This window comes from Microcaecilia unicolor, chromosome 7 (assembly GCF_901765095.1).
Source record: "Microcaecilia unicolor chromosome 7, aMicUni1.1, whole genome shotgun sequence".
In the NCBI taxonomy this organism is placed as follows: domain Eukaryota; kingdom Metazoa; phylum Chordata; class Amphibia; order Gymnophiona; family Siphonopidae; genus Microcaecilia; species Microcaecilia unicolor.
In genome coordinates, this window is record NC_044037.1 from 163,642,328 (window position 1) to 163,692,878 (window position 50,551).

The 50,551-nt window shown below is 45.4% G+C and overlaps 1 protein-coding gene across 1 annotated transcript; it reads right to left on the bottom strand.

Moving 5' to 3' along the window:
• Nucleotides 1-536: 536 nt before the first annotated feature.
• Nucleotides 537-41,149, bottom strand: METTL21A (methyltransferase like 21A). Its single transcript, XM_030210427.1, has 4 exons — nucleotides 41,050-41,149; nucleotides 35,316-35,484; nucleotides 26,598-26,709; nucleotides 537-2,065 (listed from the first exon to the last, which is right to left on the bottom strand). The coding sequence occupies exons 2-4, from the start codon at nucleotides 35,460-35,462 to the stop codon at nucleotides 1,668-1,670; spliced, it is 657 nt and encodes a 218-aa protein (XP_030066287.1). The 5' UTR covers nucleotides 35,463-35,484; nucleotides 41,050-41,149; the 3' UTR covers nucleotides 537-1,667.
• Between the last annotated feature and the right edge of the window lie 9,402 nt (nucleotides 41,150-50,551).

Genomic DNA, 50,551 nt, shown 5'->3' on the forward strand with positions numbered 1-50,551 from the left:
ACCTTAGTATGAAAAATGTATGTGGTGGGTAACACGAGTTCATTCCATGTTTTTCTCAATGCCTGTAACAATACTCTTGAAAATGTGATTTTAGTTTTGCTGGAACTTTTTCTTTTTAATTAACTTGAATTTTCATTGACATTTTCAGTTAACAAACAGAAACCCAACATTGGTTCACCTTCTGCAAGAAAAAGCAAACTGTATGAAAGGTAACAATATAGATAGTAGACCCCAATCCCACCCTACCCCACCAACTCAGTATTTATGTAACAATCCCTATGATTGGATGGTTTTTCCAATGTATTTTACAAAACCTATTCAAATACAGTGTCCCCAATCCTAATATGCTGGCACATTCTTTGAGGAAATTTAACATTAAAAGTTTGAGATTCCTACAAATTAAATGAACTTCTAAAGCCCTCCAAGGCTCTTTTTCATACTGGAGCCCGTATGAAAAATCTTTTGGAAACTGTTTTTGAATAAAACTGGAAAGGAATGAAAATAGGTACACCCTTTGAAAGTATGGACTTTTTTTTATGTTCTTATAATAGAGTTAGACTTTAACCACTAATCAAAATAAATCTTAAAAGGGAATTTTTAAGTGATCCACAGACACTACTGTTCTAGATAATACAATTAAGCATTATATAGCTTAGCCATCATAGCTTCTATGAAATTGGTTTAATGGGATACCACCATCATAGTAACCCTGCCCATAGGAGCCAGCTCTGTGGATGCCAATGGGTAATCGGCCTCCTCAATATCGATCATGCGCCTTCATTGCATTCAAGGAGGGGTAATGTGTATTTTGTACAGCACCCCAATCATTTTCAAATGTTGTCACCTATGACCCTGCCTTTATAGAAGCAATTATAAAATACTTTGGCTATTTATTGTCCATTCTGTATTGTAATAGGATATGCTCCAACTTAAATAATTATCTTATTCAGGTAAAGAATCAATGTAGTTCAGATTGCATCCTTTGGCACATATCTTTGGTCCATTAATATATATTTGATTTACAGTACTGTAATTTAAAACTTTCTGCACTTGCTGATCCTGTTGGACTTCTGGCTGTCTTCATGTGTCACTAATACTAATCTTTATTTTTTTTTTTTTTGCTCTTTGTTCATGAAGTGGGTTGTCATGAAACAAAGTTCTAGGTCAATGAAAAAAATAGTCATGGTTTTTTGTAATTTAATTGTTAACGGTTACACCTGAATTCTTGCTCTAGAGAAAGCAACTCCCATCTGTGTATCAAAAGTATAAGTCAGGCAGTGATAGTGGTGTATATATAGGTTGGTTTGATGTTACCTCATTACAAAGAATTTTTGGACTGCAGCACCAGGATAATTTGCTATCTAGCATGTCAATTGCTTGTCCTGAACTAAATGAAATGAGAAGACTGCTTCTAAACATTTGGCACAGTGAGAAAATAAAAATAAAAAACCAGGAAGGAGAAATAAAACAGAAGAGGAGGCTGAAAACCTTGAACAGTTGTAACAAATAGGAACAGTAAAATATTATACCTGTCCTGTGTCTTATATATTAATCATTAATACAACCAGGACTGAATGTGTATATTGACTGAATTCTGGGATGTCTTTTCATCAAGGTAAGTCAATATAAACACTTCCATTTATAACTGCATAAAATCATACTGATGCTCATAATTCTTCCTTCAGTGTACTCTTTTGTGCCTGGAATATATGCACATCTGTGCTGGGATCATAGTGGACTTCAACTACAGTGAAGTGTGGCTTTAACATTTCCAGGAAGTCCCAGTCCCGAGCATAACGAATGCGACAAGACAGCAGGATCAATGTATGTTTCCAAGACAAATGCTCCAGTGTCTGCAGCAAATCTAGGAAGGTTTCCTCCAGATAAATAATATCTGAGCCCACGATGAAGTCAAATGCACCGGGAGAGAAGTTTCCTAAGTTGTGGCCCCAGGTCAACTCTTTCACAACAACTTTGTGCTGCAGGGTAGTAGGTAAGTTAGCTCGAATATTTGACTCCAGAAATTCCAAGGCCACCTGCCTGTCGGTGATGGTCACATGAGCACCTGTGTGGAAAACAAGGAGAATAAACTGGGCATGAGACATAGAACAGAGTACAGTAGATAAAGCAACACCTTGCAGTTGAGAACGTCAGTAGCAACACCTTGCAGTTGAGAACATCAGTATTTGTCACCAAGCATGCACAATACGTCATAACAATGTATTTCACAAACACACAAATTCCAACCCAAAACAAATTTTACAGAAAGGAGAAACTCTGACTACATTTTAAATGGATGCAGCAACTACCCACAAAAATGCTCATATCACTACTCCCTGATGGATTTATGTCTGCTCAAAGAAAGCAAATCCATTCTTCTATCAGTTAACCAATATATTTTTTTTTAATTTGTATGAAGTCTTTATTAATAGACAATATAGCAATCCAGTAAAATATGACAAGATAAGCCTTAAGTCCTGGTACATAAAACTGAACAGAAATCAGAGAGAACATAGTGGAAAATACATCATGCAGTTAACAACGCATTGCTATGTCCATACTCCCTATCCCGGCTACTGAAAGAACTAAGAGACCTGATCAGCGAGGCCATAAAAACTTCAAGGTTTATGGAACTTTTATCAAAGGATAACAAGACCCTAACCCCTACCCCCCTCAATCCCCCCACCCTCCCAATCCGGACCTGCATCGTTAATTCTTATGCCTACTTCATTTGCGAGTATAGCGGAGATAAGCATCCCATGTTGAGCGCCACTTAGGCGTTAGGTTTCGTCTTTCAGCCATGAGCCGCTCCATCTCGCAAACATACCCCATCTTTCGGAGCCATCTATCCAGCGGTGGGACCACTGGTAGTTTCCAAGAGGCTGCTATTACAATTCTAGCTGCACACGTGGCATAGCGCAAGAGAGCCTGTTGAGTGGGAGAAAATCCCGCCACTTTTGCCGAGAAAAGGAAAATGGTTGGATGCCAGGGTATCGTCCGACCCAGCCAAATCTGCAGTCTACTTCGGACCATTTTCCAAAAGGCTCTAATCTTCCTGCAATGCCACCAGATATGACCCATGGATCCCCTGAGACCACAACCCCTCCAGCACAAGCCTGACAAGGCCGGGTAAATGCTGAAGGCGCTCCGGTGACATATACCACCGAAACAGTACTTTGATAGCATTTTCTTTGAAAGGTACATGAGACGACACCCCCGCCGCAGCCTGCTCCATTCTCTCCCATGCCGCCTCCTCTATTTCTATACCCAGCTCTCTCTGCCAGCTCTTCCTATGTATGGTATGACGAGGTATATACTGATTAAGAATGTGGTGCAATCGGGATATTAACCCACCTGACATGGTCTGTCCCTCACAAAGTTTTTCTAAAGGAGAGTGTTCCCTCTGTATCACCTCCTGGACTGCCCGAGTCTTAAGGAAATGTGTCAATTGAAGATAAGCGTATTCGTCAGTCCCCACTACCGGGAACCGCTCACGGGCCATCTGGTATGACATAAGGGACTCCCCTTCAAATAATTGACCCCATGTTTGCAAACCCCCCTCATACCACCTTGCAAATGGTCCTACTTCAGTTCCCGGGTAAAACAAAGGATTATGTGCTAGGTTCCGCGTTAGGAGTTACGGATCAAGAAAGGGATCTGGGTGTCGTCGTCGATGATACGCTGAAACCTTCTGCTCAGTGTGCTGCTGCGGCTAGGAAAGCGAATAGAATGTTGGGTGTTATTAGGAAGGGTATGGAGTCCAGGTGTGCGGATGTTATAATGCCGTTGTATCGCTCCATGGTGCGACCGCACCTGGAGTATTGTGTTCAGTACTGGTCTCCGTATCTCAAAAAAGATATAGTAGAATTGGAAAAGGTACAGCGAAGGGCGACGAAAATGATAGTGGGGATGGGACGACTTTCCTATGAAGAGAGGCTGAGAAGGCTAGGGCTTTTCAGCTTGGAGAAGAGACGGCTGAGGGGAGATATGATAGAAGTGTATAAAATAATGAGTGGAATGGATCGGGTGGATGTGAAGCGACTGTTCACGCTATCCAAAAATACTAGGACTAGAGGGCATGAGTTGAAGCTACAGTGTGGTAAATTTAAAACGAATCGGAGAAAATTTTTCTTCACCCAACGTGTAATTAGACTCTGGAATTCGTTGCCGGAGAACGTGGTACGGGCGGTTAGCTTGACGGAGTTTAAAAAGGGGTTAGATAGATTCCTAAAGGACAAGTCCATAGACCGCTATTAAATGGACTTGGAAAAATTCCGCATTTTTAGGTATAACTTGTCTGGAATGTTTTTACGTTTGGGGAGCGTGCCAGGTGCCCTTGACCTGGATTGGCCACTGTCGGTGACAGGATGCTGGGCTAGATGGACCTTTGGTCTTTCCCAGTATGGCACTACTTATGTACTTATGTACTTATGTACATTGACGCTTTGGAAAAAGACTATCCCAGTTGGCAAAGGTGACATATACAGAAGGACACAATCCCTCCCCCAAAGACCTAAGAGTACTCGGCATCCACATAAGCGCTTTCAAGGGCCGTGCACCCACTGTAGACTGTTCTATATGCACCCACTGCCTATCTGGGTAATCCTGATACCATTCCACCGCCGCACGTGCCTGCACTGCCCGATGGTATCGAGCCAAGTTGGGGACCCCAAGTCCTCCCCTGTTTTTCTCCTGATACAGAAAAGCTCTTGCTAGCCTAGGGCGTTTACCTGCCCAGATGAACCGCACAATACGGTCTTGCAGTGCCGCTAAAATTTTCGGGGCATCTCTATTGGGAGGGCCTGGAACAGGTACAGCAGGCGCGGCAGGATATTCATCTTAATGGCGGCTATACGGCCAAACCATGAAAGTCCAATATCTCCCCAGCTCTCCATATCCTCAGCAAGCACCCGGGACAATCCCTTATAGTTTGCAGTAAAGAGTTCCGAAAGTTGAGCAGTGATATTCACTCCCAAGTAACGAAGACTCTGTGGGGCCCACCTAAAAGCATATAGCGATTTGACTTCATCCACAATTCCTACTGGGAGAGTCACATTTAAGGCTTCAGTTTTTGACATGTTTACTTTAAACCCTGACACTGCAGAATACTCTTCAATGTCCCTCAAGAGCTCAGGGAAGGCAGCTAGTGGCCTAGGGACAAACAACAGCACATCATCTGCGAATAAGGACAACTTATGTTCTCTCCCCCCTATGGTTATGCCAGTGTACCCTGGGTTAGATCGGACCCTTGATGCAAACGGTTCCATAACCATGGCGAACAGTAGCGGAGAGAGAGGGCACCCCTGCCTGGTACCCCTATGTAGAGCAAACATATCAGAGTTACCTCCATTCACTCTAGTACACGCTTTGGGTGAGCTATAAAACGCTTGTATCCACCCTCGAAACTGTGGCCCTATCCCAAATGTCTCCAACACTTTATACATGTAGGGCCAGTGCACCCTATCGAAGGCTTTTTCAGCGTCCAGACTCAGGAGACACAGAGGCCTACCTAGTTTTTTAGCTAAATACATGATATCGAGTACTCTCCGCGTATTGTCTGTTGCCTTTCGGTGTGAAACAAAGCCCACCTGATCAGGATGTATTATTGCAGGGAGTAGCGGTCCCAACCTATTAGCCAAGACCTTAGCTAATATTTTGGCATCAGCATTCAAGACCGAGATAGGGCGATATGATCCACATTCCACATGATCTTTATTGGGCTTAGGTAGCACAGCTATCCATGCCTCCAGCATAGAGGGGGGAAGCATCTCCCCCTTTCCAATTTGGTTAAACAACTCGGCTAGTAGTGGTGCTAATTCGGGGGCAAATTTCTTATAAAATTCGTTCGGGAGGCCGTCCAGCCCCGGGGATTTACAGGATGGCAAATGCTGGATTGCTCGCTGAATTTCAACCGAGGAAACCGGTTCCTCCAAAGTTGCTCTCTGTTGAAGTGTCAAAGAGGCAAGATCACTCTCAGCTAAGTATTCTGTAATGGCTTCCACAGAAGGGTTAATCTCCCTGGCGTACAACTCCTGATAAAATTCAGCAAAACGCCGCCGTACGGCCTCCGCTGTGTTCAGAATATCCCCCCGCTTCCCCCGGATATGTGTGACCGCCCGTAACACCTTTTGCTTGCGCAAACGTATGGCCAAGATTCTGCCTGCTTTGTTAGTAAATTCATACGCCCGGGCCATCATTTTGGATTGAAGCTGGCATAAGTGGTCTGAGTAAATAGAATCTAACTGAAGTCGCTGATTACGCAGTTCCTCCAGAGTGGCCTGGGACCCACTTGCCTTATGTCTCGCCTCTAGCGCCCTAATCTTTTCCAAACATTGTGCCAGTTGTTTCCTGCGTATCCTTGCACGTTGGCTGGCTATCTTTAAAAAGTAGCCCCTGGACACCGCCTTCATTGTATCCCACACAATACTAAGGGAGGGTCCCGACTCTTTGTTCAATTCCAAGTATTCTTTCAACACCCTCCTATAGCCCTCCACTACCTCCCCCTCTTGCAACACACTAGCATTCAGTGCCCATCTCTGATCTTTAACCTCCACCTTAATAGAAGGTAACGTCACCCAGACAGGCGCATGATCAGAAATCGTCACATTCCCAAGGCCTGCCCTCGGCCCCCTCTCTGTGAGCGCTACGTCAAGGAAGATATAGTCAATACGGGAGTAAGACGTATGTACTGAAGAGAAGTAAGTGTAGTCCCTCACATGTGGATAACTAAGCCTCCATATATCCAGGGCTCCCAAAGAAAGGGCCAGCGATCCTAGGGCCAAAGAGTCCCTATTCCCCGCAGACTGGGCAGCTCCAGACCGATCTAATACCGGATCCATGACCCCATTAAAGTCACCCCCCAGAATCAGAGAGCCCCGGGCGAATGTGGCTAGAAGATTCTTCACCTTAGTGTAAAATGCCCCTTGGTGTTCATTAGGTGCGTATATTGAAGCTAAAGTTATATCCACCTGATCTATGTTTATGTGCAGAAACAAAAAACGCCCCCCAGGGTCCCGTTTAATTTTAACTATTTGGGCAGGTACCTGTTTGTGAATCAACACCGCCACCCCCCTTTTCCTAGATCCATCCACAGATGAGGCAAAAAAAAACCTTAGAGTATTGTGGTTGGTATAGGAGTCTCTCATCCCGCTGGCGGAGGTGCGTCTCCTGCAACAGTACTATATGGGGCTTCAAATGCTGGAGCTCTTTAAATAGTTTTTGCCGTTTTTGAGGTATGTTCAAGCCTTTTACATTATATGATAAAACCTTTATATCTGCACTCATGGCCCGCTGAATGCTTTTACGTTCATCAACTCTCACTTTATGCAAGTCCGGACCTCCCCCCCTCCCCCCCCACATCCGTACACCAGTCAGGGAGACAAGTCCCCTAAATGGGAAAAAAAAGGAAGAGAAAATAACCCACAACATGCCAGGCACCCCACCTCCCCCCCCCCCCCATCCCATCAGCCACCTCCCAATTACCATCAGGTCCCCATACCATTTAAACATTTCCATTTTGAACAGCTTTCATACAAACCCCATTTGTTTCCCGTTTCTTCATGCCACTTTACACATTACCCACCCGCCACAACACATTAATCTCCCTCACATCTTAAGGTCCCCTCTAGTTTAAGTTCTCCCCCTCAGCTAAACAAATGTACATTCGGATCCCAAGTTAGGACCTCCTCTAAACATTTAGAGGCAAAGGAGAGAGGAGAGAGAGAGAAACCTCTAGGCTTAATAACAACAGTCATTTATACCACACCATTTCACCTCTTATCCGTCTCACCCTCTTATTTGCAAAGTCAAGCTCTACAAGTCCCAAATGAGTTACTTCACCAAAGTTCAGGTTCCTTCTGCTGCAGCCCGCCGCTTCGAGTTGCTCTTTTTGTTGGGTTCAGGGATCCGTTGCCACTTTTGCAGTCTCGCTTTAGTGGCGGGTGCCACCGCTCCCGGAGGTGTGCCTGAATTCACCAGCCCCGCCGCATGCAGGGACGCCCAGGCGTCTGGCAGTGAGCAGGCTCTATGCTTAGCCCCTTTGATTGTAAAGATCACCGAAAAGGGGAAGCCCCATCTATATGCAATACGTTCCTTTATGAGAACGTCCAGTGCGGGCTTCAACAACCTTCTCTGTTGCAAAGTGAACTGGGACAAATCTTGATAAACAGAGACCTTTGCTCCGCCAAATTCCAAGTTCTGTGTTTTCCGAGCACAACTTAGTATCTGCTCCTTAACTTCAAACTTATGGAACCGAACAATGATGTCTCGCACTTTATTATCTTGTCGCGGGCCCAGGGCTCTGTGCGCTCTGTCCAACTCAATGGAAGCTGCATCGTCCTCCTCGTCACCCAGCAATGAGGCACATAAGGTATGCACAATTCGAGAAACATCCTCCGTATCTCCTCCCTCAGGGACTCCTCGAAAGCGGAGATTATTTCTCCTGCCCCGGTTTTCAAGATCGTCAATTTTGTAGGTTAGTTCCTGGGTTTTACGGTCAATTTCTTGTATTTTTGCCTCGTGTGAAACCAGGGATTCCGCATGCTCTTCCAGTCTTACTTCCACATCCTCCACTCTGCCACCCAGTTCTTTTAAATCAGAGCTCAGCACATCCATTCGTTCCAATATTTCATCTTTTGATTTTTGAATGTTTTCTTGAATGCCGGTTAGAATCTGCCGAAGTTCAGCCGAGACTCCCTTTTTTGCCGGTGGCTTGCGTGATTCTGCCAACGAAAGCGCTGAATCTGAGTCTGATGGTGAGCCCGGCGCCATTACCTCGTGGCGCTTTGAGGCCCGACTGGAACCGCCGCCTGCAGGCTTCTCCGGTTCTTTAATTCGCGACGACTGTGCTTTGCTCATGTCGGGTGGTTGTCAGAGTCCGTGGGAACGTGCTATTCGCCGTTCAAAACACCCGATGGCCGCTTTTTATTGCTTATTATGGCCTCGTGGATCGGGAGCTATCGAGCTAAGCTGCCATCAGCAGCCGTGACGTCACTTCCTCCCCAACCAATATTTTTTAGATAGACATAGCACTACTTTCCATTACACAATTCAAAATGATTCATATCAAGAGCAGGGCCCAATTAAGGAATAGGCAAACTAGGGTGCCTACAGCCAAGGTTTAGGGAGGTCTTGACAGATGTGCTCAGGAACCTCTCCACTCTCATCACTCCCTACATTCCTCCCCGGAAACTCCGTTCACTGGGTAAATCTCTCTTATCTGCACCCTTCTCCTCCACCACTAACTCCAGACTCCGTTCCTTTTATCTTGCTGCACCATATGCCTGGAATAGACTTCCTGAGCTGGTACGTCAAGCCCCATCTCTGGCCGTCTTCAAATCTAAGCTAAAAGCCCACCTTTTTGATGCTGCTTTTAACTCCTAACCCGTATTCACTTGTTCAGAACCCTTATTTTACCATCCTCACTTTAATATTCCCTTATCTCGTTTGTCCTAATTAGATTGTAAGCTCTGTCGAGAAGGGACTGTCTCTTCATGTTCAAGTGTACAGCGTTACGTACGTCTAGTAGCGCTATAGAAATGATAAGTAGTAGTAGGACTCAGGAGGCTAGGACTGGCAACTGTTTGGATTTTTTTTCAGACTGCTACAGATAGCTGAAGTGTCAGTCTGGATTTTTTTCAAAGGTTAGCTCTCCAGTCCTCCTGCCTTCCAATGCAGACTGTGGTAGGATTCAGCTATTGGGAAGGCTGCTATAGTTACAGGGAGAGGGTCTGAGCTGCAAGCACTGTGGGGAGTTTTGCATGGAGCCTTGGAGACAGTTTATGAAACTGGTCAGTGTGGAGGGGAGGGAATGAGAACCCTGTCCCCACCTGACATCTCCCCACCTCTCCCCTACAGGCAATCAGGGGTCTCTTACCTCCACTCTCCTGACCCCCCAGTACATAAGCACATAAGAATTGCCATACTGGGACAGACTGAAGGTCCATCAAGCCCAGCATCCTTTTTCCAACAGTGGTCTATCCAGGTCACAAGTACTTGGCAAGATCCCAAAACAGTACAATACATTTTATGCTGCTTATCCTATAAATAAGCAGTGGATTTTCCCCAAGTCATTTTAATAATGGATTATGGACTTTTCTTTTAGGAAGCTAGCCAAACCTTTTCTAAACCCCACTAAGCTAACTGCTTTTGCTACATTCTCTGGCAACGAATTCCAGAGTTTAATTACACATTGACTGAAGAAATAGACAAGCGATTCACTTCTACAAATTCCATTCCACTCATTATTTTATCTCCCTTCAGCCATCTCTCCTCCAAGCTGAAGATATCTAGTCGCTTTAGCCTTTCCTCATGGAGAAGCCATCCCCTCCACTTTATCGTTTTGTAGCCCTTCTCTGTACCTTTCTAATTCCACTATATCTTTTTTGAGATGTGGTGACCAGAATTGCACACAATATTCGAGGTGCAGTCACACCATGGAGCCATACAAAGGCATTATAACATCCTCATTTTTGTTTTCCATTCTTTTCCTAGTAATACCAAACATTTGTTTTCTTAGCTGCCACCACACACTGAGCAGAGGGTTTCAACATATCATCAACGAAGACATCTAGATCCCTTTCCCGGACGGTGACTCCTAATGTGAAACCTTGCATTATATACAGTGGTGTGCTGGTAAATGTTTAACAACAGGTTCTCTCCCCGGTCTCCCTCTGCGCCCCCCCCCCCCCAATTGCATAGATGGCTATACCCAGGGAGAGAGACCTGGGGGGGGGGGGGCAATGCATTACTCCAGGGAAAAAAATTAAATGATCCCAGGTGCCAATCTAATTCATGTTTAATGTGATATGGTATAAGCTCCTTCAAGAACTTGGGGGAAAAATTATCATACGGGGTGGGGGCATACACCGTTAAAAGATAAATTTCCTGCCCTTGTAACCACAGTTTAAGTAACAAGTATCTGCCCCCCGGGTCTTTGAATACCACTTCCGATGTATAAGCCAATCTTTTATGAAACAATATTGCTACCCCCCCCCCCCCCCCCTCTTCAGGCTCCTGAGGAAACTGAGTGCACTTCACCAACCCAGGTTCTTTTCACTTTACAATGTTCCAATTCAGTTAACCTAGTCTCCTGGAGACATACAATATCAGTTTTTAGGCGCCCTAAATGCGCGAGGATCTTTTTCCTCTTGATCGGGGAGGTTATCCCCCCCACATTCCATGTCATTATTTTACAGCTTGACATAATTCCTCATTCCCTCCATGAACATTAATGCTCTCCAAATTGGTTCCAGGGGCCCAGACCCTCCCCCGGAACCTCCTGTTCCTTTGCCTAAATCCTTTCCCAGGTCAAACACTTCATTTATCACATTCCCCACATTTGCACCCCATACATTCCAGTCTACCCCCTTATTAACCGCCCTCTCACTCTCTGCTTTCCCTTTCCCATGACCCCTCTTACCCCCCCCCCAAAACCTCCTGCCCCAACCCCCCTCCTCCCTTCCCCTTCCCCTCGATAACCCCCAGACCTCGAGAGGCTACCCCCCATCGAGATAAGATCACGTACATGCTGAGGTCCCCACTCCCCTCCACCTCCAAATACATCTCAGTCACCTTTTACTTTTGTGTCACACCCCTTGTGCAAAAGACTCAAATGTCCCGCCAAAGCCAAAGTCTTATGCCTTACATATCTCTAGTGAACAAGCTCAGTCAGGAGATCCAGCGTCGCATTCCATATGGTTAATAAACTGCAGAGCTGATTGTTCCGAGTCGAAGGATGACCATTTCCCATCTTTATGGATCTTTAAAACTGCTGGATAGATTAACATAAACCTCACTTGTTTCTCCACCAGTTTTGTGCAAATCGGATGAAACCTCTTCCTTTTCTCCTGCACCACAGTAGAGTAGTCCTGAAAAATTCTGACCCGGGCGCCTGAGTAATTCAGCGACTCTCTTTTCAGACGGTATCCTTGTAGAATCTCCTCTTTGTGGATATAGTTATGTATTTTGATGATTACCACACGTGGCCTCGTACAATCCACTCGGGGCCTTCCCAGCCTGTGGGCTCTTTCAATACAGAGAGGCCCCCTGCTATCAGACAGCGCGAATTCCACTTTGAGCCATTGTTCCAGCGTAGAGCCCAGATTCCTGTCCAGAATCGTCTCAGGTAGCCCCACTAACCTGAGATTGCTTCGTCTGGCCCGATTCTCTAAATCATCGAATTTTTCTTGTTGGGAGGCGATCTGCTCTTTTAAGCCAGCCAGCTCCGGCTCCCGCAGCTGCCACGTGTCTTCAAGTACGGAGACTCGTTTCTCCACCTCTGCGGTCCTCCCGGCAATCTCTGTCAGCACTCCCTCCAATTTTCTGAACTGCCCCTCCAAGGAAGTGAACCGCGGCTCCAGGGATGTCCCCACTGCCGACGCCAGCTGCATCAGCTGTTTCGCGGAGAATTCCGCTTCGCCACTCAGCGGCCCGGCCGCCATCTTGCCAGCATTTCCGGACAGGCTCCCCTTCTCCTTCTTGCTTTTTTGCCCTCTTCAGCGTTCCAGACGGCATTGGAACAAGAAATTGTTCCATGCAGATATACCGCTTTGGCTGAGGTAAAGTCCGCGCTGTTCGGTGGTCACACTACACCATCAGGGGTCAAAAGGCGAGCGGGGACCTCGGAGCAGCTTTGCAGCCCTGCTACCGCTCCTGGTGCATCACGCGATCCCCCCCTTCAGTGCATTTTATATGTGATCTTTTATATGTTACTGGTGTCCACTATATTTTTACATGTTTATAATTTATACTGATCACAACATATGTTTGAAGTGATTATATATATTTATTTAATGGTGTTATGTTTGTTAATGATTGAGGTCTACAAAATCTTGAGTGGTGTAGAACGACAGTATATATATTGAAAAAAACAGCTCAACCGAATAAACCAGAAAAATGTACTGATATAAAGTACGTCAGATACTCTTGATACTTTATATCAGCACATTTTTCTGGTTTATTCAGTTGAGCTGTTTTTTTCAATATATATACTAGAAGATTCACGATTGCGGTCTTCAGTACATTTGGTTTCATCAATTCTGATATACTTTGACAGTAGAGGATCATTGTGTAGCCCCTGAAGCAGCCCTGCTGGGCGAAACACGGCCTGTGTCGGGCTATTTTGTGTATCACTTTTAATATTCATTAACTAGTAAAAAAGGCCCGTTTCTTAACGCAATGAAACGGGCACTAGCAAGGCAATCCCCCACCCTCCCAGTTCAAGGCCTCTCTCCTTCCCAGTTCAAGGCCTCCCTGCCGGCCTCCCACCCACCCAGTTCATCAAGGCCCCCTCACATCCCTCCCACAGAGTTCCAGACTCCGCCCTCCCTCCGATTTCAACACCCCCCCCCTGCGTTACGGACCCCTGGACCACCCCTTCCGCGACCCTGTCGACCTCCCCTTCCCGCCGAAAACCGTCCCCCGCCGCCGTCAAGCACCTGTGCTGATGGGGGACCCCAACACCCGGCAGCCAAAGTTCTGTTCTCGTCTGTGCTGGTGTTGCTTCGTGAATGATCTTCTGTTCAAGTTTCTGTGCGTGCGTTTGATGTCAGACGCACGCACAGAAACTTGAACAGAAGTTCATTCAGGAAGCAACGCCGCGCAGCCACAGGACTTCGGCTGTCGGGGGTTGGGGGTCCCCCGTCAGCACAGGTACTCGACGTCAGCGGGGGCCGGTTTTCGGCGGGAAGGGGGGTTTAACAGGGTCGCAGAAGGGGGGTCCAGGGGTCCATAACGCGGAGGGGGGGCGGAGTGTGGAATTCGGTGGGAGGGCGTGAGGGGGCCTTGAACGGGATGGGAGGGACATGTGTGTGTGTGGGGGGGGGCAGGGGTGTTGATGTTGTTCGGGTGGGGGGGGGGGGTTTGTGTTGCTCCGAAGTGGCAGGGAGCGGCGCACTGACAGCTGATTCCCAGGCAGAGGGAGGAGTATCCCCTTGACTTGGAATCAGCTGACGTTACTGACGTCATTGCGTTCTAATCAGCTTAGCAGACACATCCGAGGGGTCCACGGTCCCAGGCAGGTTAGAACGTTGGAGGTGAGTATTATCATCCTATATAATAAAACGCACCTCCAACATTCTGAAGCTGACTGCATGGCTGAGGCATTCCTGCTCTCTGTATCCATCTCCTGAATTGACATCACGTACTTCCGGGTTTGTCACAAGCAGAAGTGACCAACCACACGAGGTTTCTCGGCTTCAGAATGTTGGAGGTGCATTCTATTAAATAGGATTGGTCAGTTCCTTGAAGCACAGCCAGAGCTCAGCGTCCTGCACAGTAACGCTCAGACACCAGAGAGAGGGTGGGGGGGGCTGACACCAGAGAGAGGGAAGGAGGGGGGGCCTGACACCAGAGGGGGAGAGGTATCTCTGCCACACACACACTCTCTCTCTCTCTCACAGTCAATGTCTTTCTCTCTCTCACTCTCACACACTGTTTCTCACACACTCTATGTCTCACACTATCACATTCACTCTCTATGTGTCACACAGTCACACACTCTCTTGGTCTCATACACTCAGTCTCACAGAGAGTCTGTCTCTCACACACACTCTCTCGCACACACTGTATCTGTGTGAAGCACACTCTCTCTCTCTCACACACACTGTGTCTCAAATACGCACTTGAACACACTCTGATTCTCACAAACACACTCTCTCTCTCACAGACACACTCGCACCCAGACTCACTCTCTTTCTCTCACACACTCTCTCTCACACAGTCAATGTCTTTCTCTCTCTCACTCTCACACACTGTTTCTCACACACTCTATGTCTCACACTATCACATTCACTCTCTATGTGTCACACAGTCACACACTCTCTTGGTCTCATACACTCAGTCTCACAGAGAGTCTGTGTCTCACACACACTCTCTCGCACACACTGTATCTGTGTAAAACACACTCTCTCTCTCACACACACTCTGATTCTCACAAACACACTCTCTCTCTCTCACAGACACACTCGCACCCAGACTCACTCACTCTCTCACACACACACACTCGTACATTCACTCTCTCTCTCTCTCTCTCTTTCTCACAGAGTCACTCTCACATACACTCTCTCAAACATACACACTCTGAGGAAAACCTTGCTAGTGCCCGTTTCATTTGTGTCAGAAATGGGCCTTTTTTACTAGTATAGGATAAATTATATTTTTCTCATTACGATCTGCTTTGTTGATTTTCCGTCTTGGAGTTTGAAGACCGTCTGCCCTTTTGCTTTCTTGGACCCCCCCCCCCCCCCCCATTATGTAGTGTATCCATCATTTGTAAATTATATAATGACCATTTCATTTCTGCTATTCTAATATTCCCCTGCACATTCTATAGAATAAAAAACACTTACAGTTTTAGTTGATTTTGAATTTAGTGTGCCAGCTGTAATAAATTAGAAATCTCAATATACCGTAGATGATGGAAATGTGAAATGACTTTCTTGTAATTCCCGTTCTTCCTTTACACCATCCAAAAAAGGGGTGGAAGCCACCAAATCCATAAGTCCACCCATTTTTTTTTGGTTTGTGTTTGCAGTTTTTTTGTGGAAGGTTTTTTTTTGCTCTTCCTTTTGTTTTTTTCTTCTTCTACACCATAACAAAAATGATTAGGCTTCCTCTGGTCTAGAATATATCTTGGATATGTACATAAGCAGCCCAAGGCACGTTTTCTCATGCTGCCTAAAGAAATATTTGGGTTGGCATGGTTTTGGGCTAATGAGTTTTCAGATCCATTTTGTTGAAATTTACTCCTGTGCTTACTACTCCCATAGAGCAGATGCCTTGTAAACAGTACATTTTCAAGAGTCTAATAGTGCAGTGAACTTTGATCCTGCCAACCTGGGTTCGATTCCCACTGCAGCTCTTTGTGATCTTGAGCAAGTCACTTAACCCTCCATTGCCCCAGGTACAAAAAGTATCTGCATATAGTAGTAGTAGTATGGGGGAGGGGGTAGCAGTGGGAGACACACAGGTATAATAGAAGAATTTGTTTAAATGGATTTTCAGCCACCTATGAGGTCCTTTTACTAAGCTACATTAGAGGCTAAAACACAACTAACACAACTTAAAATGACATACCACAGGCTCACAGTTTTGGTTTTCTATTAACTAAGTACACGTTGAGGGACATTTTCAATATAACATCTTCCTGTCGGAAAATATGCAAAAAAACTAAGCCGTGTGCTAATGTCGACACAGCCCATTCACTTTGAATGGGCTGTGTTGGCATTGCTGAGCTGCTTAGTAAGCAGGGGGGTTAAGTTCATAATGGGAGAGGTAAATAAATGTTTTCCGGTATCAATATCAACTGCAGGGATGAGCGATCCCCAGAGGATATTCATTTTATGTTTTTTTATATACCTTAACTGACTTATTTATGCCATTTTACTTTATACTTTGTACGGGATCCCTTTTAAATAAAAGCTGTGTATTGCTTATTGTTAAAATGTTGACTGCTTTGACTGTTGCGCTGTCTAAATTGACTTGACATTCACTTCTTTAGTTTTTTCCATGAATATAAATTTTTGAAATCTCTTTATGGTGTGTGTGATATCTGAAAGCTTTTCATTATTTCTTTGTCTAAGACAGAAGAAATATTTAATAACCATTATCCGTTATATGGAATAAATGCGAGAAATATTCCCTTGAACTGGCCATTTGGGGGAACATTTTGCGTTAATCATAGGTTTTGTAGTATTCTTGAACAGAGAGTTGGTGAAGCTTTCAGACATAAATAAGGAAAATTATGCACTCCACTTTCAGATTCCTTTCTATTTAAAACAGGTTATCACAATAACCCCTTGAATGCCAACTATTGCTCTGTCTTTCACTGCGAGTGATTGTGAGAAAAACTGGTGTAAACTATTTGTATGCTGTGGTCCTGGAATTTATGCTTTGTGTATTTAACTAACACCTTGCTTCAACTAACTCTTGCCACGTGGTGGTTTTGTCTTGAAACGATATGCTTCTTCCTACTTCTTTGACTGCTTAAAAAGGGTTACTTAAACTCTATGTGAAGGTCTTTTTCAAGGAACCTTTTTCTTGCATTGCCATCTGAATATGCCTTGCTGCAATTCAGATGTATAATATTTTGTTTTATTTTTATTTTTTTTGTAAGCCTATTTTTATTTTTTTTTTATTTTTATTTTTTTTTTTGGTTTTTTAAATTTTTTCATTCTCGATGCTTTGTTCTTACCCTGCCTCCTTCCTGGCCCCCATTTATACCCACGACTCGCCTCCTAACCCCTTGTCTGAAATAGGCTCGTTTTCTAATTCTTGTATTTACGCAATGGTTCTTCATGACGCCTCCTAACATTATGACTTCTTTCAATAAATTTACCACATAAATTGCACTACTGGTCTGTTTAAGTTTTGCCTTTCCCAGATGGGATACAGGAATCCCGTTGACGTCCCTCACCGAGGAGACGACTGCTAGCAAAGAAGAGCTACCCAATAATGTATCTGATCTGAAGGCTATGTTGCAGCAAAGAATCGCTAGATTAAAGGACAGATGCACAGACCCCAACATTACCCGGTGTGAGATACGAGACATTATTGAGCGTGAGTTTCAACAGATGCATCAATTGGTCCATGAGCGAAAGAGACAGGCTCTCCACTTACTGGAGTTTCAAGAAGCTTTGGCCTCTACCCTTCTTTCTGAATCATCTAGCTCGTAAGTCCTGCTGGCCTCCTGCAGCTGAGGGCCCAACCCTTGGTGAATGGTAGTCATCGCAGGTGAAGATTCCATACCTACTGGCCATAGATTGCAACGCATTATCCGTGCCTTTTGCCTATTTTTGTTCACCATATTTTTGACCCTTCATACATCAATAACTCGAACAATCAATTTTTATTGTTAGTTTATTTGTACTCTTTTCTTTTGTTCCATACACTTTACCATTGTTATTTGATCATCTCTTCGTAATGATTACCAATCTGTCTTGCACATTATGCAAGCCAGAAGTGGGGATATATTATGCAAATCCCAATTCCTAGTATTAAGAGGGTTACAGTTGACCCCTACCAATCAGGAGATATAATTTCATATATACTATTGCTATTTATGTAAATTGGCTTTTCATTATTGTACCCTTATGGTTTCCCTTTTGCTTTTGCACTTAATTAGCACTGTTTTCTCCATGTTTACATTGTCTTTCATTTCTCTTGACATCTATATATTATCTGACTCTTGATGGACTGATTATGATGATGCATGCCTAGAATAAAGACATGGAAAGATCCAAGTTTGTACACCACAAGTACGTCTTCAAGATCTATCTAGGCCCAAATGATGTTAGATCCCCCAAGGTTGTGGCAATAATCTTTACACCTTGCAAACTACTGGACCACAAGTTTTGGGTCCATGTGAAAGATATACGGGTTTACTCAGCCGCAGAACCAGATGTTACCAGCCTAACCATCTCAAGACCGGTCACTTCCTTCAGCAGGCCAGCCTGAAAATCCAGCCCTGTTAGATCTTCCAGATCTCCGTCCAGATTATTCTGCACTTCCACCGCCTCAACCATGATCGATGAAAGAGAATTCAGAACTGATACTTCACTTGAGATTTACTGTTGCTGTTTATGGACATTATAGATTCATATTTGTTTTATTTTCAGTTTAGCAGTAATCCTGTCTATATATTGAAAAGGTTTTATTTTTATTTTCCCTATTATTTCCTTTATTGTTCTAATTGTTTTTCTAAGAGTTTCCCCGTTATTTCTGTTTATGTAATTTAAATTGAAGTTGATATTGCTCAGATACAAGGGTAACATCAAACCCTAATACTGGCTATGATATCATAATGTAGGTGTAAACCCTGTTAGTATCAACCAGTTATGCAATTGTTTAACTTTGGTGTAGGCTTACTTAAGCTGCATGTCTTTCTGTAGGTTTGACTGAGCTCCAAGTGGGGTAACGGATATATAAAATGCTTCCCATACTTCCAGGTCATTATGCATATGTCAAGATCCATGCATGACCTTTGTTAATATACATTTTCCTAGGATTGACCATTTTTGCTGTATAAGGCAACCTCATACTTGCTATCCATTTTTAGTGCTCATGATTGGATGCCAATGATGAGTAATAGTAAGGTCCAAGAATTCTGACCTGTTTAATGATTCTGAATACCTACAACCTTAAACAGCCTGCAAACAGAGTATTAACCATATATTTGTTGAGCCCATAACAATGCTTAATCAAAACCACTATTCCTTCTCAAGACCACTGAGATAGATACATTAGATTATCTCCCCATGCACTATGCTACAGATACAATAGAAGCCATAGAAAGACCTGAAAGTATTTATTAGCATGATCCACCTGAAATTGCTATTACCCATATACCTATACTTCATGAGATTTTGTAGATGAACTCATGGATTTGTCCCATTCATAAAACCTCAAGAGAGATGACATCAGGATTAAGCCCAAGGGGTGGGGTAATATAAAGGGAATTCCATATGCCCAAAAATATACCACCTAAGAATGAAGTTTCCTGTCTTGCACCATACCTTCTAGCAATTTGTAAGACCAAAACTCCACCTCTAGTTTGATAGCTTGCCACCTTCTGGAATGGATGATGGCAAGCTTGACGAGCTTTGTGTCACCCCTCCTCAGAGGGGGTGACAAGTGGGGAATGTATAATTATACTACAGCAAGAGGCCCTCACTGGATGCCCACCGGAAGGGTGGAAGGCCAGATTTTAGGACTCAGGCTGTAAAAATACCAGCTAGGTTTAAAAATCTATGACTGGCTGAGCAAGGACTTGCTTTTCCTGCAGGTTAATATGTGTTCTACTTTGAGACCTATCCACTGGAATAGTGGTGGGCCAAGCTACATAGCTTTAAACAGCTGAAAAGCACTGACTAGGCCTGATAACAAGATGATGGCCTTATAGCAGAGAGCCTGCAAGAGCAAGGACTGCTTGGTGAGTTCTAATGAAACCTGGTGCAACTTCCAAATTGAGTGTAACACACATGATGTAGAAATTAAAGACAGAAATGATAAGAAGTTTGGTTCATAACACGGAGTCTGTCTTTAATAAGTTGGCACCCAGATCACAAGATGTTATGAAATTGATATATCCATATTTAGATATCTTCATAAGAACAAAGTGTTTACAAAAAAGGAAGTTACACAATAATTTGCAATAGCTGAAACGGAAAGGAGAGGACAGGGAAATTGCACAATAACTTGCAATAGCTAAAACGGAAACATGGGCACCTGACCGGGTATGATTCAGAGAGATTGAGCAAGATTAGAAAAAAAGTCCCTCTCAATAGACTTGTATGGGGACCAGATGGTATATAAGGACTGGTCACCCAAGCATATTTCGGAGGATCTCCCCAACGCATCTAGGACGCAGAGCTCCGGTCAGCTAAATCCAGAATTTGTCTGATGAATGTATCTGATTAAAGTCTGATTTGGTAAGAATAAAAAGACTATTTCTTTAACTACACTGTTTCTGTCCTTGCTTCAATCTATTCTCTATCTTCTATCTGTTTTGCAAACTAACACACACACACACACACAAGTAAGATTTCTCACTGAACATAAATAGCCAAAGATTCATTTAGATCCAAAGAGACAGAAAGCTGTGGTCATGGGAATAAGATTTGAACTGAGCCTTCTGATGCCTCCCCAGCACCAATACCCATGGGGGTCTATAGAGGGGTAGGTTTAAAAACAATACACAAAAAAAAGTTTTTAAAAAGATGTACTGCAAGTATGATATTTTGAAATAAACATTTGCATCAATTAGAAATACACTACACAAAACATACAATGGCAGTAGTGATCCTCGAATTGAGAAAACATCCAGCGCAACGGCAGGACGTTCCCTCCATGTGCAATACTTCTTATCTGCCTTTCTATTTGGTAAGATTTAGTTCACCAGTATACTTGGTGAAGGAGTCAGAATGATTGACAGTAGCCTGTGGTGATTTGTTCATCTCTGGCTAGTGGTTTGACCGCTGTCCAGGGAGGAATAAATACACCTAAATATATACAATATATATATACACACACCCAGTGGCGGGCGGTGGGGGCGGTCCGCCCCGGGTGTCAGTGGGTGGGTGGGGGGGGGGGGGGTGCTCCGTTGGTGCTGCAGTCAGCCCTCGTCTCCTGCCTCCATCCTTTGCCTTTAAAGAAAAATCTGAAAAGCGGCATGGCAGGCAGCGCTTCGCGTATGCCCTGCTTGTAAAAGAAAGCAGCAAATCTCCTCGTCGACGTCGCGTCAGGTCTTTCCTCACTGGGTCCTGCCCTCGCAGAAATAGGAAGTTACCTCAGAGGAGGGCGAGACCCAGTAAGGGAAGACGCGACATCGACGAGGAGATCTGCTGCTTTCTTTTACAAGAAGGGCAGACGCGAAGCGCTGCCTGCCATGCTGCTTTTCAGATTTTTCTTTAAAGGCAGGGTGAAGGCAGGAGACGAGGGCTGTCATCTCTCGATGAAGTTGGTAGGTGGGTCGGGTTGGTGGGGGGGCCTCAGATGGGAGAAGGGGAGATGGGGAATCTCAGATGGGAGAAGGGGATGGGTGGGGAGAAGGGGGGTGGGGAAGGGGCCATGCGAGAAAATGGGAGCCATGCCTGGGGCTGGTGGGAAAATGTGTCTGGAGCAGAAAAGGGGTCCCTAATGCAAGGCATGTGGATGAAGGGGGCTGGAACTGGGGGCTGAAAAGGAGGGTAGGTGGGATAAGGGGGCTAGTACTGGAACTGGGGGCTGAAAAAGGGGACAGGGAGAAGTGGCTGGGGCTGAAGCTCGGGACTGGTGCGAGAAAAGGGCTGGGGCTAGAACTAGGTGCAGGTGGGATAAGAGAGCTGGAACTGGGGGCTGAAAAAAGGGGCAGAGAGAGAGGGGACAGACGATGGATGGATGGACGGATGGATGGGGGGAGAGGGGAGGGCAGACCCTGGATGGATGGGGGGAGAGGGAGGGCAGACAGTGAATGAAAAGGGCAGGGAGAGAGGGCAGACAGTGAATGGAAAGGGCAGGGAGAGAGGGCAGACACTGGATGGCAGAGAAAGAATGAAAACAGATGCTGGATGGAAGGAAGACAGTGAAAAGATGATGAGGAAAGCAGAAACCAGAGACAACAAACTGTAAATAAAATATATATATATATTTTTTTTTTTGCTTTAGGATAAAGTAGTATTGTAGCTGTGTTAATAAATGTTTATAATAGAACATGTAAATAAGGTAATCTTTTTATTGGACTAATTTTAATAAATTTGACTAACTTTCAGAGAACAAAACCCCCTTCCTCAGGTCAGGATAGGACACTAACACACTATACTGTATTGACCTGAGGAAGAAGGCTTTGGCCTCTGACAGCTAAATGTATTAGTGCAATAAAATGGTATTTTATTTTCTACTAGTAAAAAAGGCCCGTTTCGTACAGAAATGAAACGGGCGCTAGCAAAGTTTTCCTCGGAGTGTGTATGTTTGAGAGAGTGAGTGTGTGACAGAGAGTGAATGTGCGCTTGTGTGTGTGACAGAGGGAGAGTGAGACTGGGTGCGAGTGTGTGTGTGAGAATGAGAGTATGTGCCAGGGTCTCCCCCCCCCCCCCCCCCCGGTCTGTCTCCCAGTTGCAGGGGGGATTCCCCCCTCCCTCCCAGTTCCAGGGGGGTTCCCCCGTCCCTTTTTCCCAGTTGCAGGGTCCCCCCTCCCAGTTGCAAGGTCTGTCTGTGTCCCCTCTCCTTTTGTCCTCAATTTAAAAAAGACAATGTGAAGCAGCAGCTCCTAGGTTTGCTTGTTTGTGAGTGTATAGCAATGACGGCTGCATGGGGGAGTTGAAACAGAGATTAACCAATGGGCTTCCTTCCTTACCGTACAGTTGCTTGGGTCACTTCCACTCCTGTGTATTAAACGTCCTGAAGCATGTCATAGGTTTGCTTCTTTTGTTTTCAGTGAATGGGATGACGGCTGCGCTGGAGTCGTAGCCAGTGCTGTTTCCTCCCCCCCTCCCCCCGCTTCCGAGTCGCCAGTGGTCCTCGACCCCGAGCCCTCACCCGCCTCCTGCATATTGGACACTCGCCGCAGCCATTTGCTCACCGTGTTGCCGCCCTCCCTCTTCGTCCTGTGCGAGAGTGTGAACCTGGCCTCTCTCCTGCTTTCGGCTACTGATTGGCTCCTTGAATGTGCTCCGCCCTCAACGTCATTACGTTTGACGCGAGGGCGGGGCCCACATCTGCTGCTACAGAGCTTCGAACAAACGAACTGGCTTCATTGACGTCAATGGTCAATGGAACGTTGAGAGTGCTTTTTATGTCCAGATGGGGCGTGGCCTAGGGCGCAGATGGGCATGGCTGAGTGCGGGAGTCCGAATAGCCTAGGTCAGGAGCCACAGTTGGAGAGAGGTGAGCTTCAGAACGTCTGAGGGGGATTCAGAATGTCTGAGGGGGATTTTATTTATATAGATATTTGTTTTATTTCTATTTGTTAATTTGTAAAGTGGTCATTGGTATTTGTTAGGTTTTTTTCAAATTTATATCTGCTGTCTTTATATTTTGCACAGTACTAGGGGACATTTTCTGTTTCTGTGGTGTTGCATTGTATGCAGAGTCTGGCATCTTGGGGGTTCAGTTTAATTTTTGTCTAAATAGAAAGTTTATGATTACTTGTTCTATAGTGGATTAGGGTGTATCTGTGTTTGTGAAAAAGGCATGACTTTCAGTTCGCATTGACTGTGCAGGATTGACGATCTGTACTATTCTGTCTGGTTTCGTTTTACAATAGGTGAATTGATGTTCTAGTGCTAACTGTAGTGTTTAAGATGCTTTCTTTTTCCTTGTGTGACTCGTAGAAATGACTGCTTATGGTATGGTAGAATTGCTCTATAGGTCCTGAGTGTTTTGTATTCTCGGTATGCCTAGTATTGGATTTTGGAGGGGGGTGTTAAAAATTGACCGGCCCCGGGTGTCAACTACCCTAGGTACGCCACTGCGCACACCTCTGCATGAGGAAGAACGTTCCTTATTGTGTACAGCAATGTCACTATGCAGGAGTGTGAGCTCCTGGTCTTCCTGCCAACCCCTCCCCCCAATGTCTCCATGAGGGCATGGAGATCCATCAGGAGCAGCCTGGAAAGATGAGTGTGAAGCAGTGCCTCCCAGGATCACATCACCACTCATGTGCAAGCACTATACATAGGCAGGGTGAGATCCAGCGATTTTATTATGTTTCAAAATAAAGAAACAACAAAACATTGATAAAATCAGAATATCCAATGACAATTAATTACAAAGCCCCCTCCACTAACCATTAAATGCTGAAATGAGGGACTGCACATATGTGGACACCCTAACCCCCCCCCCCCAGCCTACTTAGTGATGGGAAATATTGGCAGCATCTCACCAAAGTACATGCAGCCACACAAAGGTACACCTGCTTTATCCCACTGCCCATCCCTATCTTCCAGCAACAGTGTACATGCTCCACAGAAAGGCCACCATGCCATCCTCACTCCCCAAGGCCACCTCAGCTCACACAGCACCTATGCCTGTGTACTGCATACCCATCCCGTCAGTCCCCCCCCCCAACCCAATCTGGCTGTTGCCATCTGTCACAAGCTATGTGAGGAGCATTGCACAACATGTCAAAGTGTGTATGTGAAGCCAAGAAACCTTGTCACCTGAATCCTATCTCCACCAACTTGTGTTTTGTAGACAATTTGGCATATACCCACAACCTTGAAGTGCTCAAGCACCAGTACAGGCGGATATGGCACGAAGACCCAAGCCTCATCTGGCGCATGAGGGAGCACCTCAGTGCCCAATGTAAGTACCACTGACATTGCACCCTTATAACAGTTCTGTCCTGGATCAAGACCAGAATATGCAGCTACCCTCATTACAAAATGCCCACAACCCCATATCTATGTGATGACATGGAAAGGAAGGGGAGAAGGGACAGCACCCTCCTGTAACCAATAGAAAAGCGGCCAGTATGTCACACACACCTATCCAGCACATCGCAGCACCTATGGCAGGTAAGTAAAACAGTAACCAGAAAAACCCACAGTGGGAATTACAATTGGATTTATATTCTGCCACAAGCTGTTACAGGATCAGTGTGGATCACAGTACATAAGAAGCTATAACATTACTAGGAAATATAACATCTAAAAAAAAAAAGAACAATTTCAAAATGATCTTATAATCCATAAATATGGAACCCTTTATCCCAAATATTTTTGAAACAGATATGCTTTACGAAACCTCATATAACCAGAGGTCAGTCTAAAGATCCAAAGGAAGTAAGTTCCAACATTGCACAGCTCGGTAAGCAAACACAGTGAATAAACGGACTTAGATTTCACCCTCCTCAAAGTTGGACACTGTAAAATACACTTATCTGTCAATCACAGAGACTGTCGATCTGTGGTCCTTATTGTAACCAATCCAACCAAGTAGTCCAGAGAACACCCATACAATACCTTATGGGCTAAAGCATAAAGTTTAAACTGACAATGGGCCTCCAACGGAAGCCAATCAAACCTATATCCCCTCATTGAGGGTCCACAGCCCTATGTCACACACATACCTGACAAAGGAGTGTTCAAGGAGGACAGTACACAGACCACAGAGGACTGGGAAAGTACAGGTTGCCATCCAAATGGATGGCCCCTCATGGCCCACAGCCTACACTGATTGTATATACCACTGTGAGGTCCAAAGTTAGGTATGCTGCCCTGTGTAACATCCCTCAAGGCCAAAGCTGCAGGCCCTTGAAATCTCTACATGGTAGTGGGACACAAACCCCTCCTTAGGGAAAACTACCACCTATGTGTATTCCTCCCTGCTTTTGCTATCCCTGGATGCAGAGAAGGCCTTTGACACTGGCCCTTTATGTTCACTCTTTTAGACACCCTGAGCTTTTTGGGCTGATTTGTTACCTGGCTACGTCAGATTTATGCTAAACCCGAGGCCTGCATTAAAACAATCCACGACCACTTGAACTTCAAGAAATCACTAAAAACCAACCTCTTCAAAAAGGCTTGCCCCAAAGACCCCACGTAACCCTCTTCACCTACCAACACAGCATGACTATGATCGAACAGGACAACACGCAATCTTCATCCATTCCGACCCTCCACTTATACCTCATACGATCACTATACAATTTTGTATTTGTTATCCACCGACTGGGCAAACGCCTTTGACGGTACTATGTAAGCCACATTGAGCCTGCAAATAGGTGGGAAAATGTGGGGTACAAATGCAACAAATAAATAAAATTAATGGCACCAACACAGGATCTTTGATTGCATAAGGGAATGAGACATTATTATTTGCTCTGGTAATTGAGCTACTGCCACAGGCTATTAGACAATGTCACAATATAACTGGGCTCGAGTGTGGTGGGGATCATTATAAATTACAACTTTTTGCTGACGATGTGCTGCTCACTCATTCTGCACTCAGTATAGTTAGTTCAATAAAAGACATCTACAGTTACTTTACACACCCTTTTTTTTAATGCTGTATAAAGCTGAAAAAAATCTTGCAGTGAATATTACTGCAGACAGAGGTACAGAAAAAAAGAAAATGCACTAGAAGTAGAAGAAATGACAAGTGTATTTAGCAACCAGACTCACCTAGTAAAGCAGCTACAATGCCCACCAGTCCTGTCCCAGCTCCCAGCTCAATCACCGAACGCCCTTGCAGATTAACTGCCCCCATCTCGAGATAGGTACAAAGAACAACAGCCTGAGGTAAGTAATAAGCAAAGAGATTTCATTTCAGACGCATCAGAGCCAGCATAACAATCTGGAATGTAAAGTTCATCAAAAGTCAGAGGTGTATACTTGAAGGGCTTATTTCCAAAACCCTCTAAGTCCAGTCAACTAATATGGACTTAGTGGGTTTTGGAAATAAGCCCTTCAAATTCAGATCCTAGAATCTGGGCCTAGCTAACAGAGTTGTTATGTAGTGTATAACTCTTAATAATAACATTGTTACTTATGCACTATAATAGTAACAGTTTCTGTGTTAAATTACAGATATGCAAGTTACATGGAGAAATAAGCCAAGGCCAGGACTTTGGGTGCTTTTTCATGAATGTGTTCTAGGCATATTCTCAGTAGGAACAGAAAAAGAGGTAGTACACATCATAATGCAGATTAAGCGATTTTGTTACAGATACTCTCTACACTATCCCACAGTACAACAGCAAATTGATGAAGAGAAAACCATAGAATTCTCTCAAGGCTGAATGGCCATGACAGATCTGGACAAAGGGGCATATTCTCTGCTTGGCTGCACTTTCTGCAATGTCATAGAGATAAGAAGAAGTGATGAGCATAGATACAGGCAGGGTCAGAGAGAAAACATTCTCTTTGATCAGCAGAGAAAGCAAAAATTGCTTACCTGTAGCAAAGGTTCTCTATGAACTGGATAATGCAGATACACTTGGTTTTAGCCTCCATGAGCTGCTTGTGGAGAACTGCCCTCTCTAGATTGCTTGTTAATTTCTGACAACTTGCATGGATTGCACCCTTCCCACTTTACTAACAGCAGCAGCCTCCTCAGAAAGTCAGTAACAAGCACAAGTCCAAAGTAAGTATCTTTATGGTGCAAAGATCCCACTAGTTTGTATAATGTTTCTTGTGAATATGTAGTTTTCAGGGGTTTTAATTTTAACTTTGTTTTGTTGGGTTGTTTGTTGTCTTTTTTGTGAGGGGATGGTGCATGGGAAGTGTATCTGCATTATCCTGCTGTCCACAGAGAACCCCCGCTACAGGTAAGCAACTTTTCTGTCTCAAGGACAATACAGCCACAGTTGGTGACTTGCAAGCTGAGGGTTGCCTAGAAATATGTTGGAGGCAGGGGTGTAGCCAGACTTCAACGGTAGGGGGGTGGTCCAGAGCCGAGGTGAGGGGGCACATTTGAGCCCCCCGGGCGCCGCCAACCCCCCCCCCCCCACTAGCCATTGCCGACACCAAACCCCCCCCCCGCCCGCCATTGCCGACACCTCCAACAACTTTGACCCCCCCCCGGCCGATGACCCTTTCAACCCCCCGCCCAACGTCGCCTACCTTTGCTGGCGGAGGACCCCAACCCCCCCCCCCCCCCTCCAGCCAAAGTCTTCTTCCTTCGTTTGGTTTCTGAGTCTGACGTCCTGCACGTACAACATGCAGGACGTCAGACTCACAGAAACAGAACAAAGCCTTGCGATCTGCAGGGCTTCGTTCTGTTTCTGTGAGTCTGACGTCCTGCACGTTGTACATGCAGGAAGTCAGTCAGGAACCAAATGAAGGAAGAAGACCAGCTGGCGGGGGTTGGGGTCCCCCGCCAGCAAAGGTAGCAGGCGGCGGGTTGGCGGCGGGAGGGGGGTGAGAGGGTCGCCGGCAGGGGGTCCAGGGCCAAATCTACGGGGGCCCAGGCCCCCGTGGCCCCATAGCAGCTACGCCCCTGGTTGGAGGAAAAAAATAAGGCAACCAGGAAGACACTGGGTGGAGGAAGGTAAGTCTAAGCAAAAAGATTTTGAAGGATGCAATAATGCTGTGTAAATGTATTTGTAGATGACCAAGTTGCAGCTTTGCAGATATCAAAGAAACCCCTGTTAGGCGAGTTGTAGTTACAGACATGACAAGCAGACAATGTATTTCTACCAAGTGACCAAGTTCAGCTGATGGTAACAGAAAGATACAGAGGGGCATTTTTGATATGACGTCTAAATCCAACTTAGGATTTTTGCTGAAAACGTCCAAAAATCAAGTGGTGAACATAGCGATCTATCTTTTTGTTTTGAAAATGGTCATTTCCTAGACATTTTGTACTCTGTGTATTTTTCTTTTGTGACCATTTTTGAAAAAAAAAAAAAAAAAAAAGTCCAAATGAAAAACGAACAAAAACAAGCCAATGGGAAGTATAGGGGGCAGCATTATTAGTGACTGGCCACACAGACATCCCAGCAGAGCAGTGGAGCACCCTGGGGGGGGGGGGGGTGCTACAGTGGACAAATAAAAGGTCCCAGGTACATGTAATCCCCTTTTAGATTGAGATTACTGAAAAGAGTAAATCCCTGTAGAGAGTCACTAAGGGGAGTGACTGGGAGGTCGCCAGGTGAGAGGAAGCCCAGCCCAAGGGGAGCAGTTTGGGAATAAAATGCAGAGAGAGAATGCCCTGTGACTGAAGAGTGACAGGGAGGAAGGAGTTTGGGAGGAGATAAAGCTAAGGTTATGCCCTTTAGGGAGGTCTTTTGTTCTTTGTGGTTTGGAGTTTAGCTTTTGGTCTTTGGTTGCCTGCAGGTCTTTCATTGCCTGATGGACCCCTGCCACTGACCAGGAGGAGTAAAGGGGAATCCCAAATAGGGAGATCAACTACTGGCTGTAGAGAACAGTTGTGGCTCAGCAAATCTGCAACTGTGTTTAGAGGAGAGCTCTATGGGTGTGGGTAGAGGAGAAACCCAGTCCAGGAACATGAGAATGGATCCAGGGAGTGCCCATCCCAAGAACAGAGTGGTGCAAACGAAAAAGGCCATTCTGCAGAGAGGTCAGATCCCAAGAGGTCTGGACATGGAAAATTGTGAGGAGCACAGCCTGTGAGGATTGAGGTCTCTGGGATAGGCAGTGGCAGGAGTCACTGCCTATACGTAAATAGCCATGACTAAAGTATTCCCTGTAAATATACTTCTGAAGTAAGTGGTATAGGTGTTCCCCATGGGACAACAAAAGCTGGCTTAAAGTTATTCAAGAGTACTTTAATATACTGGCAACACAATTGATTGATTTACCAGCTGTTTATTGTAGAAGTTCAATAAAAGTTGAGCTGTTGTTAAGCTCCGGAGTGCAGTGTGTTTCCTGGACTGAAGAGCTGAGTGGAACCCAGAAATAGTAAAGTGTCTCCCAAACCCCCAGATCACTATTCCAGACCACTGACCAACCCCAGCTACACTGTAAGTGGGCTGGAAAGGAGGTGTGTGGTAAGAGTGGCCCACATGAAAGTGAAGACTGAGGTTTGAAGTGAGAAAGATAGTGAACTTCTTTTGTGGCCTGGGTCTTGAGCTAGAACAGGGCGAGACCTGGGTTACATACACATCTCACTTTTACCCCCTTATATTATATGGGGAGCCCTCTAAAAGCCTACTGTACCCAACTGTACACCACTATAATAACCCTTATGCCTGCAGTTATCATCTATATGTGGGTACAGTACGTTTTTGGTGGGTTTTGGACAGCTCACACTTTTCACAAGTGTAAACAGAGTGAGATATGGGCCTAGGTCCCCTTCTGTACAGTGCACTGCACTGACCACTAGGCTACTCCAGGGACCTGCTTGCTGATGCTATCAAAGGCTGGTATGTACTGTTCATTTCACATCTTTGTGGGGGGGGGGGGGGGGGCTCATTCCTTAATCCCTCCAGTGGTTACGTGGTCACTTTATGATTTAGTTGTGATTAAAGTATAATGGGTATAACAAAAGAGAGGGAACAAAGTACAAACTAAAGTCCAAACAAAAAAACAGCACCACGGGCCTTTAAAATGGAACAAAGTTCTTTAATGAATGAGCCTTGACCCGACACGGGCCGTGTTTCGGTGACTAGCACCTGCGTCAGGGGTCACAGTGATGACGTGGAAAACTTGGGGAATAACTCGAATATTTTCATCTACAATATTCCTTACCCCACGTCTCATGTAGTAAAAGCTACAAAGCACCAAGGCACTTTCACTTTCTGTATCAAAATGGATGAAACATGATTAAAACATCTTTTAGCCCTGGACATTTTTGCTTTGTTCCATTATGGCTGAAAAACATGCAAGTTTGGGGAATGCCCAAATCCTGCCCCAACACATCCCCTTGTGATTGGGACACACTGCAGATGAACTGCATAGAAAAACGTCTTAAAAATCTGTTTCGAAAATGAGCTCCATAAGTCTGCTATCTAAGATAGAATATATATAGAAAGACTGGAACGCCTAAGAAATGCTCATAAAAGGAAATAATAAGTTGAGATGATTGCCGAAGATCTTTGGTTCTGTCCAAGTAGTTTAAGAATGCTTGCCTGTAATGGAGGGCATGCCTTAGACAGAGGCTTGGGGTGAGTTTGTTATACCACTTTGGTAGGAAAGAAACAAATGTATGGTGGATAATGTTCCAAGGCTTGTATTTCATTAATTCTGAGAGCAGAAGTAATTGTGACTAGAAAAAGTGTTTTCCCCAATGAGGAACTGTAAAGAAGCTTTAGTCAAAGGTTCAAAGGGGGAAGATGGCAGTTGAGAATACCAAATTAAAATCTCAGAGGAGAAGGCAACTGTATAGGTGGACAAGTATTCCAGAGACCTTTAATGAAGATCCTCACTAAGGAATGAGAAGAGAGAGTTTATCTTGATGTAGGTCATGAAAGGCTGAAAATTCCTGCTAAATGTACTCTCTTACAGAAGATTACAGAGAAGTGTAATGTTTGTTTTGATTAACAATGCTGAATAAAGACTTCTATAAATTAAAAAAAGAAAATGTATTTGCTGCAGTGATGATTTCTTGGAGTAGGCAGAGGCTGTACATCGTATCTCTTGAGTCAGCAGGCTGTAAGTACTAGGGCAGTGGTTCCCAAACCTGGTCCTGAAAGCACTCCAGCCAGTCAAGTTTTCAGGATATCCACAATGAATATTCATGAGATTTGCATGCACTGCCTCCACTGCATACAAATCTTTCATGAATATTCATTGTGGATATCCTGAAATCTGACTGGCTGGGGTGCCTCCAGGACTAGGTTTGGGAACCACTATGCTAGGGTTTCTAAGTTGGGGTGTAGAAGTTGCCCATTATCTTGGGTTAACAAAGTTGGATGAGATCCTAGTGGAAGTGAAGGGGCTATGATCAGAGTGGAGAACCAAGAGCACCAAGGTTTTGACAAGGCCAGTTTGAAGTTACTAGTATTGTGTCTGCTGAGTCTTAAAATCAGTGGGATGGGTGGCCATGCATAAAGAAGGCCTTGCTTTCAGGAAAGATTCAAGGAATTTGTAGACAAGCTGTTCTTGGAAGGTATTCTAGAACAAAAATTGGTGATATTTTGTGTTGGTATTTTTGGCAAAGAGATCTATAGAGTGCCCCAACATTGGAATATTCTGCATGTGGCTAGATTGGATAGTGACAAATTTGTGAGATTGAAGAATTTTGCTGACCTTGTCTGCAATAAGGTTCCGAGTGCCTTCAAATGTATGTGGCTTGAAGGATAACTTCAAGTGTGCAGAGCCAAAGCCCACATGTGGTAGGTTTCTCTGCATAGGCTGAGAGAACCTGTTCCTCCTTGTTTGTTTAAATGAAGCATGGCTATTTGGTTGTCTGTATGTATTAGAATAATCTTTCCCTTCAAAAGGTGTTTGAAAGTGAGTACTGAATAATAGATTGCATGAAGGTACAAGAGATTGATGTGGAGGTTGGATTCTTTGACTGTCCAAAATCCCTTGAGTTCAAAAGTGCAATAGCTGGGCTCTCCAGCCCATTAGAGGCAACTGTTGTGAGAGAATTCTGGATTGTAAGATCTGAAGGGGGCTCCCACCAATAAATTTGATAGGCTTTTCCACCATTTTAAGGAGTGCTTGATTTGACTGGTATGGTAGAGTGGACCAGTGGCCAGGTTTGGCACCCTCAGAAATACAGCTAGACAAAGCAATGGAAGCAAAACACAAACACAATGTATTTTCATGTATACAAGCCTGTTTAGCTCACAGACGGGATAAAGCGATATCTCTTTAATTTCCTACAGTCCTGTCCCTGACAAGTTCCACAGCCTCAATATGCACTCAGGGTTCCTGTAAAATTTTCCATAGTTCTGTCCTTGACAAGCTCCACAATCTTCATATGCACTTAAGGTTTTAATAACCTTCTGTCTCTGACAGGCTCCACATCAACACACCCAGGCCTGCCTCTATTCTGGCCTCAAGGGTGAAAAACTCATAGGGTTTCCATGTAAACCTTCTCCTACCTGAAGTAATCTTCTGCTGCTTACAGCTGGGTGGTGCAGGCATCTGCTTCCCTCTCACTCAAGTACTGAGTGGAACACCCAGGGCCTTCTTACTCAGGGCCTCCCTGTTCCGTTCTGCCCTGCCAGAGGGCTTTTAAATTTACTGCTCTCTGCTTCAGTTTCAGCCCACCTTCCTGGCCAAATTGGCTAACGTACCTATTCCCTGCCTTAAGGTAGCTCAGCTCCAGCCTCAGTGAGGGAGTGTTCTTAAGGAAAACCTGCCTTGTACCGCCGACTCCCTCACAATATGTGACAAGGATCTTTTGAGAAAGAGGTCATCTGCGTTGATCCCACTGAAGTTTTAGGCACACATATAGAGTCTTGCTATAGGTAAGATCACTGTGGAAATTGCCATACAACCCAGAAGTTTTAGAAACATCCCTGCTGTACACTTATTTGTTGACAGAAAGTGAAACACTAGGTCTTGAATAATCTGCACGTTTCTGAGGAAGGTAAGCTCTGCTATGAATTGTACTTATCTGTGCTCCGATAAACTGTATAGTTTGTGTTAGAACTAAAATGGACTTTTCCATATTTATGACGAAACCTACGTCCTGAAGAGTGGCAACTGTCGTGTGAAGAGAGTCCAGGAAGATCTACTTCAATTGCACAGAGATAAGTAAGCCAACTGTTGGAGCTTAGGAGAGGTAAAATGGTGTTTAAAGAATGCGTCCTAATTTTTCTTCTCCCCCCCCCCCCCCCAAAAAAAAAAATATTACATTTCCTGAGATTGAGGATATGACAAAGGCCTCAATGTTTTGGGGATTACAAAATAATGGAAGTAAAATCCCCGATGTTGATCTTGCAAAGGAATGTTTTGTATGGATTGGTTCTGAAGGAGGAGAATGAATTTCCAATTGCAGGACTTCATACCGACTTGGAGGATGATTGATGATTGAAAATGGGGAGAGAGGGGAAAGATGAGTAAAATTTATCTTGTTTCCACGGTTGATAATCCTGAGAGCCCAACCCATTTGTCTGTCGTTATATTGTGCCAAGCTTATTGAAAGAAGTGAAGACATCCTCCTACTGGATAACTCTGGGCTGGGTTTGGTACTCTTAAATATTGAGTCCTTCCCAAAATACAAAACTTTGAGCTCAACCTTCTCTCAGATGCTGGGTTCTGCTGCTCTGCTCTTTGATACCCTCTTCAAACCTCTGCTCCTTTCCTTCCCCACCATTCATGCACATGTATATATTTTTTTCTTTGAAGTGAAGGCTTGAACTTTGAAATAATCCACCTCACCTTGTTATTTTATTTGAGCTTGTGAATTACTTGAACTTATATATATATATATATTTTAGATTCTACTTATCCTGACATTGCAGTTAGTTTTAACACTTTATAATTTATGGCTAGATTTACAAAAGTGCGGTAATACAGTTTGTGCATATTTTAGCAAATAAAATTAAAAATGACCTACATTAAATGCACATTAATACATGTTAGCACACTTGAATGAGGTAACAACACCTTTAAGTAAATCTAATCCTTTACTGATTTAACAGATTACAGTAATTTGGGGGCCCTGGTACAAATGTATCATCTTTTTTTCACACTTCCAGCCTGAACAGATGTGTTCTAAGTCACAGAAAGTCTCTTGTAGGGAACCAGAAGATCAGATTTTTACAGTGAATTTTATAGTAACGAGCCCTGTCAGTCACTTACATTAGGGGTGGGTAACCTGTGGCCCATGAAAAGAAGTGTACACAGGAAATGTCAATAACCAGAGTTTTGGTAAAATTTAAATACTGTATTTTGCAAATACTATCAGAATAGCCACTCTAGCAGTTTGCATCATTTTTAGTTACATTTTTACTTATCACAGAAGGTATATGGAGCTCTGTGCATCTCAAGTTACGATATTACTTAATGTTGCAGCCTGCTAGAGATAGTACTGATATTCACATGGCCCTTTGTGTATAAAGGTTGCCCACCCGCGACTTAGATCATCACAAGAACACTTGTTACTCATTCCTACAGCTATACAGACAGATTGACAAGAATCTGAGCTAGGAAATTGTGCCTAACTATAGAACTAATTACTGAAGGATGAAATAAATTACTGAAAACCTGACAGGTTTTTTTTTCCAGTTGATCCTGTTCTTAGGGGCTCTCTCAGAATTTTACTCTGTTGTGTTAGGCAGTTTTGTTTATTTTGTACATATTTTAATTGTTAATGCTAATATACATCGCTTTGGAACTACTGTAAAAGTAGTTTATAAAATGTATTAAAATTAACCCCCCCCCCCCTCAAGTTCTGAAACCAAAACTTCAAATAAGTAAAATACATGTTTCCCAGCTCCTTGAATACTGTTTGTTGAAAATGCGAAGAGTAGTACATACAGCATCCCATACCACAGCAGCTACTCCCAGCTGCTTCCAGTTCTGCTTGATGTGGATCGAGTGGCTAGCAAAAGAAAAGGAGGCCAAAGACTGGTGAAATTTCTGCAGTCCCTGAGCTGCTGCTGCATCATAAGGAATCAATGCCATTTCCTTGCTGTTCTGCCAAGTCCTGCAATAAGAGAAAACAAATAACTGGTAACAATTTGCCTGGCTGGCCTTACACCAGGATTACAGCGCTGGCAGCTGCTAACTTCTAGCCATGTGCAATCAACATGTATGGATCCTGTAGCAATCCATAGGAGTTCCATGATTTGCCTGCAGACCTCTGTACTCAGAGATGCAAATGAATAAACCACTATATCAAGACACTACACATAAATGTTAAATTGAAGGTAAAAGATTTATATGTGCATTGTGTGTTTTCTTTTGCATTTCTGCATGGGAAATACTAATGAAAAAAAAATTCAACACTGACGTGCCATTTTTTTCAAAGGAGTATGGGATCTCAAAGTAGAACAGCCCTGACCCAGATGGAATGCTCAAATTTTAGCCCAAATAGTTAACATTCCTCCACTAAGATTGCAAACATTAATTCATCAGGCAGTCAGACCGCTTTAACTGATGGACAGATCAAAGTGGATTACAAGCAAAATAAAGGCAAACAAAATTAACTACAATATTCAGTAGGAAAGTAAAATATACATACAAGAACACTACATAGTTAAAATAGTATCCAATGCAAAGCTGGCATTCATACATACTCTCTCCCAGATACCAGCGCCCAAGAGAGCAGAATCACTCGCTGGAGTATGGCTGCTGGAACAACCATGCCTTTAAAAGTGCTTTACATTTCTTTAGATGGCTTGAAAATGGTAAGAAGAAGAGCACTTCTCTTTCCAAATAGAGGCCCAAGTAAAGTCCCCAAAATCTTCAGATCAACTAGCCTACCTTCAATCTACAAGCTGTTCACTGCAATAGATACTGCCAGAATATATCATCAAAGCTTAACTATGCATTGAGTGAAAAAAATATTTTCTTCTATTTGTTTTAAATGTACTACTTTGTAACTTCATGACATACCCCCTGCCATTTGTAATTTTGAAAGAGAAACAACTGATTTATGTTTACCCATTCCGGATTTATTTACCATCTTTTTGAAGCACTTTATAGGTATCTGACATATCTCCCCTCACCCATCATTTCTCCAAACTGAAGAATCCTAACCCCCGTAATTTATTTATTGCATATGTACCCCACATTTTCCCACCTTTTTGCAGGCTCAATGTGGCTTACAGAGTATGGTTATGATAAAGTCGTTACATGATTTAAATACAGTCGATCATAAGCTGAGGTATAAGAGGATTTAGATGGAAAGGTGTTAGGTAAGTTATCTCACAGGAGAGTTGTTCCATCCTCTTTTATCATTCTGATTGACCTTCTCTACCTTTTCTAATCCCGTTATATCTCTTTCGAGATGTGGCAACCAGAAATGCATACAATACTTTAAGATGCTGTCATACCATGGAGCGATAGAGAGACAATGTTTTATTTGGTTCTATTCCTTTCCTAATAATTCCCAACATTCTGTTCACTTTTTTGGCTGCCGCTGTACACCAATTTCAACGTATTTTCCACGATGACACTTAGATCCTTTTCCTGAGTTGTGACTCCTAATGTAGAACCTAGGATTGTGTAGCTATAATTTAGATTATTCTTCCTAAATGTGCATCACTTTACTCTTGTCCACATTTAATTTCATTTGCCATTTGGATGCCCAGTCTACTACTACTACTACTACTTAGCATTTCTATAGCGCTGCCAGGGTTACGCAGCGCTGTACAAGTTTAGACAAGGGGAAGTCTCCCAAGGTCCTCCTGCAGTTTCTCATAACAGCTTTGAGTAAATTGGTTTCAACTGCAAATCTGATGACCTAACTTCACTGGTCACATTTCCACATCATTTATAAATAACAGTGGGGCCCTTTTACTAAGCCGCATAAGTGTCTACACGCGCACCAAAATAGAGTTACCAACCGGCTACCGTGTGGCTCTTGCAGTAATTTCATTTTTAGTGTGTGTTCTTTTATGAAGGGTCCCAAACATCAGTTCCCAATGTACCCTACCAAAGGCTCCTTAGCATTAATGGATAACATAGTTGAATTTTGTTCATCTTGTACTAGCAAATCTTGTTCTATGTTCACAGATGAAAGATTGGGAGTAGAACTGCAGATGACAAAACATAAATAGGAATGGAATGGAAGTGTAGTACACCCCAAACGATTTTCAGAGGACTGTGTTCGAGAGGAGCTAGCTCAACTAAAGGTGGACGGAGCAATGAGGCTAGGAATGGCATACATCTGAGGGTACTTAAGGAACTATGGAAGTTCTGGTGACACCACTGTCTGACTTTTTCAATGCTTCTCAAGAGTCGGGAGTGGCCCAGAGGACTGAAGAAGGGTGGATGTGGTTCCTCTCTATAAAAGTAGATGTTGGGAACTACAGGCCAGTTAGTCTGTCCTCTGTGGTAAGTAAATTAATGGAAACACTGCTAAAACAAAAATAGTGAGGTTTCTTGAATCCAATGGACTGCAGGACCAAGGCAGCATCTAGTCAGACAAATTTGATTAATCCGACTGGGTGACCACACAGTTGGATCAAGGGAGAAGGCTAGATGTGGTGTAATTAGATTTTAGCAAAGCCCTCTGTCACAGTTCTGCATAGCATACTTATAAACTGAGTGCCCTTGGTATAGGCCCTAAAGGGACTGACTGGGATAGAACTAGTTGACTGGAAGGCAACAAAGGTTAGAGGAAAGGGATGTTGTGAAAGGGCTGTCTGGTAAGATTTTCCTCTTTGCAGATCATACCACAATCTGCAATAGGGTAGACACCCCTGATGGTGTGGATAACATGTGGAAGGACCTAGTGAAGCTTGAAGAATGGACCAGAACTTGGTAGCTACGATTTAATGCTAAAAGATGCAGAGTCATTCATTTGGACTACAAAAACCCGAGAGAGTAGTACACCTTAGGGGGGTGAAGTATTTCTGTGCATGAAAGAGGAGCGGCACTTGGAGATGATTGTCTGTGATGATCTTAAAGTGGTCAAACAGGTCGAAAAAGCAGGCGGAGTGTGGATGCACAAAACTCAAAGTACTGGATTTCAGACGTACTGATTTTGATAAAATGGGGGAATACCTGAAGAAGGAGCTAGTGGCGTGGGAAGGCTTAGGAAAAGTGGAAAAACAGTGGTCCAAACTAAAGGCTGCTATAAATATGGCAACTGATCTTTTTGTGAGGAAAGTAAACAAAAACAAGAGAAGCAGGAAGCCTATATGGTTCTCCAAACAAGTAGCTGAAAAAATAAGAGCAAAAAGGGTTGTTCAAGAAATACAAAAGAACGCAATGAGAGGATCACGGAAAAGATTATCGGATTAAACTCAAAGAAGCGAAGAGGGAAATACGGCTAGCAAAAGCACGAGCGGAAGAAAAAATGGCTAAAGATGTAAAGAGAGATGACAAGACCTTTTTCAGATACATTGGAGAAAGGAGAAGAGATAGGAATGGAATTGCGAGACTGAAAGATAATGAGAATGGGTATGTGGAGAGTGATGAAGATAAAGCAAATGTGCTAAACAATTATTTCTCTTCGGTGTTCACGGAAGAAAATCCTGGAGAAGGACCGAAGTCGGCTGCAGAGGGAACATCTGGGAATGGAGTGGATACTGTGCTGTTTACGGAAGAAAGAGTTTATAACCAGCTGGAGAATCTGAAGGTGGACAAAGCTATGGGGCCGGATGGGGTACATCCCAGGATATTGAAGGAGCTCAGAGAGGTCCTGGCGGGACCGCTTAAAGATTTATTTAATAGATCTTTAGAGACAGGAGAGGCTCCCCGAGATTGGAGACGAGCGGATGTGGTCCCTCTTCACAAAAGTGGAGACAGGGAAGAAGTGGGAAAATACAGACTGTTAAGTCTCATGTCGGTGGTAGGAAAAATAATGGAGTTGCTGCTGAAAGAAGGGATATTTAACTTTCTAGAAGCTGACGGGTTACAGGACCCGAGGCAACATGGTTTTACCAAAGGAAAATCCTGCTAAAACGAATCTTATTGACTTCTTTGACTGGGTGACCAAAGAACTGGATGAGGGACGTGTGCTAGATGTAATCTACTTGGACTTTATCAAAGCCTTTGATATGGTCCCCCACAGAAGACTCGTGAATAAGCTGAAAGGGCTGAACTTAGGACCGAAAGTGTTGAACTGGATAAGAAACTGGTTGACCAACAGGTGGCAGAGGGTGATGGTAAATGGAATCCGCTCAGAGGAAAGGAAGATGAGCAGTGGAGTTCCTCAGGGGTTGGTGCTGGGGCCTATTCTATTTAATATATTTGTGGGAGATATTGCTGAAGGGTTGGAAGGAAAGGTGTGCCTTTTTGCAGATGACATGAAAATAGCCAATAGAGTGGATACCCTGGAGGGAGTAGAAATGGGGATAGGAACAAGGAGCAGTTGTTGCTCACTCACGACAACTGATGGTGTCAGAGCCTCAGGCAGATCGAGGAGCCTGGCCTGCAAGCAGGGTTCAAGGCAGGACATAGCCTGCTCTAAGCAAGGGTGCTACCCTGGGAGGTACATCCATGGAAGAAGGACAGGGATTGTGCCTGGTGGTGGCGGAGTGAATCGGTGGAGAAGAGGTTACATCTGGCAAACATCTGGGATAGGCATGGACAGGGGGTACCTGTGAATAGCCCTAACAAATAACGAAGGGGTCCTTTTACTAAGGTGCACTAAAAAATGGCCTGCGGTAGTGTAGATACATGTTTTGGGCGCACGCAGAATTAATTTTTAGCACACCTACAAAACGTAATCTCCCCCCCCCCGAAAACAAACGTGCGGCAAATGAAAATTGCTGCATATACATTTTGGGTCATTGACCTAAAGGTAAAGTCTCACGCGGTACCCAGGCAGTAATGGTCTGCGCACGTCAAATGCCACTTGATGTGCATAGCTGCCACATGCCAGAAAATACAAAATATTTTCAGACACGCATAGTGGACGCACATCAAAATTGAAATTACCGCAAGGGCCATACGGTAACCGGGCAGTAACTCCAATTTGGCATTGTTTTGGTGCGCTTAGGTGCCTACGTGGCTTAGTAAAAGGGCCCCAAAAAGAATCCCCAGTACATACACTCAGGAAGAAAGGGGTACAGGTGTTTCCCACAGAACAGCAGAAATATTAGAGTTAATTTTAGATAAGAGTTTCTATAAGTGAGTGAGGTGAGTCTGCCTGTTGCAGACGTTAAATAAAAATCAAGGCTTTCTGTTAAACCTTTGGAGTGCCATGTGGTTCCTGGACTGAAGAGCTGAGTGGAACCCAGAACTGGAAAAGTGTCTTCCAAACTCCTGGATCGACCCACCCCAGCTCAACTGTAAGTGGACTGGAAATGAGATGTGTGGTAAGAGTGGCCTAAGAGTGAGCTAAGACTGTGAAGTTTCTGTAATGGTTTCTCATCCTCTCTCTGACTCTCTCCCATTCTCCAGCTTAGTGTTTTGAAAACAGGCTGGTGTGAACGTTTGCATAAGCTCGTTCTAGTTTTTCTACTTTGGTAATGTGTATTTCACAAAGGCCCAGCCTTTCCAATGCTTGCTTTTATTTTATATCTAAAACCAATAAACCTGTGCATGAAACAAATATACAAACAATATCCAGCGTTCCTTACTCCTTGAAACGTACCTCCAAACTCTGCCTCTAAGATGACTGGCTCTGGCTGCATTTAATATAACAAGCTCTGAAAACACACGGACACTAGCGTGAAGCTTGAAACTTAAGAGCATTGAATGAGGCTTAACTGAGGCTGAGCTACATCGAGAGAAGCTATTAGAGCATCAGATTGAGGCTTGGATCTCACTGAGAGAGGCTATTGGAGCACAAGAATGAGGCTTGGAATTCACAGAGAGGCAGCCCGAACACCAGACTGAAGTTTGGAACAATCATTGATTGAATAGCGAATACAAATAAATCCGCACACACTGCAAGAAAAAAACCCTTAAGTATTGGCATACTAGGAGTCCATATGGCTCCAGAAAAAGCATCCAGTCCGGGTTTTGCTTCCATTGAAAGCAATGGAAGTAAAACCCAGACTGGCTCAATCTGTCCTCCTTTTTCTGGAGGTAACCCTAACTGGGACAGACTGAAGGTCCATCAAGCCCAGCATCCTGCAACAGTGGCCAATCCCAAAACAGTACAATACATTTTATGCTGCTAATCCTAGAAATAAGCAGTGGATTTTCCCCAAATCATCTTAATAATGGTTTACACAACTATTCACTGCCGCATTCTTTTTGGTAGCATTTTTTAAATCTCAATTACAGAAACATACGAGCTTGTGCAGCTTACAGATGTACACAGACTACTCCTGCTGGAATTCTGTGCAAAACAAATCAAAATTCTGCACATAAATTTTACCAAATGCTGTAAAGTTCTGTGCACATAACTTATAAATTCTGTAAAATGCTGTGTACAAAATTTGCAAATTCTGCAAGTTTATCATAATTTAACCAGTATTATAGTCCCCCCTCCCTGACCCCCCCCCCCCCCCGAATCTTTTTTTTTTTACTTTCCCTGCTGGTCCAGTGAGCCACATCCATTCCCCTATGTGTGTACGCAATCCCTCCTGGTCCCGACCCCCACCCCATCTGCACCCCTCCGTGTACCTTTACAAGGTGGAGGCAGGAGCAACAATGGGATGCACTGGGCAGGGCTAAACACCATATAAGGAGTTTTTTTTTCCTTATATACACATTTCACAAAATATATTATAAAAATGTGCTTGATATTTTACTATTTAAAAGACAGGTATTAAATAATCATGGAAGCACTACCTTCGTGCAGAAGTCCCTGGAAGAAGGACGTCCATCTTCCGATTTATGTCGAAAGATGGACGTGCTTCTCTTTCAAAAATGAGCCCAATAGTGCCTCTGAGGGGGTGTGATGGATGAGTTTGCTGAGGCAGGTACCAGGTGAGATAATGCTGGTTTTCCATGTCATAGTAACATAGTAGATGACGGCAGAAAAAGACCTGCACAGTCCATCCAGTCTGCCCAACAAGATAGACTCATATGTGCTACTTTTTGTGTATACCCTACTTTGATTTGTACCTGTCCTCTTCAGGGCACAGACCGTATAAGTCTGCCCAGCATTATCCTCGCCTCCCAACCACCAGCCCCGCCTCCCACCACCGGCTCTGGCACAGACCGTATAAGTCTGCCCAGCACTGTCCCTGCCTCCCAACCACCAGCCCCGCCTCCCACCACCCAGTCGTCCTGTTGTTCCTGAAGGTATCCTGCTGGTCTCACTACTCCTCTGTTTCACAAAAAAATATCTAATGTAATCAGAGATTTAGGGGCCCTTTTACTAAGGCATATAGGCGCCTAGGTGCATCCAACACACGTCAATTTGTGACTACCACCCAGCTACAGCGAGGCACGGGCGGTAATTTCAATTTTTACACACGTCCGATACGCTTGGCAAAAAATATATTTTATTTTCTATCACATAACACTAACCGGGCAATAATCAACAGTGTACAGTCGCTGACAATCACCGTCTAGTTAACGTGTGAGACCTTACTGCTAAGTCAAAGGGTGGTGGTAAGGTCTCAGGCCCAAAATGGACTCTTGATTCACTCTCTACCTTTAAACATTTACCACTACTTACCCCAGAAATAGTGGATTTTCCCCAAGTCCATTTAATAACAGTCTATGGACTTTTCCTTTAGGAAGCTGTCCAAACCTTTTTTAAACTCCGCTAAGCTAACCACCTTTACCACATTCTCTGGCAACGAATTCCAGAGTTTAATTACACGTTGAGTGAAGAAAGATTTTCTCTGATTCGTTTTAAATTTACTACATTGTAGCTTCATCGCATGCCTCCTAGTCCTAGTATTTTTGGAAAGCGTGAACAGACGCTTCACATCTACCCGTTCAACTCCACTCATTATTTTATAGACCTCTATAATATCTCCCCTCAGCCACCTTTTTTCCAAGCCCTAGCCATTTTAGCCTTTCCTCATAGGGAAGTCGTCCCATCCCCTTTATAATTTTCGTTGCCCTTTTCTGCACCTTTTCTAATTCCACTATATCTTTTTTGAGATGTGGCAACCAGAATTGAACACAATATTCGGGGTGCGGTCGCACCATGGAGCGATACAAAGGCATTATAACATCCTCATTTTTGTTTTCCACTTCAAAATTTTTAAAATCAGTGCTTGGCCTGATTTTAAAAGAGTCTATGAGCACATTTTTTTAATTACCCCCTGAAGCAGCAGTTATGGCACTGCGAAATGGTGGCCAGTATCGGGGTATTTTTGTAAGAATGGAAGAGCTGAAAATCTGCTGCAATTGAATAAGCTAAGGGGCCCTTTTACTAAAGGGTTGGCACACGCCAAACCGGAACTACTGCCAAGCTACTGCAGCAGCCCGGCAGTAGTTCTGCCCCAGATTGCATCATTTCTGGCACTATGGAATTTTATTTCCATATTTTTACCACTGGGTTAGTGCGGGAGCCCTTACCACCATCTCACAAAATGGCCACACGGCAAGTGCGAACTTACCATATGGCCATTTCTTCTTTCAGCCTTTTTAACCTCTGTGATGAAAGGGGCCTCGGCGTGTGGCAAAAACACATTGATGCTAGCACAGGACCCCTTTAACCACAGCTTATGAATTTATATTAATGTATTCAAGAATAAAAAAATCAAGAAGGTGTTTTGAAGCCTATGATTAAAGAATAGAGGTGTTGAATTCATAGGCACCATGAGGCATAGAAAGTTGATATGCACCCACATTATTCTGAGGCTTTTTCCTCCTTATTTAACACATTTTTAAATAATAATAATAATAAAATAAAACATTTTGAAGTGTTATAAAAGATTGGAGTAATAAGAGATTCTGCTCCTGGATGATGTAATTAAGTTTCTCCGAGGACAAGCAGGCTGCTTGTTCTCACTGATGGGGTGACGTCCACGGCAGCCCCTCCAATCGGAAACTTCTCTAGCAAAGTCCTTTGCTAGTCCTCGCGCCCCCGCGCACCGCGCATGCGCGGACGTCTTCCCGCCCGAAACCGGCTCGAGCCGGCCAGTCTTCTTTTGTCCGCACTCGGTACGGTCGTGTTTCGCTGTGTCGAGCCCCGGAAAGTCGACCTCGCGCGTCCAAAGTTATTTTTTGACGTGTTTTTTCTTCGGAAAAGTGTTTTAAAGTGTCGGGAAGTGCTCCGGTTTTCGTGTTACCCTTCCCGTACTTCCAGCTTTTTGCCCCGATAAGTTTTCTTTCGTCGTCGGGGTAGGCCTCTTTCGGCCTCGGTCGAGATTTTCTCCCTTTAAATTTTTTGGTGCTCTTTTTCCGTCATTTCGGACTTTGATTTCGCCGGCGTGATTTTTCCGCCCATGACATCGAAGCCTTCCAGCGGCTTCAAGAAGTGCACCCAGTGCGCCCGGGTTATCTCGCTCACTGATCGACACTCGTCGTGTCTTCAGTGTCTGGGGGCCGAGCACCACCCTCAGAACTGTAGTCTGTGTTCCCTGCTTCAAAGGCGGACTCAGGTAGCGAGATTAGCCCAGTGGAACGTGTTGTTCTCGGGCTCTTCGTCGGCATCGGCACCGGGATCTTCGAGTGCATCGACGTCATCAGCGTCCAGACCATCTTCCTCGGCCGCCCCTGCATTGAGTGCATCGAGGCATCGGGCCTCTGCATCGGCGCCGAGACATCGGATAGCTGCATCGACGTCGGTGGTTCCGGGACCTCGTCTGCTGATGTCGTCGGACGGTGGTGCATCGTCAGGAGTGCAGGTGAGGGCTGTCCATTCCCCTGCTGGTGGCGGTGAGCCTTCGGGTGGGTCTCCTCCTACCCTGAGGGCTCCTGCGGTACAGCCCCCCCGAGACCGACCTCCTTCGGCCTCGGCCCCGAGGAAGCGACGGCTGGATTCTACGTCCTCCTCGTCGGTGCCGGGGAGTTCCGGTGACATGCTTCGGAAGAAATCGAAGAAGCATCGACACCGGTCGCCTCCCCGCGTCGGCACCGAGAGCTCTGGGTCGCCGAGGGAGTCGGCACCCAGCAGGCATCGGCACCGAGAGGACCGCTCACCCTCTGTTCAGGAGGTGTCGATGCGCTCCACTCTGGACAGCCCGGAACAGCCTCCTCGCCCGGAACAGGTTCTGACGTCGACGCCTGCATCGACCTCTTTGCCTTTCTCTGCAGCCGCTCTGAACGAGAGCCTCCGGGCCGTTCTCCCAGAGATTCTGGGAGAGCTGTTGCGCCCTACCCCTCCGGTACCGGCGGTGCTTGTGCCTCCGGTACCGTCGAGCGTGGCGCCGGCTGGCCCATCGCCCGGGGTGAGGTCCCCGACGTCGGTACCGCGTGCGGTGCCGACTGCGGCCACCTCCCAGGAGGGCTCCCCGACTACGTCGGCGGAGGGAGCTTCGCCGATGCAGGCGAGGGAGTCTACCTCTCGACGCCCCCATCGTGGACGTGGCTCCACCGAGTCGAGCCGGGCGAGGTTGCAGACACAGGTTCGTGAACTTCTGTCTGACACCGAGGGTGAGGCCTCGTGGGAGGAAGAGGAAGACCCCAGATATTTCTCTGACGAGGAGTCTGAGGGTCTTCCTTCTGATCCCACTCCCTCTCCTGAAAGACAGCTTTCTCCTCCTGAGAGTCTGTCTTTCGCTTCCTTTGTCCGGGAGATGTCTACGGCCATCCCCTTCCCGGTGGTTGTGGAGGACGAGCCCAGGGCTGAAATGTTTGAGCTCCTGGACTATCCTTCTCCACCTAAGGAAGCGTCCACTGTTCCCTTGCACCATGTCCTCAAAAAGACATTGCTTGCGAACTGGACAAAACCTCTAACTAATCCCCACATCCCCAAGAAGATCGAGTCCCAGTACCGGATCCATGGGGACCCAGATCTGATGCGCACCCAGTTGCCTCATGATTCTGGAGTTGTGGATCTGGCCCTAAAGAAGGCTAAGAGTTCTAGAGAGCATGCTTCGGCGCCCCCGGGCAAAGACTCTAGAACCTTAGACTCCTTTGGGAGGAAGGCCTACCATTCCTCTATGCTCGTGGCCAAAATCCAGTCTTACCAGCTCTACACGAGCATACACATGCGGAACAATGTGCGGCAGTTGGCGGGCTTGGTTGATGCTCTCCCCCCCGAGCAGGCCAAGCCTTTTCAGGAGGTGGTCAGGCAGCTGAAGGCGTGCAGAAAATTCCTGGCCAGAGGGGTGTATGACACCTTTGATGTTGCGTCCAGGGCCGCTGCTCAAGGTGTGGTGATGCGCAGGCTCTCATGGCTGCGTGCCGCCGACCTGGAGAATAGACTCCAGCAGCGGATTGCGGACTCGCCTTGCCGTGCGGACAACATTTTTGGAGAGAAAGTCGAGCAGGTGGTAGAGTCTCTCCACCAGCGGGACACCGCATTCGACAAGTTCTCCCGCCGGCAGCCTTCAGCATCTACCTCTACAGGTAGAAGATTTTTCGGGGGAAGGAAGACTGTTCCCTACTCTTCTGGTAAGCGTAGGTACAATCCTCCTTCTCGACAGCCTGCGGCCCAGGCTAAGCCCCAGCGCGCTCGCTCTCGTCAGCAGAGTGCGCCTCAGCCAGGCCCCTCGGCTCCCCAGCAAAAGCAAGGGGCGAGCTTTTGACTGGCTCCAGCAGAGCATAGCCGGCATCCAAGTGTCAGTGCCGGGCGACCTACCAGTCGGGGGGAGGTTGAAAGTTTTTCACCAAAGGTGGCCTCTCATAACCTCCGACCAGTGGGTTCTTCAAATAGTCCGGCAGGGATACACCCTCAATTTGGCCTCAAAACCTCCAAATTGCCCACCGGGAGCTCAGTCTTACAGCTTCCAACACAAGCAGGTACTTGCAGAGGAACTCTCCGCCCTTCTCAGCGCCAATGCGGTCGAGCCCGTGCCATCCGGGCAAGAAGGGCTGGGATTCTATTCCAGGTACTTCCTTGTGGAAAAGAAAACAGGGGGGATGCGTCCCATCCTAGACCTAAGGGCCCTGAACAAATATCTCGTAAAAGAAAAGTTCAGGATGCTTTCCCTGGGCACCCTTCTCCCCATGATTCAGCAAAACGATTGGCTATGCTCTCTGGACTTGAAGGATGCCTACACTCACATCCCGATACTGCCAGCTCACAGGCAGTATCTACGATTTCAGCTGGGCACACGTCACTTCCAGTACTGTGTGCTGCCCTTTGGGCTCGCCTCTGCGCCCAGGGTGTTCACAAAGTGCCTGGCTGTGGTAGCAGCGGCACTTCGCAGGCTGGGGGTGCACGTGTTCCCATATCTCGACGATTGGCTGGTGAAGAACACATCCGAGGCAGGAGCCCTGCAGTCCATGCAGATGACTATTCGCCTCCTGGAGCTACTGGGGTTTGTGATAAATTATCCAAAGTCCCATCTTCTCCCAGTGCAGAAACTCGAATTCATAGGAGCTCTGCTGAATTCTCGGATGGCTCGCGCCTATCTCCCAGAGACGAGAGCCAACAACTTGTTGTCCCTCGTCTCGCGGGTGCGAGCGTCCCAGCAGATCACAGCTCGGCAGATGTTGAGATTGCTGGGCCACATGGCCTCCACAGTTCATGTGACTCCCATGGCCCGTCTTCACATGAGATCTGCTCAATGGACCCTAGCCTCCCAGTGGTATCAGGCTGCTGGGGGTCTAGAAGACGTGATCCACCTGTCCACGAGTTTTCTCGAATCCCTGTATTGGTGGACAATCTGGTCCAATTTGACTCTGGGACGTCCTTTCCAAATTCCTCAGCCACAAAAAGTGCTGACAACGGATGCGTCTCTCCTGGGATGGGGAGCTCATGTCGATGGGCTTCACACCCAAGGAAGCTGGTCCCTCCAGGAACGCGGTCTACAGATCAATCTCCTGGAGTTGCGAGCGATCTGGAATGCTCTGAAGGCTTTCAGAGATCGGCTGTCCCATCAAATTATCCAAATTCAGACAGACAACCAGGTTGCCATGTACTATGTCAACAAGCAGGGGGGCACCGGATCTCGCCCCCTGTGTCAGGAAGCCGTCAGCATGTGGCTCTGGGCTCGCCGTCTCGGCATGGTGCTCCAAGCCACATATCTGGCAGGCGTAAACAACAGTCTGGCCGACAGACTGAGCCGGATTATGCAACCTCACGAGTGGTCGCTCAACTCCAGAGTGGTGCGCCAGATCTTCCAAGCGTGGGGCACCCCCTTGGTGGATCTCTTCGCATCTCGAGTGAACCACAAAGTCCCTCAGTTCTGTTCCAGGCTTCAGGCCCCCGGCAGACTGGCATCGGATGCCTTCCTCCTGGATTGGGGGGAGGGCCTGCTGTATGCTTATCCTCCCATTCCTCTGGTGGGCAAGACTTTGTTGAAACTCAAGCAAGACCGAGGCACCATGATTCTGATTGCTCCTTTTTGGCCGCGTCAGATCTGGTTCCCTCTTCTTCTGGAGTTATCCTCAGAAGAACTGTGGAGATTGGAGTGTTTTCCGACCCTCATCACGCAGGAAGAAGGGGCTCTTCTGCATCCCAGCCTCCGGTCCCTGGCTCTCACGGCCTGGATGTTGAGAGCGTAGACTTTGAGGCATATTTTCAAAGCACTTAGCCTCCCAAAGTTCCATAGAAACCTATGGAACTTAGCCTCCCAAAGTGCTTTGAAAATATGCCTCTTTGCCTCTTTGGGTCTGTCTAGGGTTACCATATGGCTCCAGAAAAAGGAGGACGGATTGAGCCAGCCGGGTTTTACTTCCATTGCTTTCCATTGAAAGCAATGGGCAATTACTTCGATTGAAAGCAATTACTTCCATTGAAAGCAATGGAAGTAAAACCCGGCTGGCTCAATCCGTCCTCCTTTTTCTGGAGCCATATGGTAACCCTAGGTCTGTCAGAGGGTGTCTCCCGCGTCTTGCTTGCTTCCAGGAAAGATTCCACTAAGAGGAGTTACTTCTTTCTATGGAGGAGGTTTGCCGTCTGGTGTGACAGCAAGGACCTAGCTCCTCGCTCTTGTCCTACACAGACCCTGCTTGAATACCTTCTGCACTTGTCTGAGTCTGGTCTCAAGACCAACTCTGTAAGAGTTCACCTTAGCGCAATCAGTGCATACCATTACCATGTGGAAGGTAAGCCGATCTCGGGACAGCCTTTAGTTGTTCGCTTCATGAGAGGTTTGCTTTTGTCAAAGCCCCCTGTCAAGCCTCCTACAGTGTCATGGGATCTCAATGTCGTTCTCACCCAGCTGATGAAACCTCCTTTTGAGCCACTGAACTCCTGCCATCTGAAGTACTTGACCTGGAAGGTCATTTTCTTGGTGGCAGTTACTTCAGCTCGTAGAGTCAGTGAGCTTCAGGCCCTGGTAGCCCAGGCCCCTTACACCAAATTTCATCATAACAGAGTAGTCCTCCGCACTCACCCTAAGTTCTTGCCAAAGGTCGTGTCGGAGTTCCATCTGAACCAGTCAATTGTCTTGCCAACATTCTTTCCCCGTCCTCATTCCTGCCCTGCTGAACGTCAGCTGCACACATTGGACTGCAAGAGAGCATTGGCCTTCTATCTGGAGCGGACACAGCCCCACAGACAGTCCGCCCAATTGTTTGTTTCTTTTGATCCCAATAGGAGGGGAGTGGCTGTAGGGAAACGCACCCTATCCAATTGGCTAGCAGATTGCATTTCCTTCACTTACGCCCAGGCGGGGCTGGCTCTTGAGGGTCATGTCACGGCTCATAATGTTAGAGCCATGGCTGCGTCGGTAGCCCACTTGAAGTCAGCCTCTATTGAAGAAATTTGCAAAGCTGCGACGTGGTCATCTGTCCACACATTCACATCTCATTACTGCCTGCAGCAGGATACCCGACGCGACAGTCGGTTCGGGCAGTCAGTTCTTCAGAACCTGTTTGGGCTTTAGGATCCAACTTCACCCCCCGAGGGCCCTGTTTGTTCTGTTCCAGGCTGCACTCTCAGTTAGTTGGTAAATTTTTTAGGTCAATCTCAGTTATGTCCTCGCCGTTGCGAGGCCCAATTGACCATGGTTGTTGTTTTGAGTGAGCCTGGGGGCTAGGGATACCTCATCAGTGAGAACAAGCAGCCTGCTTGTCCTCGGAGAAAGCGAATGCTACATACCTGTAGAAGGTATTCTCCGAGGACAGCAGGCTGATTGTTCTCACAAACCCGCCCGCCTCCCCTTTGGAGTTGTATCTTCCCT

Excerpts from the sequence above, each read along its gene's own strand:
- METTL21A (XM_030210427.1), bottom strand. The coding sequence starts at position 35,462 with ATGGCATTGATTCCTTATGATGCAGCAGCAGCTCAGGGACTGCAGAAA. Across the intron at positions 26,710-35,315 it reads CTGCTGTGGTATGGGATGCT|GCTGTTGTTCTTTGTACCTA; the intron begins GTATGTACTACT and ends TACTTACCTCAG. Across the intron at positions 2,066-26,597 it reads CATTGTAGCTGCTTTACTAG|GTGCTCATGTGACCATCACC; the intron begins GTGAGTCTGGTT and ends TTTTCCACACAG.